At 38.1% G+C, this 72,089-nt stretch overlaps 1 long non-coding RNA gene across 1 annotated transcript; it reads left to right on the top strand.

The window, feature by feature from the left end:
* Positions 1-20,055: 20,055 nt before the first annotated feature.
* Positions 20,056-56,485, top strand: LOC306665453. Its single transcript, XR_013765026.1, has 4 exons — positions 20,056-20,280; positions 36,924-37,190; positions 48,456-48,637; positions 55,624-56,485. It is a non-coding gene; the product is annotated as an uncharacterized lncRNA (long non-coding RNA).
* The last annotated feature ends 15,604 nt before the right edge of the window (positions 56,486-72,089 follow it).

The following is a 72,089-nucleotide window of genomic DNA, read 5'->3' as shown; positions in this document are numbered from 1 at the left end:
AGAACTGAGAACTGATAAGTAGAAGGCTAACTTCAGATACTGCAAAATAAAATTTTAGTTTCTCACCCAGTCTAGATTTAGGTCCAGATTCATTTTTCTGAAGAGGAGGACAGATATTTTTGAGGCTTAATAATGTATCTCCATTGTATAGGTAAACATTTGCCCCCTCATTTTGAGGGACCTGGAGATATTCGTCAGGGTGACTAAAGGAAAAATGAAATACCCAGATTCAAAGGATTCAAAGATGTTTGGATATGGGATTCAGGTTGACAGTAATACCAGAAAGCCAAAAACTATCACGAACCTCCAGATAGAGTGGATGCTTTTGGAGGCCATGTGTTCAATGGAGTTCTGTCCTAAATCTCACAGTGGGTATGGTTGGTCTGTGAACCAATCTTCTTGCTATTTCCTAGTCTCTAAGGGTATTAGAGATATACCCAGTACTAGAAGAATCCTCACATTGGTTCCCTAACCAGTAGAATAAGGCTCATGAAGTAGCCAAGACCAAGTGGAAGCTCTTGAAATGACTCAACATACTGCTCTGCCTTCTCAGCTAAGATAATAACTCAGAGGCATACTGCATGCCAGGAGGAATTACAAAGATTGGCACTCATATGGAAGACTGTAAAGACACAGTTGTGGTTACTATCACTTTCCCTGTATAATTCCTGCAAAATCTGGATGGATCATGGCAGATTATAGAGTCCCAAAGGCTTAATTAGGTATTAATCCCAATTATTCCTGCTGTCCTGCTGTGGTATCTTCACTGACTCATATCAATGGAGGCTCTAGCTCTTGATAAGCAGTTACTGATCTGATAAATCTATTTTGCCCAATTCCCATTCAAAGGGAAGATGAAAAGTAGTTCATTCACCTTCACATGAGAAGGACAGTCAGTGCAAATTCATGCTCTTGCCCCAGGACTATGTTAATGCTCTTGTTTCTATCACAGGGTCTTCAATCAAGCCAAAAGTCAGTAGATCATTTCACAACATCTTGCTAAATGGACCTGGTAAACAGAAAGTGGTGCATACTGATATGTCTTAGTAAAAGTATGTGTGTCAAAGATAAATCCAATGTAGATTCAATGGCTTGCCACACTGGTGAATTTCTTAGGGATCCAATTCTGGTCCATGCTAAGACATCCCTTCTAAGATAAAAAAAAACAAAAAGTTACATCTCATACCTCTTACCACTGAGAATGAAACACAGTGCTTGTTTTTCTAGCAGTTCTACCCTTTGGTGACAAGAGATGAGAGTGTGTTTAAAAGTTATTTCAGTGGCCCTTAGTTTTCAAAGCAAGCTTTGAACTGGAAGTTGGTTGTCCTGAGTCTATATTTTCTTTTTTTAAGGCTTTCAGTTCTGTTAATAGCAGTAAGTCTGCTCCATGATTTTTAGTCATAATTGCTTCCATATTTTCCAAGCACCATAGACATTGCATATTCCATTGTCTCCCTCACCTTCTAGCCCCACCTAATGTCAATTAAATTCATGGGAAAGGCTTAGCACTTGTGATATAATTGCATGGAAGGAATTTCCACCCCATTTACCACCAATAATGAGAACTCTATTGCTTTCAGATCAGTGAGTAACCTAGCGTCAAAATCTCATCCTAAGGGTCTGCTGTCTAGGGCCACCCTTGGTACCAGCTGTCGGTGTAACAGGCAGAATTCTAAGATGATCACTAATGATGCTTGCCTTTGCATGGTCCACTTTTCTTTGAGCGTGTGTGGAACTTGTGAATATGTTATGTTATACTGGCAAAGGGATTTGAAAATGTGATTAAGATTCCACATTATTTGACCTTAAGATAAAGGGATTACCCAGGTAGGCCTATGCTCATCAAAGGCGTCACTTAAAGCTGGGTCTGGAGATCAGAAACAGAGGCCAGAGAGGTTGGAGGCACAAGAATGATTGACAGTGCTGTTGCTGCTATGAAGATGGAATGATCCATGCGGAAAAGAATGCAGGTAGCCTCTAGGAGATGGCAGCAGGCCCCAGCTGACAGCGAGAATATGGGAACCTTGGTCCTACAACTGCGAGGAACTGAGTTCTGACACAACCAAGTGAGCTTGTTAGGGGATTCTGTGCTCCTGATGAGACCACAATTTATCTTGTTCCTTGACTTTGGTCTTGTGCGAGACTGAGCTATAAATAAAACCACACTATGGTAGCCTCTCTCTTTCTCTCTCTCGCTCTCTCTCTTTTCAGTATTGGGGATTGAACCCAGGGTACTTCACCACTAACTATATCCCTAGCCATTTCTATTTTTAATTTTGAGACAGAGTCTCACTAAGTTGCTGAGACTGGCCTCAAACTTGTGATCGTCCTCCCTCAGCCTCCTGAGTTACTGGGATTACAGACATATGCCAACATACCCAGTTTTGGGTGGATTTCTGACCTATAATTGTGACCTGAGAAATAGGTATTGTTTTAAGTCACAGAAATTGTGGTAGTTTCTTGCACAGCGAAAGAAAGCGAATGCATTCTGAACCCATGTTGCTTAGAAAGCAGAACCCGAGGCCTTCTACTTTTTTAGGAGTGCAGTTTTCTAATAGGGAACAGAAATAAAGGAAAAGAGTAGAGGGAGAGATAAGGAGGGGAATGCAATATGAGGGCGTTTATTAAGGCCAACGATTTCTTGATCTTGGGGAACTCTTTATTGAGAAATACATAAATGATTGCTTCTCAGGATAGTCTTCCTAGGTGAGAAAGGGAGAATTATTTGTTGCTTCCTGTCTCTGGTGTTAATCCCCCTGTGCTTCCTGAATGTGCACTGATAGTGTCCTGGTGGGTCTTGCTCCTCAGCATCAACAGGAAAGTCACAGGACAGGAGGTGAGAGGGATTCATGAAGTGAGATGCTATTGGTAGGCCCAAGTGCAGTTGGTTCAAATGGACACAGAGTTGACTCCCACAGTGTTGGATGAACTGGTACACAAGGCCAAAGATCCCAGAGAAAGGGAAGAAAGAAAGGATCTGAAGTGGCACATAAGAGGTGACTGAGACCATTGGAATGGCCTCTCGGTGTTACTTTCTGTATGGAGAAAGCTGAAGAAGTGGTTAAAGTTTTATTATATTTTGTTTTGACCTACTGCTTTTTTATTTTTGATGGATATCACTAATTGCAGTTGCAAAACCCATCATAATATTTGCTGTAAACAGGATATTTAATCCTGCTGGAGCATCTCCATAAAGATTGTTCTGGTCCTCTCTGGGGAATTTCAATGTCCCAGAGCAGATTCTTCATTGTCAACTCTTTTCAGAGTGAACATGACAGTTTTTCCCTCAGAATTTTTATTTTTCTCAAACCTGGTTTCATGACTTCTTACTTCCTAACAGTGTTTGATTTGGAGAGTGTATGAAGAGTTAGAGACAACCCTTTGATCTATAAGGCATTCTCTAAGAGTAAACAGATTTGTAATACCAACCCTTCAGAAGTTCAAATGATGTTGACTTTTGCCTGTACTTGCTTTTAAAGAGTCTTTGCTTATCCCAGGAAATGGATAAGTTTTCTTCTTGTGGTTGTTATTATTATTATTACTACAGAGAAAAGTTTTTCCAGAAGTCTCTCAGCAGATTTTCTCTTGGAAACTTTATGTCCTCTTGACCAGCACTGTCACTGTTTCACCCCTAGCTGCAAGAGAGACTGGGAAAGCCAGTCTGGCACTTTCACAGGTAGGTCCTAACAAGAGCGAAGGAGGGGGAAAGCGTTGACAGGAAGCTCAGTAATTATACTTTCTGTTTTCTTCAGATGAATCAGTCCTGTCTCCTTGAGACTTTACCTTAAGTAACTTGATTAAAACACAGACAAATGAATCTTCTTAGTCATACATTTACAGACCAGTTACAGGATAGGTGATTTCTTTACATGGATGTCATCTGTGTATGTTGTTCTTACTAGGGTTACTCTCAGAGGGTGACCTTAATGTTAAGTTCAGGGGGGACTTTTCTTCCCCCTTGTGGTTTGGATCTGGAACTCTCCCCGCCCCGTCTCATGTGTTGAAGCATGGCTGCTAATGCAACAAAGTTCAAAGGTGGGGCTTCTAGGCATGATTGAACCATGAAGGTTTTGAACTCATCAGTGGATTAATCCCTTTGATGGATTAATCTATTGGTAGCTTAATGGACTCTCAACCCTAGTTGGGTGGACCTAGTTGGAGGAAGTATGTCACTGGGAGCGTGTGCTGGAGGGGTTGATCTTTCCCCCAACTGCTTTCTCTCTGTTCTCCTGCTGCTATGAGCTGAAGAGCTTTCCTCTGCCTGTCCTTCTGCCATGATGTTTCTACCTTGGAGTTAACTGACCATGGACTACATCCTCTGAAACCATGAGCCAAAATAAATCTTTCCTCCTCTAAATTGTTCTTGTCAGGTATTTTGATTACAATAAAGAAAAGCTGACTAACACATCCTTAATCATTGATTAAATTAGGGGGCACAACTTTTTAAAATTTATTCTAATTATATGACAACAGAATGCATTTTGACACATTGTACACAAATGGAGCACAACTTCTCATTCCTCTGGCTGTACATGGTGCAGAATCACACCAGTCGTGCAATCATACATGTACACAGGGTAAAGGTGTCCATCTCATTCCACTATGTTTCCCAACCCTTCCTTCCCTTCACTCCCCTCTACCCAATCCAAAGTTCCTCCATTCTTCCCTAGCCCCCCTGCCCCCATTATGAATCAGCATAATGTATGAGTGTACCTTTTCCCTCACATCCTTGTCAACACTTATTATTGCTTGTATTCTTCATAATTGCTATTCTGACTGGAGTGAGATGAAATCTTAGAGTGGTTTTTATTTGCATTTCTGTATTTGCTAGAGCTGATGAACATTTTTTCATATATTTGTTGATTGATTGTATTTCTTCTGTGAAGTGTCTGTTCAGTTCCTTAGTCAATTTATTTGGTGTTAAGTTTTTTGTGTTATTTTTATATCCTGGAGATTAGTGCTCCATCTGAGATACATGTGGTAAAGATTTTTTCCCATTCTGTAGGCTCTCTCTTCATGTTATTGATTGTTTCCTTTGCTGAGAAAAAGCTTTTTATTTTGAATCTATCCTGTTTATTGATTGTTGAATTCACTTTTTGCACTGTAGGAGTCTTGTTAAAGAAATTAGATCCTAAGCCGACATGATCACGATATGCCTACTTTTTCTTCTATTAGGTGCAGGGTCTCTGTTCTAGTACCTAAGTCTTTAATCCACTTTGAGTTGAGTTTTGTGCAGGGTGAGAGATAGGGGTTTAATTTCATTTTGCTACATATGGATTTCCAGTTTTCCCAGCACCATTTGTTGAATAGACCCTCTTTTCTCTAGTGAATGTTTTTGGCAACTTTGTCTAGAGTGAGATACCTGTATTCATGTGGGTTTGTCTCTGCATCTTCTATTCTGTACCATTGGTCTACATGTCTGTTTTGGTATCAATACCATGCTGTTTTTATTACTACAGCTCTGTAGTAACATTTGAGGTCTGGCATTATGATGCCTACTACTTCACTTTTCTTGCTAATAATTTCTTTGGCTATTCTGGTTCTCATATTTTTCCATGATTGCTTTTTCTACTTCTATAAAAAATGTTTTTGAAATTTTAATAGGAATTGCATTAAATTTGTATAAAACTTTTGGTAGTATGGCCATTTTGACAATATTAATTGTGCCTATCTAAGAGCATGGGAGATCTTTCCATCTTCTAAGGTCTTTCTCAATTTCTTTCTTTAGTGTTTTGTAGTTTTCATTGTAGAGGTCTTTCACCTCTTTTATTAGATTAAGTCCCAAATACTTTTTTTTTTTTTTGAGGCTATTGTGAATGGGGTAGTTTTCCTAATGTCTCTTTCAGTGGTCTTTTAACACTTCTATTCAACATAGCCCTTGAACAATTATATGAAAGAAATTAAAAGGATATGAATAGGAAAAGAAGAACTCAAACTACCACTAGTTGACAACAATATGATTCTATATTCAGAAGATCCAAAAAATTCCACCAGAAAATTAATAGAACTAATAAATGAATTCAGCAAAGTAGGAGGATCTAAAATCAACACTCATAAATCAAATGCATTTCTATACCTATACTATTTTATTTTATTTACATGTTTGTTTGTTTATTTACTTATTTTGGTACTCTAGATTGAACCCAGGGATACTTTACCACTGAGCTACATTCCCAGTTCTTTTTATTCTTTCTTTATTTAAAAAAATATATTTTTAGTTGTATATGGATGAAATACCTTTACTTTATTTTTATGTGGTCCTGAGGATCGAACCCAGTGCCCCCAATGGGCAAGACAAGCCCTCTACCACTGAGCTACAACCCCAGCCTCTTTATTCTTGCTAAGTTGCTGAAGATGGCCTTGACTTGCAATCCTTCTGCCTCACACATTTTTAAAACAGTTTTTAGCTTGGGTTTTTATTATGTTTTGAGTTTGAGTCCCTATAGCTATTTTACATATTTTTACTTATTTGACCCCTGAACCATTTGAGCTTGCAACTGTCAGGAAAGAAATTAATTGCAAATTCATGGGGTAAAATCATACAAGGGAATACAGATTAATTTTCCAGAACACAAAAATTTACTCTTTTTTTTTTTTTTTTAAAGTAAGCATAGTTCCTTTTATTTTTAAAAGTAACTTATTTGGTGCCACAGATTATATATTCATCTTATTTAGAAAGCAAGTCAAACATCACTCTGAGTTTTTTAAAAATTATTATAGCATCTTTTCTTTTTTTTAAATTAGAGCTTTATGGTTATACATAAAAATGGAGTTCATCCTGACACACTCATACATGCATGGAAATCAATTTCAGGGTATGATCCTCCCGGAGAAATTTACTCCTTGAAGCATCAAACGTTTCCAATTTTAATTCTTTGGATATAAGAAAAAATAACTTTAATTCTTTCTATTTAAGAAAGGTTTTCTTTCAAAAGAATTTATAATACATATATATGTAGGGTATGTGTAAATCACAGAACCTACTGAACATAATCTGAATGTGTCTCAGCAACTGCAACATGGCCATCAGCCTAACCTAAACACCTTTTGTTTCCCCTGTATATGAGATTTTCAGGAATATTGAAGTAAGAAAGGTCTACTAAAATTTCTCATTTCTTAGTGTTGTCCTGGCCTCTATGGTCTCATTTTTTCTTTATATCTGCTTTGGCTTTAGAAAATGATCACTGAGTTTGGAAGAATTTTGCCCATAATATAAGTAAGTGGTATCTGACTTGTAGATTCTTTTAAGTTTTCAATTAGTTTCCACCTAGAAAACTAAAAGAAGTTTAGCTCTTAGACTACATGTCAAAGGAGGAGAAGAGGAGATCGCTAGTGAGGAAGGGTATCTTGGAGGAGTAGGGTTGAAGGATTTTTGTACAGTAGTCCTAAGAAGAAAATACTGGCTTTTTGAAGTAGTGTGGGGTGAGACCATCCTTCCCCATTTTTTATGTGTCTGTGGGAGAACTTCTGCTATATTCTGCTATATTCTGTTATATTCTCAGCCTCTCCCCAAATCTCTGGAAGAAAAATGGAGCATGCCCTAGTTGATCTCCTTTTTTCTGTTTTAAACATCCTCTTAGTGATTCAGTACTTATTGTGAGGGCCATCCAGGTGGGCATTGGGTGTCCAGGGTTGAGGGCCTTGAGGCTGGGATTTGGACTCAGGAAGCTAGAGGGGACCCTCTTCTGCTCTTGCCTATTCTGGTCTCTGCTATGTTCTAAGAGGTCTGTCTTTGGAGGCGGATGCCTGTGGAAGGTCAGTTGTGCTTACCTAAGTTAGAGATAAAGTCACACAAACCTGCTGTGGTCATGCATTAAAGCCACATTTTCCTAGTAAGCAGTTGGATGTTCTGATCTTTATCAGTCTGACCTCTGTGTCTGTATCTGTTGTTTTGCAAGTTTGGAACCAATTTATAATCTTAAAAGCCTTTAAAATTTCTCAATAGTCTGTTCTGGCTGCCCTCATTGATTTTCTTTTCTTTCTTTCTTCCCCCCCTCCCCTGCCGCCCCCCAGAAGTGTGGCTTTACTGAGGACCTCATGGTGGATGGCATCACAATGTGGGAGTGTGGGCGGAAGGGAGTCAGGGGTCAGGCTCTGTGTGACAACCCACTCTCGAGGGAACTAACTGAAGTTCCAGGAAAACAACATTACTGTGTTCCAAGGGCATTTACACTGATACCTTGCACTAAGTCCCACCTCTCAAAGGTGCCACCACCTCTCAACATCACCACACTTACCACAGCACTATAATTTCTTGCTTTAACATAGAATTACAGTTATTATTACCTCTCATTGAGAATATTCATGTCAGGGACCATGGTAAAAACTTTGCATGTATTATGTTGTTTGCTCCTCTGCAGTCCTATGGAGGTACCACTACCATTCCATTTTATGGCAAAAAAACAATTTTAGAAGGGTTTTTTTTTTTTTTTTTTTTTTTTTTTTTTTTTTTTTTTTGGTGGTAGTACTGGGGATTGAATGGAGTTGCACTCAACTACCCTTTTTAATTTTATGACAGGGTTTTCCTAAGTTGCTCAGGCTGGACTTGAACTTGCCATCCTCCTACCTTAGCCTCTTAAGTAGCTGGGATTATAGGAGTACACCATCATGCCGGGCTTGAAACTAGGGAACTAGGTTTTTTCCTTTTTCTCTTTCCTTCCTTCCTTCCTTCCTTCCTTCCTTCCTTCCTTCCTTCCTTCCTTCCTTCCTTCCTTCCTTCCTTCCTTCCTTCCTTCTTTCTTTCTTTCTTTCTTTCTTTCTTTCTTTCTTTCTTTCTTTCTTTCTTTCTTTCTTTCTTTCTTTCTTTCTTTCTTTCTTTCTTTCTTCGGTACCAGGAATTGAACACAGGGGTGCTTAATTGCTGAGCCATATCTCTAGCCCTTTTTTATATTTTATTTACAGACAGAGTTCTACTGAGTTTCTTAGGGCTTCACTAAGTTGCTGAGGCTGGCTTTGAACTTGAGATCCTCCTGCCTCAGCCTCCCAAGCTGCTGGGATTACAGGCAGGCACCACTTCCTGGCTCCTGGAACTAGGTTTACAGCCCACTTTTTTACTGACTCTTAGTCCTGCTCTTAGAAGCCAGCTTCTCCCATAGCTGTTCATGTAAAGGTCTGTGAGAATAAGAAGGAGAAAAAGAACATGTTTTGGGAGAAGTAGTAAAGAAAGCCCTGAGAAAAGCAATATGAGTTAATATAGCGTATTCTCAGGCCAGACACTGACCCCATGTAGTGCATTTGTATGCATACCCTATCTCCAATTATTTTAAGGGTGAATATTTCATGAGAAAAACTTTGGGCTTATTTTCACTTAGACAGTGGTTTAGTTTTCAGAATGATTTCTTCTTTCTCTCTCCAAGTTAGTCAGTTTGTCATCACTGTAACCAAAATACCTGACAAGAACAACTTAGAGGAGAAAAAGTTTATTTTGGGCTCAGAGTTTCAGAGGTTCAGCTTGTGGTTGACTGACTGACTCCATTTTTCTGGGCCCAAGGTAAGGCAGAACATCATGGAAAAGTTCACAGCACACGAGTACTGCTCCACTCATGGTTACTAGGAAGCAGAAAGAGAGCGGGGCAGTGCCTGCAGAGGAGATGCATCCTTCCCAGGCATGCCCAGAGTGACCTACCTCCCTCTATTCATGCCCCACCTGCCTATAGTTACCACCCAGTTAGTTCATTCAAACTAGGATGGATGGATTAGATTACAACTCTCATAATCTAATCATCCCACCTTGACTATTCCTGGATCAACACAGAAGCTTTTGGGGGACACCACATATCCAAACCATAACAAACATGCCCCTCATATCTCTCCCGGCCTCCTTTTTTTGTTTTTGTTTTTGCTTTTTTCATTTCTTCACAATCCTTGGTCTGGTGTTGACACTCAATAAGCAACACTGGCTAATTCGTGCTGGTACTCTATGCTTTTGGACACTTAAAAACTTTACTGTGGCAAAGTTTCTTCATTTGAAAATGTAGGAGGATTGGTAATACTGAATTTCTTATCTAGGTGTGGGTTAAAATTAATTATATACATTTTGCAGCATACTTTGAAGATGTGTGATTAGGTGCTAAACTGTGTCTGTATAGATTTTGGCATTTTTGTATCCAATGGACAGTTCAACTGAAGATGTATTTTTATTTTTCTAGTAGCTTCTTCAAAATACCTTAGAACCAGTTGCATAATAATATTGAAAAGTAGAATCTTCAAACTAATCTCAACTCTAATTTCCCTTTCCCACGATTGTAAAATGTGGGGCATTTGTAACGATCTTTGCTGAGTCAGTCTCCTTGCGGGAGGGATCAGTTTCATCATTTCAAAACATCCTAGCAAAACTCCAGCTCATTCACATGTAGCAACTTGCAAAGTAGGGTCCTTCCCAGGCAGCACAGGCAGAGGCAGGAGAAGGGTTGTAGCATTGGGAAATGCCAACTGGTGGCTGCCAAAGACAAAGAGGGAAAATTGCATCGAAATTCACAGAACTTGACCAAACCCAGCAGGCAAGAGGGAAGAATAGAAAAGGAAGAATCACCTTTCAACAGAGGATAAAAGATGAGCAGAAACCAGGAGGGTAGAAGCAAGGCTGGGAGGACTTGTTTATAAAACTTTGCTTTCCTGCGTGGATTCTTGTTTTCCTACATACTGCTTTGTTCAATAAAGTATTTCAATAGTTGAGCCAAGCCCAGAGGATCACTCAGGGGAGTGCAAATCAATAGGGAGAGAGGTGGAGGCAGGAGAAGTCACACTTTGCTGCTGGTTTTGATGGGTTACCTGCAGGTCTCTGTACAACTTGTTTAACAAGCCTCTGATTAGTGTAGAGAGGTCCAAAGGAAAGCGATGAATCACTCCTGGGAGTTGTAGAGAAGGCTGTGTCTGTGACAATTGGAAAACTGGAAAATGCAATATCCTGATCTTGTAGAGAATTACAATTTGCCTTTCCCCACCCCTAAGCCTTTGTTTTTCTATTGTGTTGCTCTGTATTCCAGGTAAGGCCACCAAACTATTAGCTTGGTCCTTTGTTAAACTTTATCTTCATCTTCAAGTTTGCTTTGGATTCTGCTGAAGTACAGGTTTGTCTCAAGTCTAGAGGCAAAGACATAAATTAATTTAGACTTCCCAAATACCCTTTAGCTATTCTAAAACATTTGAATATGACTGTGTACTTGCCCTGTAGCTTTTTACTAAAAACTTCCTGCAGCTATTCCCATCTCCCCACTCTGCCACCCCTTCCCTACATGTCAGTTTAATTCTCTGGGTCAGAACTGATTTAGATTTATTTTCACAATAAAAGTAATAGCATTTAACTGGTAATTTGTTCTAGCTTTTAGAGCATCTGCTGATATGTGGTAGGAGACCACAAATTCAACACACTCATTTTTAGTTAATGTCAAATAAGAACTAATCTGTCATTATTACATTATTCTCTCTTCACTAGAAGGGACATCCATTTGTTATATAAGTACATTTCTCTCTATCAAGAAAAGGAAATAGAGCGTTTTTTTTTTTTTTTTTTTTTTTTTTTTAACATTCTCAAACTGGGAAATCTTGGACCTTGGGTCCTATGTTTCCCCTCAGAATTTTTTATCATCATGACTTGCCCATTAAGTTTGAATGAGCTGCCCTTAGAAATTATATTTTATCATTATAACATAAGGAGGAACCAAATAATTAAAAAATGAACAAACTGACAGTTCAGAATAAAAATGAAGAGAGCTGAAGGTGCTGTAGGGATTGATGCGATGGCAAGGGCTTCCAATAGGAATGCAATGTGGGCTACTTGAGGCCACATTGAAAATGTAAATAGAAAGAAATGAAGTTGATTTAAATAATACACTTTATTTAACTTAGTATATCTGTAATATTTATCATTTTTACATAGAATCCATATAAAAACTTTTGAGACATTTTCCATTGTTTTTGTGCTGTGTTTAAAATTTGATGAGTTTTTTCAACATTCAGCAATTCAGACTACCTACATCTTAAGTCTCAACAAGATGCCAGTGACCCCTACAGTAGACTACCGAACTTTGAACTATCAGCTCCCCTCGGTGGGGATCTCACTGGCTTGGCTTTGAAACGCAGAGGCTAGATCTTCCCATGGAGAGCCAGGCTCTGCTTTGTGTATTTTAGTAGTTGGTTTCCTTTTTAGCTTTAGACTTCATTTCCTCTTTGCCCAGCCTACTTGGAAAAATATCCTAAAAACTGATACTGGGTGAAAGGGGTTAGGGGAAGCTTGATTGTGCTGAGGGATCAAAGCCAGGTTTCCTAAATGGATGCCTCTTTATTTAGACCTGATGTTGCTTTCTCATGTGGGAGGTTCTCCAGCTGGTCTACTACCCAAAAAAAAAAAAAAAAAAAAGTTGATAATGAATTAAGTCTATACTTTAATTTTTAGTCTGAGAAGAATTCACTTTACTAATTAATAAATGATATACATTCACACTTCATTCTTAAAAGCCAGCATTCTTTTCCCACATAAAGTTGCACGTTACTGGCAGCAGACATGGTGTAGAAGGTAGGCTCATTCCTTTGAGAGCTGGTAGAGTAGCCAACTTCATGTAACAGGGAGTTAGACCACAGGATCTTTGCTGCACCCAGTTGTCCAGGGTTCAGGAAAGTTGGGAACCCCTAACTCCCTTGCTCCAATCCCTTTTCTTAACTTTAAAGTCTAGCCAGGAGCTTTAAGCCTTACTTCATTTACCCACTCTCCCACAAGGTGCAGGACATCCATCTCAAAGCCCTAGTTGCTTTTGGGCACTTCTTATTCTTTGCTTAAAGTATAATCACCATGAAAGGCAGCTGTGCTGCAGGTAAATGAGCCCTCTGCTTAAAACTGGAAGACCTAGGTATGTCATTTCTTTACTACATGACTCTGCACAAGTTACTTGAACTTTCTAAGCTTTTGTTTCTACATTTGTAGAATGGCAGCAATGAATCCTTCCGTTGGAAGGATTAAATGAGGTGATGTGTATGAAAGCACTTTGGAATCTGTAAAACTTTGTACATACTTCAGTTGTTAACAGTATTCTGGTGAGGTTCCAAGGTGTGTTCCTGCTGAATTCCCTGGCCATTTCAACTCTTCTTGAAATCTGTGGGGCTCTTAACTCCATCCTATCTTGATTCTCAGCTCTGCTGAACTTGTCCACTTCTTTTCTAGCTGGCTCCACAATTCTGACTAAGTGGACAGCGGGTCACATGATCATACAGCTAGTCACACTGAGGGCTAGGGGCAGACATCTAATCCAAGCTCGGTAACAGATTTTTTTTTTCCACCTGGAAATGGAAATTGTAATCAAGGGAATTAATTAATTATTTGAATTTGAATAGTTTAGAATACTAGCTCTCAAAATGTGGTCCATGGACTCCTCGGAATCTCTGAGACTGTTATGGGATCCTGAAAACCAAAACCATTTTCATAATAATTCTAAGAGATATTTGCTTTTTTAAAAAAACTGTGCTTTTACACTGATGGTATAGCAACAATGATGGGTAATATTGCTGTCATTTTAGGATGAATCAAGGCAGTTGCACTTATTATAGTTCTTATATTTTTCATTACTATACACTCAGTAAAAAAAAAAAAAAAAGCCAGTTTCACTTAAGAATGTCCACGATGAAGCAGCAAAAATTTTTAATTTTTATTAGATCTTGACCCTTGAGTACCTGTCTTCCTAATAATTTGTACGATGAAATGGGAAAATTCATGTAGCACATCTGCTAAATGCTGAAGACAGTTGTCTAAGTTAAAACACGTGATTCTTGGGAGTTGTAAATTCAACAAAAGGTGTACCATTATTACTTGAAAGAACAATTTAAAAGGTTTCTCAGATCTAGTTACTCGGCAGGTATTTTCTTGAAAATAAATAAGTTATTCTGTCACTTCAGGGAAAACAACCAAGTGCACTTTTGCCAATGAAAAAGTTTGCATTTCCACGTGAAAACTAAAAATTTTTTTTGACAGTGCTGGAAATCAAATGCAGGGTTGTTACACATGCCTGGCAAACACTCTTCAACTGAACCACACCCAGTACTTAAAACTAGAGTTTGAAAAGGTTGTATCTGCTACTGTGAATTTGATAGCGTTGCAACATTTAAAGACATTTCTAATAAAACCAGTGATGATATTAAAAAGTGTGATTTTAAAATATATTTATGTGAGATATGTCAACACTAGGAAGATATGATGCATAACTCACAAAACCAATATTTTCCAAATGACAAATGCATGGGTTAAAGATCCATTGGAAGTGTAAGATAGATTAATGGATTTTGATTTAATAGTAAGCAAAGTTCATTTATATGATTTCAGATACCATTTGCAATGAAGCTTTAAGAAACTACTTGTCATGTCATGAGTGGTAGTGCACGTCTGTAATCCCAGCGGCTCAGGAGGCTGAGGCAGGAGGATCTCGAGTTCAAAGCCAACCTCAGCAACTTAGCAAGGTCCTAAGCAACTCAGACCCTGTCTCTAAATAAAATATCAAAAAGGGCTGGAGATGAGGCTCAGTGGTTAAGTGTCCCTGCATTCAATCCCTGATACTAAAAATAATAATAATAATAATAAAATTTAAAAAAAAGAAACTACCCCTTGTTGAGTTTGGTATTGTATCAAAGATTATTCACAATTATCTGAAAAATCTATTAAAATAATGGGCTATTTTAAAGCATCATGTTTTTATGAGACTGAATTTTCTTCATATACTTGAACCAAAACAAAAAAATCACAACATATTGATTGCCGATGCAGATGTAGGAATTCAACTGTCTTTTATTAAGCAAACCATTAAAAGGATTTCCAAAAATACATTGTCGCTGCAATTTTTTTTTTGTTTTTGGAAAAACGAAAGAAATAAGATTTGGGCAGCTATGTTTGGTTCATGCATGTGCAAGTGAATAGAGAAAGAAAGATGAGACAGAAGGGCAGAGAGAAGCAGAGATGAAAGACTGTAGGGAAAGGAAGAAAGTGAAACGATCTCTTGATTCCTGATGACTTCTGTGTCTTTCTGTACCCCATTCTGGTCTCTCTGGAGGCCTAGTCATGCTGCCCAATTTAAAGTTCTAGGAAATTTCTATGTATTCTTCCAATCATCCCTGCCTTTTCTCTTTGGGCTTACTTAAAAGGGGCCAATTCCTTACTTGGTGATCCTAAATCTCAGTCCTTTGATTCAGGTGATCCAAAGAGAACTCCTTTTAACATTTTTAATAAATCAACACGTTTTGTCTTTGGGTCTACATTCTGCTGGGTTGATGAGTCAGTCTTTCTTGGGGGTTCCCTGATCATTTCCATGTTGGGGGCCTCAGTCTGAGGAAGCTGCTTCCAGGAAACCTCTGACAGGTCAGAGAGATACTTTGTCATGAGCAGCTTGGAGTGGCTTCTACAGAGACATCCCAAGGAAGGGCAGGCTAGTGGCTTCTTCTCAGTCTTTATGAAGCTCATTTTGATGGTGTAAAGAAAACCAAAGGCACATTCAGATCAAAAATTTCCCTTTGGGTTTTTTGAGATAATGATAGAGGGGCTGGAATTTTTTTGGATTCTGTTTCCCCAGTAGTCAGAATAGGGAGAAAGAGTGCAATTGCCCAGGGGCAAAGTGAGCCATTTGTACCCTATCTCCTTACTGCCCACCACATCTTGCATTTGCAAAAACTGATGTCTTTGTAGAGGCTTCTTTTTGCCCGAGAAAGTTTGTGCTACCCTTAGCCTTCCCTTCACTATGCCCCTGACAGTGGCAATGAAAGAGTACTCAAGAGTTTTGATGGCTCAGAGAAAGTGGGAAAACGATTGTTTGAGGACACCATTGTTAGGTCTATATACTTCCTTATACTTTCCTTCCACATCTGCCCCTTCTTTCTTTATATTTCTGCAGCTATCTTCTCTCCATGGCCCTCATCCTTGCAAGCCTGAATCCAACTGGCCTTATTCCCTCCTGAGTCAGTCTACATACAGATCCTCAGGTGAATCCTCCAGGGGCGCAATGTGCAGCATGGCATACTATTCCTTTAGCATTTAGCACATTTAGCTCCTTTTCAAAAGTCACCTTTTTAAGTGAATGGCTTCTCTTTCTTTGAAAGTACTGTTTTCTATTTCTGGGTATCCCCTGAGTCCAGCATGACACATAGTATTTGCTGTCAATGCTACTTTAATGGGAACATCAAAGGGATCTGGGGTGGTTATAGGTGATTCATTCAGTATCTTTCCCTTAGCACTGCTGTTTGCCATGGTCTGCCGGATGCTGGGGTCTCCATGAGGAATCAGCTGTATCCCCTGTGTGCTAATGGTAATAGCTCCACAGTTGAGGTCCTGTCTCTTCTGTTCAGCTGTCTCTGACACCTCAAGCTAGTTTAGGATCTTTTCTTCTCTTCCAGTTCTCTCAGTATTTATCCATTAGCACACTCAGCAGGCAAAGCGTAGTTTCTAATTCTAGTACTTTATTGTGGAAAAATCCAAACATACATAAAAATAGAGAGGACTGTCCTCTTCACTTTAATTATCAATATTGCCTTTCTGGCTTTGTCTAGCTTCCCAATTATCTTTCCTGATAAAGAAATTTAAGGTAACCAGATATTATATTATTTCATTCACTAATACTTCAGGTTATATCTCTGGTAAGGATTTTTTGAATAACTTAGCTGCAGAATTATTATCAAAGTTATAATAAATAATAAAATTAACATAATTCACTAATGTCATGTAATACCTGGTTTGGGTTCATTTTTATTCAATTGTCCCTAAAATGTCTATTTATAGCTTTTCCTCTAAATTAGGTCCATGTTGCATTTGGTTGATATGTTTCCAAGGTTTTTTTCTTTTTAATCAATTGATAGTTTCCCTTACCTATGTCTCCACTGCCATTTATTTATTGAAGAAGCCAGCTTTATTGTTCTGTTTCCACAGTCTGGTTTTGCCTGATTCTATCTCAGTGGCATTCTTGCCATGTTCCTCTGGCTCCTGTATCCTTGCAAGTTGACAGGTCTGGAGACTTGATTAGTTAGGTTTTATTTTTCTGTCAAGAACATGTTACCATTGCATAGCTTCATTGTTACCACACCAGGAGGCACCAAGTGTTCTGTTTTGCTATCCTCTTGTGGACTATTTTCTTGCCTTCCCTGTTTGACTTGCTCAAATTTCTTACCCTCGATGGTAGAAGTTCATTTCTGAGTCTGTTATCTATAAAACAATAAAATCAACACTTACCTCAGATTCTGTTTTGAGGATTGTATACATTAAGCATCTAATGTGAACTGGTACACCTTAGAGACTAATGCATGTTATTTCTCTGCCTTCTCTCTTACAAACATTTATGTATTTTATTTGTTTTTCTATTTTTATTATTCAGCATGGGAGATTGAACCCAGAATCTTGAGGCTTGAACCTTTTACCCTTGAGGGTGGAGTCTCTGGATTGTTCTAGACCCCAGTGTGCTCTTTCCCTACTTAGTAGATGAGTAGCTCTGCCTGAGGGGCTGGGGGCATCCTCCTGAAGGAGTTGAGTCCTGAGAGATGTGGAGGTAAATGATAGGAAGACATCCCGAGAAACTGGCATGGGTGAGTTCAAGAATCTGTTTAACTCTCATGGGTGTGGTCATGCTTAGGGATAGAAAAGGTACCAGTAATGGTGCATTCACTTCAGCCCTGGTGGTTATGTGAGTAGAAAGCATATCTCATAAATGAATGCCAAGGCCATGCCTCTATCTTTGGGTGATTTCCAGCCCCATTAGGGACTAGCCAATAAATTAGCCCCTGGAACAGCAGGCGAGGGTTGCAGAGAAGCAGGGTTAGTAGCATCCAGGAGGCTGGGGTGACTTGTCTTATAGGTATCACCCAACTTCATTCATTTTCTCATTAATGGAAAAAGAAGTGCAGAACTATGCAGAGGGATAATTCTAGACTTAAGTATGGCTGTGATTTTGACTGGCTCTGTCACCTTGGGCATGGCACCTAACATTTTTGAATGTTAGTTTTTGTTATCTGTAGAACAATGGTAGTAGCACCTCAGACACTGTGTTTGAGGTTTATATGCATTGAGTATCTAATGGTAACTGGTACAGCTTAGAGACTAATGCATGCTAATTCTCTGCCTTTTTCCCTACTTATTTATTTATTTATTTAATTTATTTATTTATTTATTTATATTTTTGGGTTGAACCCAGGACCTTGCCAATACTAAAGAAGTGCTCTGCCACTGAGCTTCACTCCCAGCCTTTTACAAACAAGTGGAGGATCTAGTGTCTACCAGGCATTGTGCCAGACAGAAGGGGAAAATGATGAATCCAACATACAGGGACTGTGTCCTCTGGGAGCCTACAGCCCAGTAATGGAGGTACTATGGTAAGTGCACATATGGTTACAATACCAAATAAAGAGTGCAAGATGCCACTGGAGAGAAGACCCAAAGGTGCGAAGGATAGCAAGGTCTGAGCCGTCTGTTACTGTGTGGAACTGACCTCGCCCATGGTTGGCGACACCCCTTCCCAGACTGAAGCAGGCTCTGCTCCTCCTGTGAAGGCATTTTGGGAATTTTTAATTTGAACGTTTAAAAAAAAAGAACTGAAGGACATTGTTGTTTCTATGAGGAAGGGGTTGTTCTATCAAAGTCACCCTACATCGCCGCTGTGGCGGGTGTGGACACTCCTTGCTCCCCCATCTTCGCTGGAAAGTCAAATCCTTTCAGGGGCCAGCTGGGTCCAGCCACGTTCAGTAGAACCTGGCTTTTTGGATCAGCGATGTTGATCTAACTTATTTCATCTGCGGTGCCACAGAGCTCAGCTGGAGCCTCGGAGAGAAAAGTATAAACCAAAGCTGGAAGCTGAGAATAATTGGGAAGAACCCCCCGCTGTCACTCATTGGCAATCAGAGTAGCACATGCCGCCCTTGCAGGGTCCCGAGGCGCCACAAGCAGAACGTTCCCTACAGGAGGACTGATCTCCAGGCGGCGTTACAGCCTCCTCTTCTGGCACCAGGGAGACTGTTACTTCCGTCAGGATTTCTGGCACCCTCAATGGTGCCGGAGGTGAGACCAACGGCACTTCCCTCCCTGCACAAGGTGGGCCTTCCCGGCAGCCCCTTGGAGAGAATACGCACAACGGAGCGCCCTGGAGGGTGCTGGAGAAGGGAAGGGCGGGCTGCCAGAAGGCCAGATTTCTTTTTTGTGAAACATAACTCGGTGCTTCATCTCTGCTGCCTACATTATGCTCACACTTTGTCAATCTGACAGTCTGTGGGCTTGGGCTGTATTTGCAGCTTTATTAGGCATTGCAGCAACTGAACTGACTTTTCTTTTCCTTTTCCTCTCCCCCGCCCAGGAAACCCCATTTTACCCTAGCTAGTATTAAAATTTTCAGGCTTTTCTTTAACACCCCCCCCCCCCCACCACTTTAAGTTATGGATTGTGGTAGTGACTGGAAAGATCAGAGAATAAATGGACAAGAAAATGAAGGGAACACCCAAGTAACCATCACCCAAATCAAGAATAGACCATTTCTAGCTCCCAGAACGTATTCGTCCCCCACACGCCTCTCCCATGCCACACCCCAACCTGCTCCCTGATGTTAATATGATTGCTCCCTTGCTTCTCTTTATGCTTTGGCTACCTATCTTTTCATCTAGAAACACTACCATTTTTGGAACTTTGCATGTTTTGGAATTTATATATAGCAAATGTTATTTCACTGCTGGTTTCTCTCGTTATTATGCATGTCAGATACACCATGTGATTAAATGGAACGATAGCTTGTGTTTTCAAGGATATATAGTATTCCATTGGTAGACCACTCAGTGATGTATTTATTCTGTTGTGGAATATTTGAACTCTTTCTTGTTTTTGGCTTCTACTAAGAATGCTGTAGAGAACTTTTAGTACACTAGCTTTTTTTTCAAAAGGAAAGCTGTGGTTCTACTTTATGTAGTGGGGACTTGAGCTCTTTGGTAATGCTGAGAGGCAGGGAGTTAACTGTTCAGAATGGTGCTCCAGCCCATTTTCTGCTTGCCACAGGGTGGGTGGATGCAGCTGGAGGTCACTTTGATTAGAATTCTCCCTAAAATCCAAGGCAGAAAGAAGCAAGAGCTTTCTGGGCAGGATAAAGGGAACAACTTGAAAGGGTGCTGAACTGGAGATCAAAGAGCCCTTCATGCTGCGGGCTTTTGATGTCAGTGTAACCGCACACCCTGCAGTAATTAATTAACTTATCTTCAGAACTTGCTGCATGACTCCACCTACCACCTCCTAATCAGCAGTGCTGCACTCAAGGTTGACACCACCATCATTAATAAGTTCTGGGACTTGCAGTGAGTGTCTTCTGCCTTTGCAGGCTCTCAGTGCTGCTGGAATAGCCCCGGGGAAGAGCTTTGAAGCCCACTTACGGAGGATGTAAAATCAGAGAAAGCTGGAACTGAAAGTCTTAAAGATCATAGTAGGCAGACTTAGGGAATTTATAGATTTGTTGGGGAAAGTTGGGTTTTAATGGAAAACAGTAAATAGTGTTCATTTTCATTCCATGTAGCTGGTAGCCAGGGAATGTTCAAGAAGGACCTTCATTCCTCTCCTATTTACACTTCCATTTGACTTCCTAAACCCCAAGCCTCTTGTTTCAGAAATTAGTCTATTCTTCTAGCTTTGAGGAATAGATATACAGATCCTTCTAATGAACCTTTAACAAAGTTGCCCATTCAGCCCTTGAGGTAGCAATAGGAGAACATAGGATGAGAAGTAGGGAAAAGGAAATGTGGAAAAATGGGTGTCAGGACAGGTAAAACTTGTCTGTAGTGACAGGACAAGAAGAGTGGCATCGGATGGGAAGGGGCATGAGGAAATGTTTTAGGGGAGCCGGAGTATTTTAAATCTTGATCTCAGTGGTGGTTACATGTGTAATTTTATCAGGCTGTGCACTTACATCGGTGCACTTTACTGAGTGTAAGTTATATATTAAAAAACAGAAGCCTGTCAGGGAGTTTTTGTTTATACTGGCCATCTGTGCTTTTACCCCTAACTTCCTTTTTTTTACTACAAATGTCATGCATTACATATCCATGTGAGATCAACCCCTCGATATGACACTATAATTTTTATTTCAAAGAAGATAAGAGAAAAAAAGATTGTTCCTTTTATTTACCCACATATTTACCAGTTGTGAAGATCCTTTGGGAGATCTGAGTTTCCATCTGCTATCATTTCCCTTTAGCCTAAAAAACTTTCTTAAACATTTCTTGTAGTGCTGACGACAAATGTTCTTAGTTTTCATTTATATGAAAGCGTCTTCATTCTGTCTTCAGTCTGGAAGGATATTTTCACTAGATACACAATCCTAGTCTTGGATTTAAAAATTTTTCTTTCAGCACTTTATAAATATTGTTCCATTCCCTTCTGACCTTAAATTTTTTTTTTTTTCTGATGAGAAGTCAGTTATTATCTGTAAATTTCTTTTCCTGTTTTCATGTGTGGCTTTACTCTAATGTTGTCAAGATTTTTTTTTTTTTTTTGCTTTAGAATTTTAGCATTTTGGTTAAAATGTTCATAGATATAATTTTCTTTTTATTTATTCCTTTTAGGCTTCATTAAGATTCCTGCATCTGTAAATATATATCCTTTGCCAAATATCTTGATTATTATTTCTTCAAAAGATTTTTTTTTTATGCCCCATTCTTTCTCTTTTCTCTCACTCCAGAACTATAATTGTGGGTTTTTTGTTTTTTTTTTTTTCATATTTTTTCTCAAGTTCCTGAGGCTGTCTTTATTTTCAAAAAAATTTTTCTCTTTGTCTTTGGATTGGATAATTCTCTTGACTTTTATTTATATTAATCAATTCTTTTGTCATTTCCAATTGTTTAAGCCCTTGAGAAAATTTTTATTTCAGATTTTTTTTACTTTTAGTATTTCTGCTTGTTTTAAATAATACTTTCTATTCTCTATTTTTTCTCTGTTAATTCATGACTTTCCTTTATATATTTAAGCATAATTGAAAGAGCTGCTTCAAAACATACTTATTAATTTCAACATATGAGTTCATCTTAGATTTGGTCTCCATTGATTGTAATTTCTTCTGTTTTCTCTTTATATTTGATATTTTGGATTGTGTGAGGTATAATGTGAATGATACATTATAGAGATACTGGATTCTGTTATGTTACTCTGAAGAGAATATTTTTTTTTTTTTAAGCAGGCTGAACTCAAATTCTGAACTCTTTCTCCTATGATGGGTAACAAATGAAATCTCAGTTAAGTTCTTGTAGTCTTAACTTTGCTTCTTGGTATTTGCCCAGCAAATGCTTAGTTTAGAGGTTAACCAGAGATTTGGGCAAAGTTAATACATAAAATCCAAAGGTCCCCTATGTTGCTTTTTCCTTTCTAGTATTTCTTCCTTCATTGCTGGTATTGCCCTGAATTTTGTCTTCTGATTCCTTAGCCAGTAATTCCTTTCTATTCAAGTCTTAGCCACTTCCTTATGGCATTGATTGTAATTGTTCTTAGGCAAAGGAGATTAAAAAAGTCAACCATTATACAGTGTTATATCCTTCCTCAAAATATTGACCAGTTCTATTTTATACCTACTTTTAATTACTTTCAAATGACTTCAGCTTTGTGTGTATTTTTCAGAGTTTATAGTTTTTACTTTGGAAGGATTGGTCTAATATGAGTTTCTCTGCCATTAGTAGAAGTAGAAACTTGTCATCTAATCTTGCCTAATGATCTTGTGTTTTGATCTCTTATTTGTTTTGCTAAAATAACATAGTAGAGTGATTGTTAAGCAATGTTTAATTCAACATCAGAATGCTTCCAGTGTTCAAAAATGTCAATAGTAATAATAAAAGCACAGTAATTTTAAAATCCTGATTTTAATAAATATGTTCTAGTTACAAAGATCTGAGGAATCTGTTTCTTTGAATATTGGACAGCTTCCATAGACATGCTTAGAATCACTGAAAAATTTCAAGAATCTTTTTCTAATTATTTTATTCTATTTCCACAGAAAAATGGAAAACTATTTTGCCTGCTTCTAAACTTCATCCTTCAGAATCTTCTTTATATTAATTTGTTCAAAGTGTAGTACTGAAATAGATTTTAAAGTTTGTAGAAAACTGTGGTAAAAGAGTAGAGTTGGGTGGAAAAAATAGAGAATTTTCATTACTTCATGACACGATCTTGGAAGGATTCTCCTTGTCTTTATTTTTGGTATGGACCAGAAATAAATGCTATGGATTTTTAAAAAAATTCATAGCCTTCTCCACATTATATAACATTGGCCTGAAAAAATTATAATGTTTACTTTGGTCAGTTTATCATTTCATTTGACTGATGAGCATTGGGTCCTCATGGGACTGTTATTGGGGTTCACAGAAAGAAGATGCTGAAATTCCTCAAAGCTCTGCTCAGCAATGAATCTTGAGGTATAAGTCTTTCTAACATTTTTGTTTTTTAAAAGATATAAAATGAGTAGGGCTGTGGTATTTTAACTGTGGTTAAACGTCTCTGGGTGATAAAGATTTGTGGGCAACATGAAACCCCTTTCTCTTGGGGATTGCACTTCCTGATTAACCTCACTCCTAGATATCCTCTTTTAATATGTCTTATTTAGTTATATTTTGTAAAAGCTTGACTACTAATTCCAAAACATTTTTTGGATGACTAACATTAAAAGTAACACAATAAATATTATAAAATATAAACATATAATAAGAAAAAAGTATAAAGTAATATTTTTAAGAAATCGGATACATGTTAGTCATATTTTCATCACTGTGATAAAATACTAAGATAGATAGTTTAAAAAGAGGAAAGATCCATTTTGGCTCAGTTTCAGAGGTTTCAGTCCATAGTTGCTTGCCCCAATTTCTTTGGACCTGTGGCAAGACAGAACATCATGGTGGAGCAAAGTTCCTCATCTCATGGTGGCCAGGAAACAAAGAGGAAAGAGGAGAGACTGGGATCCCAATAGTCTCTTCTAAGGCCTGCCCCTTGGCCTAATTTCCTTCTATAAGGCTCTCTACCTTCTAAAGCTTCCAGTACCTCTCAATACAGCCATTAGCTGGGGACCAAGTCTTCAGTACATGGGCCTTTGGGAGACGTTTAAGATCCAAACCTAACAACATGTTATTTAATTCTCTTTACCAAATGTCCATATATATGCATTCTTAAAAATTAAAATGCAACGGCAGCTGGGTGTAGTAGCATATGCCTATAATTCAAGCTACTTACGAAGCTGAGGCAGAAGGATCACAAGTTCAAGGCCAGCTTGGGCAACTTCCACCCTTTCTCAAAATTTTAAAAATTTAGAAAAGGAGTAGGGATGTAACTCAGTGGTAGAGCACCATTGGGTTCAATCCCTTATAGTATAAAAGAAAAAAAGAAAAGAAAGGAAGAAAAGAAACATCAATGTATTTCTTTGAAATACATGCTGGCTGGCCACAGAAAACAAATGTCTTTTATAAGAGGTGATACATTTGCATAAAAAGGACACTACCTTATGCTGTCACTACTAAGCTTTATCCTGCTCTTAATCTCACCATACCCTGCCAAACCACTGACCCAGGAATAGCTGGAAGAAGTTATGTATTCTAAATTATGAGAAGCATCTAACAAAAAATGTCAATCTTTTGGCTTTGTAAAAGATATAAAAAATTATAAATAAACATTTTATTATTTGAGCTAAACATGACAATTTTAATTGGTTTATCAAGTGCACCCTTTGTTAGGCTACCAATTAATTTTTTTTAAATGCTGTTCTGGTTTATGTGATTCTGGATTGATGTTTTGTTACATTCCCTCAAAAAGTTAAGCCAACGGTACTGAATTTTAGTTGTTTTGGAGGAGGTAGAGTGAAGAAGAATCTAAATGTTTCCTGATGATGCTTATGGGAAAGAGTTTTAGACTACACATAACTAAAGAAAAGGGTATTCTTCAAATTAATTGATTATAACTTGCCAAATTACCAAATTATTTCCAGGCTCTTTATCCTAGCGTGTTAGGTACCAGACTCAGGTCAAGGTTTGGCGGGATATAGTAAGGATAGGAACTAGATAAAACTTCTTAGTGACCACCCAAGGTAATGTCTTATCCATCTTCCTTTCTTCCTTGTGCAAATGTATTGCCTCTGATAAAAGACATTTGTTTGTGGCCACCCAGCCTGTGCTTCAAGGAAATACGTTTCTTTCATTGTATAAGAAAATACTGGCATTGGGGGGTGGGGTTGTGGCTCAGTGATAGAGTGCTTGCCTAGCACATGTGAGGCACTGGGTTTGATTCTCAGCACCACATAAAAAATAAATAAACAAAAAAAAGGCATTGTGTCCATCTACAACTAAAAATATTAAAAAAAAAAAGAAAGAAAAGAAAATACTGGCATTGGATAGAGAAAATTAAATATTTTGAGTCCTCAACCAAAGATAAAGGTCAAGAAAGTGAGTAGGTAAACCAGAGAGCAGGGGTCGTTTTCTTAATTTCTTATTTTACATGGGATTTGATGGGTTTGCAAGGGACACACAAGAAATTTTAACTTCCCTCTTGCTATTTTTCTATTGATTTGAACATAATGAAAGAATGAAGAAGGACATTTAGATAGAACAGAACTGGATTTGCCAGTAACCGGTCAGAAAATTGTTGTTTGCTTGCTTGTTTTGAAACCAGAAGAGAAACTTCACTTAAGTTTGTCCAAGGAACAAATCTTTTGATAGAAGTACTGAGCAATGAAAAATAGTAAAGACAGAGAACATACTGAACAACCACTGTATGTCAGGGGTTATGGTAAGCACTTGACTATACTCTTATTCAATCCTCGCCCCAAGGAAGTTTCCTTATTATGCCTATTTAAAAATGGAAACGCTGAGGCTTAAAGGACTTGCCTAAAAGTCACATGGCTAATTTGTAGATGAGCCAAGTTTTAATTCCAGTTCTGCTCTTCTGTAAAACTCTTTTTAGTAACTGCCACATCCTATTTATTACTCAAATTTCTCAAATTCAATTGATTCATAGATTAACCAAATTAATCAAAATAGTTAGATGAATGTAGTGAGCCAAATGGTAGAGTCAGTTTCTATGGAGATTGAAAGAAGTTACTTCTATAAAATCAAGTTACTTCATTTAATTTACAGATCTGCTTACATACAGGTGGTAGTCCCCAGTGCAGCAGTTCTCAAGGTGTGCTCTGGAGACTTCCTCCTGGAGGGAGAGTTTTTCAGGGGCCATGTGGTCATAATAAGGCTGAGGCAAAAAGAATGCTTTTTTCTTCATTTCTTGAGAGTATACAATGGAGTTTGGTCATTTCAGCACCAAAGTTTGAAAGCAGAAGAAGATGTAATAGTATACCTGCAGTCTATAAAGCTAGACATTTTAAAAGAGATTTATAAAAATAAGAAACAATGTTGTTCTTCTCATTAAATAATATTTTATTTGTTTTGGAAAATGTAAAGGAAAATTATTTTCATTTAAAATGAATTCATAAATTAATATTTTAAACATTTCTCCTTTTTTATTATTTATTTTTTAAAATTAAAAATCATAAATTTACATAGGGTAATATTGTTTGATTCATTCTGTTATTTTTTTCCCTTCCCCCCCACCCCTCCGACCCCTTTTTTCCCTCTATACAGTCCTCCCTTCCTCCATTCTTACTACCCTCCTTATCCCTAACCCTAAACTTAACCCTAACCCTAACGCTAACCCCTCCAACCCCCCATTATATGTCATCATCCACTTATCAGCGAGATCATTCGTCCTTTACTTTTTGAGATTGGCTTATCTCACTTAGCATGATATTCTCCAATTTCATCCATTTGCCTGCAAATGCCATAATTTTATCATTCTTCATGGCGGGTTAATATTCCATTGTATATATATGCCACAGTTACTCTATCCATTCATCAACTGAAGGACATCTAGGTTGGTTCCACAATCTGGCTATAGTGAATTGAGCAGCTCTGAACATTGATGTGGCTGTATCTCTGTAGTGTGCTGATTTTAAGTCCTTTGGGTATAGGCCAAGGAGTGGGATAGCTGGGTCAAATGGTGGTTTCATTCCAAGCTTCCTGAGGAATCTCCAGAGTGGCTGCACTAGTTTGCAACCCCACCAGCAATGTATGAGTGTACCTTTTTCCCCACATCCTCACCAACACCTATTGTTGCTTGTGTTCTTAATAATCGCCGTTCTAATTGGGGTGAGATGAAATCTTAGGGTAGTTTTGATTTGCATTTCTCTTATTACTAGAGATGTTGAACATTTTTTCATATATCTGTTGATTGCTTGTACATCTTCTTCTGTGAAGTGTCTGTTCATTTCCTTAGCCCATTTGTTGATTGGGTTATTTGTATTCTTGGTGTAGAGTTTTTTGAGTTCTTTATAGTTTCTGGAAATTAGCGCTCTATCTGTAGTATGAGTGTCAAAGATATTCTCCCACTCTGTAGGCTCTCTCTTCACATTACTGATAGTTTTCTTTGCTGAGAGAAAGCTTTTCAGTTTGAATCTATCCCAGTGGTTGATTCTAGCTTTTATTTCTTGTGCTATGGGAGTCCTGTTAAGGAAGTCTGATCCTAAGCCAACAAGTTGAAGATTTGGACCTACTTTTCCTTCTATAAGATGCAGGGTCTCTGGTCTGATTCCGAGGTCCTTGATCCATTTTGAGTTGAGTTTTGTGCAGGGTGAGAGATAGGGATTTAGTTTCATTCTGTTGCATATGGATTTCCAGTTTTCCCAGCACCATTTGTTGAAGAGTCTATCTTTTCTCCATTGCATATTTTTGGCACCTTTGTCTAGTATGAGAAAATTGTATTTATTTGGGTTTGTGTCCATGTCCACTATTCTGTACCATTGATCTACCTGTCTATTTTGGTACCAATACCATGCCATTTTTTTACTATTGCTTTGTAATAGAGTTGAAGATCTGGTATTATGATACCCCCTGCTTCGCTCTTTCTACTGAGGATTGCTTTAGCTATTCTGGGTTTCTTATTCTTCCAGATGAATTTCATAATTGCTTGCTCTATTTCTGAAAGGTACATCATTGGGATTTTAATTGGAATTGATTTGAATCTGTATAGCACTTTTGGTAGTATGGCCATTTTGACAATATTAATTCTGCCTATGCAAGAACATGGGAGATCTTTCCATCTTCTAAGGTTTTCTTTAATTTCTTTGTTTAGTGTTCTGTAGTTCTCATTGTAGAGGTCTTTCACCTCTTTTGTGAGATTGATTCCCAAGTATTTTATTTTTTTCGATGCTATTGTGAATGGGGTAGTTTTCCTAATTTCTCTTTCTGAAGATTCATCACTTATGTATAAAAATGCATTGGATTTATGAGCATTGATCTTGTAACCTGCTAATTTATTGAATTCACTTATGAGTTCTAAGAGTTTTCTGGTGGAATTTTCAGGTTCCTCTAAATATATAATCATGTTATCAGCGAACAGGGATAGTTTGAGTTTCTCTTTTCCAATTCGTATCCCTTTAATTTCTTTGGTTTGTCTAATTGCTCTGGCTAGAGTCTCAAGAACGATGTTGAATAGAAGTGGTGAAAGAGGGCATCCCTGCCTTGTTCCAGTTTTTAGGGGGAATGCTTTCAGTTTTTCACCATTTAGAATGATATTGGCCATGGGCTTAGCGTAGATGGCCTTTACAATGTTAAGGAATGTTCCTACTACCCCAATTTTTTCTAGTGTTTTGAGCATGAAGGGATGCTGTATTTTATCGAATGCTTTTTCTGCATATATTGAAATAATCATGTGATTCTTAACTTTTAGTCTGTTGATATGGTGAATGACATTTATTGATTTCCAGATGTTGAACCAACCTTGCATCCCTGGGATAAAACCCACTTGATCGTGGTGCACTATCTTTTCAATATATTTTTGTATGCGATTTGCTAAAATTTTGTTGAGAATTTTTGCATCGATGTTCATTAAGGATATTGGTCTGAAATTTTCTTTCCTTGATGTGTCTCTGTCTAGTTTAGGTATCAGGGTGATATTGGCTTCATAGAATGAGTTTGGGAGGGTTCCCTCCTCTTCTATTTTATGGAATACTTTGAGAAGTATTGGAATGAGCTCTTCTTTAAAGGTTTTGTAGAACTCGGCTGAGAACCCATCTGGTCCCAGACTTTTCTTTGTTGGTAGGCTTTTGATGACCTCTTCTATTTCATTGCTTGAAATTGATTTATTTAAGTTGTGTATGTCCTCCTCATTCAGTTTAGGTAATTCACATGTCTCTAGAAACTTGTTGATGTCTTCGAGGTTTTCTGTTTTGTTGGAGTATAGATTTTCAAAATAGCTTCTAATTATGTTTTGTATTTCACTCGTGTCTGTTGTGATATTTCCTTGTTCATTCTGAATTTTAGTAATTTGAGTTTTCTCCCTCTTTCTCTTTGTTAGTGTGGCTCAGGGTTTATCAATTTTGTTTATTTTTTCAAAGAACCAACTATTTATTTTGTTAATTTTTCCAATTGTTTCTTTTGTTTCAATTTCGTTGATTTTGGCTCTGATTTTAACTATTTCCTGTCTTCTACTACTTTTGGTGTTGGTCTACTCTTCTTTTTCTAGGGCTTTGAGCTGTAGTGTTAAGTCGTTTATTTGTTGATTTCTACTTCTTTTGTTGAATGTGCCCCATGAAATAAATCTTCCTCTAAGTATTGCTTTCATAGTGTCCCAGAGGGTTTGATATGATGTGTCTTTGTTCTCGTTTACTTCTAAGAATTTTTTAATTTCCCTCCTGATGTCTTCTGTTATCCATTCATCATATAATAGTGTATTATTTAATCTCCAGGTATTGGAGAAGTTTCTGTTTTTTATTCTGTCATTTATTTCTAATTTCAATCCATTATGATCTGATAGAGTACAAGGTAGTATCTCTATCTTCTTGTATTTGCTAACTAGCTTTGTGGCATAAGACATGGTCTATTTTAGAGAAGGATCCATGTGCTGCTGAGAAGAAAGTGTATTCGTTCTTTGTTAGATGGTATATTCTATATAAGTCTGTTAAGTCTAAATTGTTGATTGTGTTATTAAGATCTATGGTTTTTATTCAATTTTTGTTTGGACGATCTATCCAGCAGTGAGAGAGGTGTGTTAAAGTCACCTAGTATTATTGTGTTGTGGTCTATTTGATTTCTGGAATAACATTTCTCTTTTTAATGTTTACTAATAGCTCATATCATAACCCACATAAATAAAATCTCACTTGGGTCATTAATAATTTTTAAGAATTGAAGGGGCCTTGAGACCAAAATGGTTGAAAACCACTGCTCTACCGTTACTTAGAATTGGTTTTTTTTTTTTTTTTTTAAATATATTTTTAGATGTTGATAGACCTTTATTTTATTCATTTATTTTTATGTGGTGCTGAGAATCGAACCCAGTGCCTCATAAACATGAGGTAAGATCTTTACCACTGAGCCACAACCCCAGCCCTAGAATTGGGGTTTAACTGTTAAATAATGCCTCTCAGAGGGGCAGGGCCCTGGCTGCCATGTTTGTGTTATAGATACAACTCCCTGTGGCTGTTGGTTGGAGAAGGGTAAACCCAAGGTGAGCTGGTTTGATTCTTACTCTCAGGGATTTGGTGCTGGGGTTCAGTGATAGCCTGTAACTCTTTCTTTATGACTGGAATTGAGGAGGTGGAAAGCACTCAGCAGCTGGAAAGCACTCAGAGAAAGATACCTGCACAGAATATAGAAAAGCATGTGTGTTCAGAGAACCAAGGTTTGCAGGTCTTGTTTTATATCCATCTGAAGCTTGGTTGCCTTCTTGCCCCTGGGTTTTGTGAATTATCCCTGTAACCTTAGAATCATTTTCTTCTTTCAATTCAACTAGCTTTAGTTGATTTCTGTTATTGTCAACCAAACACTTGGTTAAAGTTAAAATTCTTGTGGAAGCCAGATATGTTACCCTTATTTAAAGGTGCAATTGAAAGTATTTCAGGAAAAAAAAAAATGAAAATAATGTGTTAGAAGAACTAGGAAGCTCAGTAAGTGCACAGATCGGTTCATCCCTCTGAAATTTTGGCAATGTTTATGGACATTGCTGTCTTCAGAAGAACAAGTGAAACCAAGAAGATGGGCAATCTACCATGGAAATCTAGGAGACTGTCTTTATTGCCTTACCTAGACACCTAGAGTCTACTCTTGAATTGGAGTGTCAGGGTGTGAGTGTAAAACACAGACAAGCTCTTCTGGCCTACCCACCTGATTTTAGTATCACTATTTCAGTTTTTGCAAAATTCTTTAAGGCCACATCTGTCATGTTTATCACTGTATCCCCAAGGACTTAGAACTGCTTCTGAAACAGTGTGGATATTCAGTACATATTTTTTGAGCCCCCCCAACAAAAAAAAAAATAGTGACTATTTTAGATAGTCATGGAGGACTATCATTAGATCAAATGCTGAGAGTTAAAATCTTATTAGAATTTTATTTCAGGCAAGAGATCTAGCTCAGTTGGTAGAGTGCTTGCCTCACATGCACAAGGCCCTGGGTTCAATCCCCAGTACCACATACACACAAAAATTATTTTGATTTTTAAAGTTCAAATTCAAAATAAAATGTTCACTGAGACTAAACAAAATTATTTCCTCTCATCAGAAGCTCTTTTCTAGAAACCTTTCCTCTCTCTCATTCTTTCTAATCATTCAGAGTCTTGTTGCTAGAAGCAGCATCATCCCTTCCTTGTCTCTGATTGATCCTTATAGAGATTTCCTCCTTTTTAAGCCCCGGGTTCTACGTAGCAGTCTCCTAGTGATAAAATGCCATCATTGTTTGCATGCACAGTAGCAGAATATTAAGACTGAAATTGAGAAAATAAAATTAAGACTCAAATTAAGCAATTGAGACCAGAGTGTGATGCGGTTTGAGGTCCTGGTTGAAGAGAATAGGCTTTATCTCATGGACATTAGGAAGTCCTAGAAGAGTATTAAAAGTTCTTCCACTCCATGAGTTCTTACCAGAAGAAATGAAGCTTTCAGGGAAATTAATAAGGTCTCACTGTACAGAACAGATTAGAAACCAAGAGCCAAAGTCCTGGAGGCCAGTTAGAATCTGCAACTAAGGTCTGGATATGGAGTGATAAAAACACCAAATAGTTTCTTCTGACAATGACTTAAAGGTGGTTAGGGATTCTTCACCTATCTTTAGAGCACAGAAGTAGTATTATGCTTCTGTCTTCTCAAGACTTCTGTGCTCTGAGCATTGCATAGACAGGAAATATAAGTGGGACTTGGAAGTTGACATGATTATATAGTTTCTGGGTTTGTATGGGTTTCACGTCTCCCTCTCATTTTTGCTATTATTTCATCTAACTGGAAGGCCATCATCTTCATTCTCCCCCAAGTGAAATCCTTCTCATCCCCAGGTCCACTTCTTCTTTGTCACCTTCTCTAATTTGCTTGTCAGACTGAAGATCTTCTGGCTTTCTGTAGAAATAATTGGTTTCTCTACTAGGCATTTATTCTATTATGCCCTGTATAATGTCCAGTTCCCTACTAGAATGTGGGCTTTTAGAGGAAAGGACCAAGGGGACTCAATTTTGTATGCCCCACAGCGACTAATTCATGACTTTGCACTTGAATGAAGAAGAATTTCGTATAGCACGTGCTTAGGGGTATGTTTTTGAAAGGAAAGCAGAGTTTTTTATATACTCTTGGTAAGTGAGAAGCCATTAAATGAGGTACTTTATTTATGCACAGTGGTCACAACATTGCAAAAAATTGTAATTTATTTCAGTTAAAGGTGTGAAAATCATATATTCTATGTTCACACCTACCAGTTTCCAACCTGCTAGGCAGCCTCGAATGACTTTCATGGTTATTCACTCTTTCCTGAATGTTAACTAAACATCAAGATTACAGGGTAAACTTTTAAGTGACTGCTTCAGAGCTGAATCCCACCTATACAAGCTTCCTGCTCCTTTGGGAGATTAAATGACATGTAATTTAACTGTGTGGGACTAACATGGCTCACAGTAAATGGTGTGTATGATTTCGAAAGGTTCATTAGTCAGATCTAACCCTTGACTACACCCTTCAAAACATGACTGATTAGGACTCATTCAGTGAAATGAATTGGTACACAGGAGTGGGTTCATGACTCAGATGGTGTAAATGCCTTTTACAAGTTTCTAGCAGAGGAACAGGAGCTGACAGAGGTAATGACTCTGGGCTTGGGTTTACATAGTCTTTCATCCAAGTATTGTGCCTTAAAGCACTTGGCTCCCCCAACACAATCACCTGCAATTTAAATACAGCTCCTGCCCCTTCTGGGTGGAGTGGAAATGAATACAGACTCTCATGGAGGTTGGGTACACATTGGAGGCCCACTGCTAGACTCATTTGCCTCTTGGGTTCAGAGATTCCAACTCTTCTATATAAGACTGAGGAAAATGACAGTGTATAACATTATTCAATTGTGTCCAAACCTATTTCTCAGAGCCTGTTAATCATGAAACAGAAAAGATTCTTAAATTACAAGGCCAACACTATGGAACACCCTGGTGATTTAAGGCAAAGATCACCTCCTTGGAGTTAAAAATTTCCTCCCACACCAAAGAAGGGAGGAACAGGAAAGTTTTACTTTTTTGTCTCCTGCTTTCTGTGGGAGGCTTGAGCTTTACCCTTTGTTCACAAGTCTGGGAAGCAGTTACATATGAGCACAGAAAAGCCCATTGTGGATTGTGATTTTGGGAGCAGTTAATGTCTGGTGCTCTCAACTATCTCTTTGTCATAAGTGCTCAGTTGGATCTTATGTGGAAACAGCAGAGGAGGTCGAAGGAACAGGTGGCCACTTTATCTCTGCAATTTGGCAAAGGCAGTGGATTCCACTAGTGAAGAGACCCTTATTATTCATTTAGGTTTTTTAGCCTAACCACCATTTTGTCCTCAGCTTAATGGAACAAATGAATCAACTGCTGCTTCTTTTGAACTATTACTGGGAAGATCCTTACTGAAAATATACTGGGTGTGTGGTTGTAGCTCAGTGGTAAGAGCTATTGCCTAGTATGTGTGAGGGACTGGGTTCATTCCTCAGCACCACATAAAAATAAATAAATAAAATAAAGTAATTGTGTCCATGTACAACTAAAAAAATTTTAAAAACTGCTCAAATTACTTTTCCAGCTTCACTGAGGTATAATTTACAAATAAAAATTTTATATGTTTGAGATATGCAATGTGATAGTTTGATATGCATCTATATTGTGAAATGACTATCACCGTCAGTCAAGCTAATGTATTTATCACCTCACATAGTTAACATTTATTTATTTATTTTGTGTGTGTGGTGGGAATATTTAAGGTCTGTTCTCTCAGAAAATTTCAAGTATATAATACAGTACTATTAGGTATAGTCACCCTGCTGTATATTAAACCTACAAAACTTATTCAACTTATAACTGAAAGTTTATACCTTTTGACATATTTAAATTATTTATTCCAGGATGTAATATTAATTTATGGATATATTAAAAATAGTCTTTATCTTACTCTATGCATCGTCAATCCGTTCATTCATAAATGTGTTCACTCAAGAACTATTTATTGAGAGCTTACGTTACGTATGTGTCCTATTAGGTGTTCTATGCTATGAGATTACAGCAGAGAACACGTGAAGATTTAACCCACAGGAACCTTGAAATGCACAGATCATAAACAAAAGTCATTGAGTGATAGTCTTGTCTAACTCCTTATTTTACAAATAGGGATCTGAGACTGCTTGTCCTTGGGGAATAAATTGTAGTTATGTCCACATTTAGGTGGGCAGTAAGTGGGATGGGATGTGGAACCCAGCCGGTAACAAAGGACAGGAGTAAAATAGTGTTTGAAGAACCATCCCCTTTAGACAGAGTCAAGTTTAGAACAAGGAGGCAGCAAATCCTCTTACCTGAGATGCAATGACATCTCTTTTCAAAACAGAAAGAGTGAACTGTATATTGATGCTAATATTCATGTTTAAATGACACTTCAATACATCTCTTAAATGGTTACTAGAAATCTAGCTAAGTGCTTTGACCTATATTATCTTATTTAATCCATCAACCATCCTATGGAATTATGATTATTTTACAGATGGTGCAACTGAGTCTAAGAAACTCTAAGTCATCTGTAGATGAGTCATAGAGCAGTGCCTCAGAGACAGTTCACTTTGTGCCATTTGCACTTCATCAAATGGCACAGTACTCCTATCATTGAGGCGTGGATTAATTCGTTTACTTGAAAATTTTTGATGGTCTTATGGGCTTGGCACTGTGCTAAGCACTATGACAACATAGATTTAAAAAACAACAGAACTTGGCCTTTCAATAAACTGATAATTATAATGTGACAACTGTGTGGCATAGGTATGCCTGGTGTATTCAAAGGAAGCAGTCAGAGAAAATATCCAGGAGGAAGTGGAGCCTAAAGTGGGATTATTGCTGAGAAGAAAGTAGCCAGATAAAGAGTGAGTGAGTGCAGGGTGTCCTGGGCAGTGTGGCAGAGGCACAGGGTATTGAGTGAACACAGTGCAGTTGGGAAGCTGAGTCAGGCAGTGGTGGGGAGCCCAGGTCACAAAGCAGATCCATGCAGATTCTATTGCCAGTGAATGAACTGCTGGAGACCAGTGCTTTCAAATTAGTTTAATGTCCTGAAAGGCTTTATTTTTCTCAAAGATTTAGTTTCATGGCAACATAGTAGTCTTCAACTCAGAGTTTGAGATGAGCCATTTTCTGGTTCCTCTATTATCTCTCAGATTGTCTGATTGATAAGATTCCCCAGGAAGATCAGACAACTTCATGCTAAAATCATCACCAATCGTTTCCAGAGCCTTGGATCCCATCCTGGAGCTTCTCTGATCTTGTGGAAGGTTTTGTTTTAGAGATGCAGGAAAGAAGACCAAACTCTCTATGAAGTGGCAGCAAGCTGATTTCTAAGGAGATGATGATCAAATGACTTGTTGAAACATGTTCTGAAAGCAACATTTGTTTGTTTGATGTTTTCTATTATTTACCAAGGCCAATTCCTTCAGGACTCACAGTATCCAAATGTACTCTGAAATATGCACAATTGCACATGTCAAAACTTCCAGAGCTGCAGGGATGCTGAATCCTTATATCCACCCAGGTGGAGAAGCCAGTCTGAAAGCTGACTTTGCCTGCATCCAAAAATACCTTCAGACTTAGTCAATCTCTTTTTTTATTCCCACCAAATATTGGCATTATACTTCTAATGCAGTGTGAATATTCCTTCTCCAAAATATTTGGGATGAGAAGTACATGAGATTTTGTTTTTTTTTTTTTTCTTATTTTGGAATATTTGCATATATATAATGAGATTCCTTGGGGGATGAGACCCAAGTCTAAGCATTAAATTAATTTGTGTTTCTTTGGAAGAAACTAGGAAATATAATACATAGAAGGGGAAGAAGTGTAGATAGGTGACCAATAAGGACAGCAGATAGATTGAAAGTTTATTTGGAGAATATGAGCTTTTGACCATGTCTGTGGGCTGAGGGTGTGGGTCCAGGGGAGAAGAGATTGAAATGCCAAGAGGAGAGCAGGGTGTAATGTTTGCAGGGTGGAAAGGGCAATATGTGGATGTAGTAGGATGGGCCATGGATAGGAATAGGGCTGCCTCTTCCTCTATAACAAGAAAGATGAGAATAGTTGGTAAAGGAGATGAAGTTACATCAAGAACTTGCAGAGAATTTTGACAAATATTTTCAAGTAATGATTTCTACCAGTATTTAAATGTAGAGTTTAGTGCTTTGAATTTTCAGCACTTATCACCGAGATATAAATGCAGACCCAAGTTTAAGCAGCTCAATTTCTCAGCACAAGCTCCAGTCTTGAAATGAGAATGAACTCCTTTTATGAAGCTCTGCAAACAGGAGATTTGTAAAAGAAGAAGCAGAGGACATTGCAGAATAAATTCCAGGGTGTAAGAAGGGGCAGAATCACAGTAAGAGTTGGTTTTTTTTTTTCTTCCTTTCAGGAGGCATCTTGGTTTATCAGACTGTAGCAGCTGGCCCCTAGAGGGCTTTGAATGCCAGGGACTCACTGACCTTGAGTCTTCTCAAGGAGACACGGCAAGGAAAAAATTGGTGCCTTCCCAAGAAGTAATCTCAGCAATGGACTGAAGTTGTTAAATGGAACTTTTAAAAATTTCTGGTGTGGATGGTAAAATCATTATTGGAGGCCATCAGAGAGCTTCATGACTCACTGTTTAATGATTTCCAGCAGGATTACAAAGGATTTAAAAGTAAGCTTGAAGCTATTGAGAACAAATAGTGTGCCAAGAATATCAGAGTGGTTTGGGTTTTGGACTCTATGAAAACTGCATTGTTAATTTAGGGAAAAAAAACCCCTACGAACTAGATTTCTGAGGCTCTATAAGTTTGTTGTTTTCCTGATGATATTTGTCTTGCCTCAGCAAGATATTTGACATTCAAAAGAATGCTAAGCAGAGAGAGGTAGCTCTCTAAAATCTTGTTGAGCAGATCATCTAAGGAGAGTTTGGCAGAATAAAGCAAATGCTTGTAGTTTAGGATGAGTTGTCCACTAGATGGTGGGGTGCGGGTGGGAAGAAACAGGAATGGTGGCTGGTCCCCTCAAACCCTAGAAGTATTAGTTTTTTTTTTTTTTTTTTTAAAGACATAATTATTTCCCTCACTTTGCAGATTCTCCCATGAAGAAATAATGTTTGTTTTTGTCCTATCCCTTAAATTTGGTGGAAATTGTGATTTATGTTGGTCAATAGAATGCAAGGGAAGAGAATTAGGCTAGATTTGAGTTTCAGCTTCCTTGCTCACTTTGGCTCTTCCTCTTGGAACCCTGTTGAGCCACCTAAGTACACATCTAGGCTAACCCCCTTGGTGGTCCAGATAACCCTATGGCTTCGGCTGACAGAAACAGAGCTGCCTAGCTAAGAAGCAGCATGAGAACACTCAAACAGAACAGAAGAATAACCTGAGCCTGGCCAGATTGCTGACCAGAGTCCACAGGACTAAGAACTAAATAAATGGCTATTGTTTTAGGTCACTACAATTTGGAACGGTTGTTATACCATGAAAGCTAATGGATATAAACCTTTGAGCTCAGGAAGGAGTCGGGAAGGAGTACAGAGATGGAGATCGGGAAAACAAGCCATAATTAATTATGCCCTGATATAAACACAGGAGCAAGATTAAAACAAAAAAAAAAAAAAAAAAAAAAAGAATTGAATAGCAAGTCCCATAGCTGCCAGCCTCCACCTTCTAGTATTAGTACCCTGCTTTTCTCCAACACAAACCAGCTGTATACTGTTTGATCGATCTGACTCTTCAGTTGGGCTTGGGGTTGGCTTTGTCTTAGAATTACCTAGGACAAAAGAGAAAAAGCTGCTGTCTTAAGCAATCTTTTCTCTGAATGGTTTTCTGAAATTTACAGTCAAATTATAACTCCGTAAGAGGAAGGTGGCTCAGTGGCCTAGGTCGTGCTGTTGTTCAATTATTCATCAATATTTATTTGGGAAATTTCAGTTTTTCTTAGTCTCCTATCAGAGACTCAATTTCCGTCGCTGAAATCCTTCGGAAGCAATTCATGCTTCTTCCAAAAAAACAGACTTTCTCATTCACGCCCCCCCCCCCTTTTTTTTTTTCCTGCTCAGCATGTCTTATAAAAAGTCATTAAGACTTCTGGAAGTTTAACTTCCATTTTTCATTGGTAACCAGGAACTTTTATAAAAGACTACCCTGTTGTGAAGTGTTTTCCTACTACTCTATCAGTCAAGGGTTCTGAAGGCTCCACCCAAGAACAGGGCTCCCTGCTCTTTTGAAATCCTGATTAGTGGCTATTGTGGGAGATGGAAGCTCTGGGGAGCCTTTCATTCCAGGGCCTCAAAGCCCCAAGAAAGTCCCTGGCATTCTAGAGCTGCACTGGTATTTTGAAAGCACTCTGCCACCATTAATTGGTTAAGCTATAACAAGCCTCTGGGAGTTAGAAAAGTTTTTGCTCCACTTTTTTTTTTTTTTTTTTTTTATTTAAAGATGTTTGTTAAGAAAGGTAAAGGGGAACATCTGCTTCTCAGAAAGAGCTAATGTGGCCAGAGACAGCCAGGGTGGAAAGAGTGTGAGCTGTAGAGTCAGGCAGCCTGGGTTGAGTCCTGACCACTCCTCACCAGCTATATAACTTACCCTCTCCAGCATTCGGATTCTTGATGTGTAAGTGGGGACAATAATTAAACTTCAGAGAGTTGTGTGAGATTCAAAAAATGAGATTATGCACATGTGTAAAAATTAATGGTATCTAATGAATGCATAATAATGGCACTGTCTGTCATTATGAGGAATGATAGAAGGCTCTTGGGTCATCTGTTAAGGCACAATGCTGTTTTCTGTTGTTCTTAGGAGAGTTTTCTTGTTCTAGGGGAGTTCACATTGTGCCCCCTTCAATTTCCTCAATCCCATCCAAAACTGATTAATCATCCTCCTTCTCTGCTTTTGGTATGGAGGTTCTTCTTTCTCTTTCTGGTCAAGGAAGCCTCCCTTCATCACTGATTCAGGCAATCCATTATCATGGTGCCCATTGGTTCTCTTTGTTTCTACTTCAACTGTGACCAGGCCTGACTTTCCAAACTCAAATAGTGAAGAAATTCTTTTTCCCATTTTGGAGGTCACTCTTACCACTATCAGCATCCAGTTTGTCCTCCCCCATGTTGACAAGTTGTGCAATGTTGGCCTAACTTTCCTATAGCACAGAAAAATGATGATGTTTGTAGTCAAACTGTACAGATGAGGCTACTTATGGCTGGAGCTTGTCCAGCTTCCCTGAATACTGAGTACTGTCCAGGCATGTGTATAATACGGGCTGGGAAGCTGTGTATTGGTAATGTGAGTTGCTTCCTATAATAGATTTTTATTCATCACTGTGCAAGAATTAGTGATATAATGATGGACAAAACTCATTCCCTGCCTTCAAAGAGCTGTATTCCCTTGGTGCATGAGTTAACACGGCAATGCCTAGGGGGCAAAATAGAGTAGAAAGAAATTTGTCTCCCTGGAATGGGTTAAATCTGGCTAACCCATTTGCTAACTGATGTGAACTTGAGCAAGTTATGGAACTTCTCTTTTAGTTTCTTATTTTGTAAAATGGAGGTCATAAATCTCCCTGAAGGCTTGCAGGTAGGGGAGGGGAGTAGATTAATGAGAAAATGTTAGCTTTTTTTCCCTATTTATGAATAGGGACATTTATCTGCAAGTGACCAGTTGGGTTCTTTCCAACATACCTGAACACATTCTGAAGGCCTATTACAATTTTCATACTGACTGTATTAGAATATAATACAGAGAAATTTTGTAGTTACCAACCAATATTATAGATTGTTCTCCTTGATCACTTATTAAATAATTACTATATCATCACTACGTGTCTAAATAAAAGTCCTCAGCTTTGAGGATGTCTTGGTTTCAGAGACTCCATTAGGCTCAGAGTAGAGGCTGTAGTGACCAGGTGGCCAGCTGGATGACCAAGATCTATGACTCAGGAATTTTACTTTCTAGTGGAAAATTCCCTTTTCTTCATGTGTTCACAAATCTTGACGTGATTCTGTATTTTACAGGAGATGCAAGAATAAATTAGATAAAACTCTATATTTCTGTGACTTGAGAACCTGAATAAAGCTAGGTAGTTAACCAATTTTACTTTGATGAATTAAGTCAACAGTATCACGTTCTCTAGTAGTATGGAGGGTGTACTTTTGGGGTACAGCGCAGGTTAAAAACAGATAATATTATACATTTAGAATTATCTTAAATATTTCCCTGAATTTTTAAATAAAAGATCTGACTTCCAATTTCAATGAACAGATATCTCTCCAAGGGCTTGGTATTCTTACTGTTCATCTGTTTCTCTATCTCTCTGCACACACAGACATAAACACAGATGCACTTGAGCCACTGGTAAAGGTCATGTAAAAAAGTTTGCAATGAGAAGAAAAATACATGTGTTTTGTTTTTTAGTCTACTATTTTGAAGGCCAGTTATTTAAAAGAAGGCCACTGCTTTGTTTAAAGAGTCCAAAAAGTTTTGTATTTTACTCAAGATCTGTGTTGAACAAATCCTCTTTCTATTTTGTTCAAGGTAGAGATTTTATTTATAATAATGATTTGCCTGAACTCAGATAGGACTAGTACAAATGTAAGTATTTAACTTATGTGTTGTTCTTACCTTAGTACAAGTATTAATTGGCATTTGCTCTTTATATATAACAATTTGAGATTTTCTGTAATTTTCACATTCCAATAAGATGACTATATAACTTATCTGAGAGAAATAAAGTGATCTTTGGCTTCTTATTCTCCCAGATGAAGTATAATATCAAGAGACCAGGAACTATAGATCTAATCTTTTCTTATGAAGTAAAGATTCAAATGAGACAATTTCTAGTTTATAACAAGGGAACTAAAACTTACCTAGGGAATAATATGCTCTTTTTCTCTTCTTAAAATGTGGACAAAATTGGGGCTGAGGTTATGACTCAGCGGTAGAGTGCTTGCCTTGCATGTGTGAGGCATTGGGTTTGATTCTCAGCACCACATATAAATAAATGAATAAAATAAAAGTCCATCAACAACTAAGAAAATGTGGACAAAATAATTAAATGAGTTAATACTTAAAACACTTTAAACAATATCTGACGAGTAACAAATATTCAATAAATATTAGCTATTTATTATTATTATTATGAGAAAGTATTTTCAAAGTAGAAATCTTTTTATTTCTTGATCTACTTTATGCTACTACAACAGAAATCCTTGGACTGGGCAGTTTATGAAAAGTGCCAGAGATTTATTTCTCTTAGTTCTGGAGGTTAAAAAGCCCAACATGGAGGGGTAGCATCTGGTGAAGGCCTTCTTGCTATGTTATAACATGAGAGAAGGCAGAAGGACAGACAAGAGTGTGTGCATGCAAGCAAGAGATCAAATCATAGCCTCGAGTCCTTTAATAATTAGCATTAATCTGCCCCCATGACCCAAACACTCCCCATCAGGTCCCACCTCCCAATACTATTGCATTGGGGATTAAGCTTGCTGCACAAGAACTTTGGGGGATACATTCAACTTATGCATTATATAAATAAAAGATACTATTCTACAGAAAACTGCTATTGAAGAAAGGTCTTAAACATTTCATAATTTATAAATTATACATTTTTCTAATATTTTATAATGTGAAACTACAGTCATTTTGATCACATTTGAAAAGGAGGTATTTAATTCCTTGATTGGTTTCTAAGGATCAGTATCAAATTTTTGAACAAATGACTAGAAATACTATAAGAAATATGTTTGAAACATTTGATAATATTATAGATGATGCTTCATATCAAAGCACATCAAAAAATTAAGTCTTTTTGTCCTGCTGAGACATCTCTTGTTTTGGTATATCCTTCTACATTAGCCAGAGGTCAAGTGTGCTAAGAGAAGCCATTTCTTTGACCCATACTAAGGTTTGGAACCACAAAGGAAAAAAAAAAATAAACACCCAATATCAAAAAATTTCAATTATATTTAAGTGTGTAAGATTTTCCCCTATATGTCATAAAGCACAATTCTTGGATTTAGAAAAAAAAAAAATTCCGGAAAATTGAGGCAGTTTGGTATTTTATGTGGGTTGTATGTGTGTGTTCAATGTGTGGCAGATGGGTGAACTAAGGCTATGTAGAGGGATGGCACTCATGAATTTCATACTACAACACATAACATTTGACAGACTAGAAAGTATTATTGTGCATAAATTAAGGCATTTGTGAAAAGGAAAATGCCACAATTCCAGCAAACACAAGTACAACATTAATACTGAGAACTTCTAATTAACTTCAGGGAATCAAGAATTTCTTGTTGGGGGATAAAAGTTGTTTAAAATAACTTTGATTTTCAGCAATGGAAACACAAATTGTACAAAATTCTTCTTTGCCATATTGTGTCAATCATGTTATCACATCAAAGGCCAGGTTCTTCTTTGGGCCATCTCTTGGTTGCTCTCAGTTCCTTCCCTTATTTTTTCTTTCCTTTAGAGGACATATCTTTGGATGTTAATGTAGCCAACAAAAGCACAAGGAAAGGGCACCAGAAAGGGAAGAGAAGAGAAGAAAGTGAGCTAAATAATTTCTTTAACCTTAGGCTTTGGGGACATGGTTCTGCCAGCTCCCCAAAAGGAGAAAGTTCAGCTTAGAGAAAGGTGAAAGTTCAACAGGTATTGTGATTACATCTGTTCTATTGAGATCTGAACCACCCTGAGACCCCATCGTCTCCTCAGTGAACTTTGCATAGATATTTTTAGTGGATTAAGCAAGGAGTTGTGATTGCTCAAACCCTGGTGTGAATAAAAGTGAAACTTCCTGGGGATTTCTGTAGTACAAGCAAGTGGAACTTAAAGGACCCCAAGGAGTTGCTTCACTTTAAGGTTCTATGAGTCTTGGGGTTTCAAGTCTGAGGCAGCACTTCCTGAATTCTGTATCCCACATTGGGCATCTGCAAGTGACTTCTAGTCCCATGGGCCATGAAGTAGTCAAGCTACCTTGGTGAGTCTCCCTGCTTTCTAACTGTAAAATGAAGATCTTAGATTGGGGTAGTACTTTACCAGCTCCCACATTCTTGTGATTCCATGAAGTATGAGTTCTACCATCTTATCGGATGAAGGGAGCCACACATAAACAGAAGACTCTTTTCTGATATTCAAGGGAATTCTTGAAAGATAATCCCTCCTTAGCTCAGATTGGACAGTAAATACTAAAAATAGAGAGTAGGTTTTTTCTCTGCTAAGTGCACTTTGGTCCCTGGTTCTTAAGACAATCTCATCAATCTCTTCCTTATAATTTTAGAACTTTGAGTGTCCTTCAACGCATGTTACCAGCTCTCATTCTCATCTTTTAATTGTGGTATTGTGTACTTTTTGAGAACAAAAAATAGGGGAAAATTGTACAGTGTATGGATAGGAAATGGTTTCCTTAGCAACGGTTCCAGTAAGAAAAATACATCAAAGGACGTGGGTTTTCCCCTTCTTTCATTACCCCCAAATCTAATCTCTGGCCTATACTGAATCTTCCCTTTTGTATTGTAGGACGAAATATACAATCCATGCACTCTCTTGGGAATCTGATGTAATTTGGAGGGTGGATCAGGATTCTATACATGCACGGAATTCAAGGAGACTTCACTGCTTTTTATGTGCTACATAAAAGCACAGGCATTTACCTGGCCTGTTTCTTCTTTGGAACTGTTCAGAAATCTGAACAACCTGTAAAAGCTGTTTTCCTTTGCTTTTCCTGGATTTCCATACCTTCATGCCTATTTCTTTTTAATGTTGTTTCAAAATGCAAACACCCCAAACCACAGAAATCACAATGTGTAAATGTGGAGGGAAATCAGATGTTTACTAGAAGTCATAGGACTAGGAGAGGAAATGAATCTTATTGTTATTCTGTAAAGTAGAAGCTAACCCCTGAGCTGCCCCCTTTCATCTCTTTTTCAGGCAAATCATTTGCACTATTAGATAGCCATGGGAAGCCTCTTCTTTTTTAACTTTTTATTTTCCAGGGCTGGAGAGAAGACTTACATCGACTTGCCAGAGTTATCTGGTAAGTCTTAATAAAGATCCAATAACATAATGTTCTGCTATGACTTGGCATTGCCTGTGTTTTCAATCTTCTTAAAATTAATTTAGTAAGAAACCAGGAGAGTTCTCAAGAACTTTGATTCTGCTGGTGAAGATTCCTATCTAATTGCTTCAGGAATGGGAGCAATGTAGACTGAGAAAAGCATATTTCTGGTCTTTTCTAGCCAGTTGTCTACCAAATAATATTGATGTTTCTCTTCATTTTAACCATATGAACTGCATTAGAGATAAGTCATGAAATAACTTTAATGGCATTTCCTCAGTCATTATTTTCTTTCCAGATGTCATTGCTAATGAACTGCACATGACCTCCTTCCTTCAGGAGGAGGGTGCTTCCTGCCACCATCCCCCTGCTTCTGGGCAGAAGGAAGGTACCCTTGGTCTTCACCGATCATGTTTGTTTCTTCAGTCCAGGGAGCTAGGTGTTTGATCCCTTCCCCACTCCTACTTAGAGTGCTCTGTATTTTTAACAATAGTGAAACCACAGTGGCCTCAAAGCAGCAAGAGAAACAAGTTGGAACCTGAATGATATGACTGAGTTTATGATGTGGAGGAGAAATGGATCAGGTGATCCAGAAGTTCAATGTCAAACACAAACCATGTAAAGACAATTTCCCACCTTGGGTCCCAGGCACACCTAGAGCTTGGGGCCTGGTGAGAGGAGGCCAGGGTGGTGGAAGATGGTGCCCCATGATGGAGGCTGTGAGTAGAAATGAGAAGTGTGATCTCAAGACTGTTCTGGCTAGTCTTTTCACCAAAAATCACTGCCACTTGACCATGATTTACTGGTATCTGACAGACTATAAGTTCCATGGAATTTGCACAAACAAGTATTTACAATGAAGCCCGGTCTTCAACATCAATACCGAGGAATTAAATTTCATATATTGCAATGGGAGTTGAACAAAGGCCCATCACAGGAGTGCAGAAGAGAAGAATCAACTGGCCTTTGTTTCTTCAGTATAACTCCAGATTCCATATTTTCAAAATGTGCTTATTCAAGCTTTTATAAATATCATCACATCAAGTAAAAGAAAAAAAAATGGTGGGGTGGGGGTACCCAATTGGATTTTTCTTTGGTTCTGAGTTGAATTTTCCCACAGCCTAACGAGATCTAGTTGTGCAGAAATGAATCAGTAAGGGAAATTGGAGCGTGTGTTTAAATAGCTGTATGATGTTTTTTGGGCTCTCAGAAAATAAGCAGCTTCTCCAGTCCACCTGTTCACGTTCTTATTCCTTTTTTCTGTTTGATGTGTTACTCCCCCTGTTCCTCAATCCTTGGCATATAGTCTAAAGAAGAAATGCTTTTTTCATAGTTATTCTGTTGGCTGCTATTTCTCTGAGATTGGCAGGTAGTTTGAATTTTATTTTGGGCTATGCCTTAATGAAAAATATGTCTACTCCTGTTTCTTTCCCAAGATACTTTTTTCCCTATTTCTCTTTCCCTCTTCCTTGCTTCATCTTATGTTCTCCAGATCAAATTTTCTCTTCCCCCTCAGTTTCCCTTTACTTAATCATCTAATCTGTGGTGAAGATGATTTGCTTTGTAAAATAGTATATAAGTTGGTTTCTAACATCCAAGATCCCTTTCCCTGTCCATTTTGACCTTAAAAGGATTCAAATAAGATGATTACAGATCAAAAGTTGAGTCTAATTTAACTATCTATCAACATAGACAACAGAGAACTTTCTCAGACTGCACCAATTGCTTGTTCTTTTCTGTCTTCAATATTTGTACTGAGAAGGAATTCTTTAGACCTCTGTTTTGAATTAGTTCAAGAACAAGAAGAGTTTCTGTCCCCATCCCTCCACTGAAAGGGTCTTGTTTAGGTTGGCCGATGACTCCTATTTTGCCAGACTCTATGGTCACTTTTGTGTCCTCCTCTTTGTTGACTTCTCTCCAGTGTTGCCTCAACTGTCTTCTTTTTGTCTATCTTTCTTTTCTTTTGGCAACTGTCTTCTTCTCCTGACTGACTGTGCTCCCTTCTTTATTTCCAATGCTGGTGCCCCAGAGTGAGGCCTCTACACTTCTCCATCCAAGTTCTCTCTTTGGAGAGCTCATCCTTAAATATCATTTGTATTCTAAAGACGTCTAAGTATAAATGACAAGTCTTGATCTGTTGCCTAAGATCCAGATTTTTAACAGGAAGAGGTCAGTTGTTCAGACATCTCCACTTGACACAGATTACCCGAATTCAACCACGACCAACCAAAATTGAGCTCCAGTCCCACTGCCACTCACCTCCCCAATAGGCTTCTCTCTTAGCCTCTCTAGTTTCAGGAAGTGACATCACCTTCCATCCACTGAATTGCTCATTCCAAGCCCACCTTCACCTCTATCCCATTACCACTCAGCTCGATCCCTAAAACAAGCTGGAAATCCATTTGTTTTTTTTCTTTGGCATCCTCACTGCTGTCACCCTTGTCCAGGCAACTAACTTTTATTGTCTGCATGCTTGTAATCATTTCCAAAGAAATCGCCCTGTTTCTACTCTTGTCCTCCTTGTGGTACTCTCCTTACCCACAGTACCCAGAATAATTTCCAAAAATGTAAATCAGATTACATCATTCTTTTTCTTAACAACCTTCATGTTGTCCCCTATGCCTGCACCCCCACCCTCAGAAAACCCTCTTTGCGTTCTCTAGTACTTTATTTCCACTGTGATCTTGGCCTCCCCAAAAGCTTAAGCCTCTTTATATTGTCTGGTTATTTCCTCTGGCAAATTAAGAACAACAACAAAAATTATCTGCAAAGCCTTTAAAGTATTTATTATATGTGGTTAGAAAGCTTCCTAGGAAATTCCCCCTCCCTCCTTTTTTAAGCATCAAAGACTGAAACTTCAGGGGCCAGTGGTGTTGTTAAGTTTCCTATGATCTGATAAAGCTTCTGAAGGGGGCTGGGAAAAATAGTATAGACTTGGGCAGAAAGAGATAGGCCAGTGGAAAAGCAAAACACAGTGGGAGGTAGATGATTAAAAGAAGCACACAGAATAAATTTTCCCTTGCTTTCTAATTCATATTATAGTAAAATATTATAAATTGAGTTGCTAGAGAAAAAGGAGTAATAAAATGATATTAATTAGCATCATATTAATAATTATACCATTTCTCCCTGAATTTATATAATCTTTCTGCAAAGAGCTAAAAATGGTTTAAAAAGCTCTAATGGTATTATATTATTGGGCAATGTGTCTCTAATAGACATTAATTATATGGTATTAAACCAATCCATAGAGCTCTCTGAAGGTACAATAGGCTAATAAAACACCAGAAACCTAATTGCTACTCTAAGAATTTAGAAATGAAATAGTTTAGTGTTGAGAAATTTTTTTAATAGAAAGAAATATGTACAAAACATTTGCTGTAATGTAGTTTTTCAGAGTAAGGAAAATTAAAAAAATCAATAAAAACAAAAGAATTACTCAGACCTTGTTACACAGATATCGCTGGTAATTCTTATTTCCCAGCACCTTTTATTGTGTGGTTTTCAGAGCCGTTTATAAGTCAGCCACTAGAGAGCAAACTTCTTCTTTTTATCAGGCTGTAGTTTTATTTTATTTTATTTTTTAAATACACATCACGTATATATCTGCACTCTCACAATACCACATTATCTCAGACTGTAAAATTTGATAATATAGCTTCTAGGTGCCTGGGGCAGTGGGTGTGGGGGATGGAAGTGGGGGCATTTTAAGGCCCTTTATATTAAAATCGTAAGAAAGAACAAGATAAGATGTTGTAATGTCGAACCACCTTCCTGGAGTGAAAATGAAACCTTCTGTTAATGGAGCATAAAGTCTTATGTTTCATCCCATGTAATAAAATATGATAGGCATTGTTTGATCTGACAGGCATCTTGGGCCTTTTTCCAGGCTAGAGTCTCCAGAGGGCTCAAAGAATTGATACTGTTTCCAGGTGAAACGTGGATAAATTACATTGTCAGCTACCTCTGCTGCTTTCAGAACCAGGGGCTCCAGCCAGGCAAAAGAAACCTGCCAGTTCAAGAACATTCTCATCTATTGGACTAACCCCCACTCTAACATCCCTTCAGAAGGTCCATATGACACCCAAGACATCAATATGCAGGCAGATCAATCTGCTAATTGAAGCCAGGGAACAGAAGAGAGGATGCAAGGAAGAGCAGGGTTTTACTGAGCGTAGAAATCCCAATTTACCAGGCCCCAGAGTGTATTTCCTAGCCTGCTTTTTTGCCAAGATTGAGAGATATTCAACAGAGTCAAATCACTTTCTCTTCTGGTGGTCTCTTAGTAATTGACCCCACACACACAACCCTAGGGACTCATGGCTGAACAAAGTTATTGAAATCAAATTTTATTTCTCTTGTCTGGGCTTTGGAATATTTGAAGCCTTATAGTATAGAATTTGGACTTTTTGAGTATTTTAAAAAATAATACTTACCAGCTGTAGGTAGATAATAAAAGATATCCAAGAAGGAACCTTTAAAATCTTCCAAGGGAATACTCCCCAAGGTTTAATGATTATTCTAGTAAAGTTATTTTTCTTATGTTGAATTGATTCATGTGAAACTGTCAATAATCGAACAATTCAGCTTATAAAAAATGGCCATTTCATGGTTTTAACCTAATATTTTATGCTACAAGGTCTTCTGTAGGGTGGTTTCATATGGACATTGTTCAGCATTTCCTAATCATTCAGCAATCATTGTGTGTCTGCTAAGTGTTCATCACAATGCCAATGCACTTGACAAAGATATGTACTGAATGTTTACTCCCTGCACAGTGCTTCAGTGAGCACTGTAGCAAACATTAAGATCAGCCAGATGAGGTCTTCTCTTTACGGAGCTTATGTTCTAGTGAGACAAGCTAAAATTAATTACTTGCTGTAAGAAGCAGACCATGTTACTCTCTTGAGTAAAAATGCTTTGGGAATATGAAAGAGGATGAGACTCCATCCTGACTGGGAGACCCCTGGAAGATTTATTACCAGGGTGGCACTTGCATGGAGGGACTGATACTTCCATGGAAGAACTGGTAATGTAACTTAAGTAGGAACACTTATCCTGGAGCCAGACTGTCACTCAACTGGGCCACATATTCAACTTTTCTGCATAGTAGTGTCCTCATCTGTAAAATGTAGGTAAATAGCATCTTTCAATGTTCTACTATGGACTTTGGATGTGACTGTTCCCACAGGTCCTTTGGCAAGTCCAACCAAATTCTTTACTGACACATTAAGGAAACTTCAAGGAAAATATTTGAGTTAAATTTGCGGGGGCAAGGCTAGCAAACCTGGCTCAACCCTGAAGCTCCAGGGAGTAACAGGAGTTAAGGCAAACATCTGTTACATAGGATGCTTTTCCTATGCCCTGATTCCTGCAATGTGTGTGGGTGTTATAAGCAAGTGGAGGAAACCTTGAAAGAGCTATTTTTACCTCAATATCTCTAAGACCCTAGGACCCTGGCAGAATTGCTTTCATAGTCCTTAAAAAAACATAACCCAGGACAAGGATCAGCAGTACTCTCACCTGCATGTCCCTAGGGCTTCTGCTGCAGCATAGCAGAGTTATCTGGAGGAGACTCACCCATGGAAAACAGCAACCTCGTTCACATCGGATAGGATTATTCCTGGGGCACATGGAGACAGCTCCTGTGAATGTACAGAAATTCTGTGTGGGTGGGAGGTCTCTACAGAAGGAGCCTACAACAGCAGGCAGGGTGAAAGCCAGCAGAAGAAATGCTGTATGATCCAAGATAACCCAATTTGGATCTTTCAGACTTCTGTAACCTGGGACACATAAGTTACATGTGAATTCTGATTGCAATTCCCCCATTTTCATTGTAATTGAAATTCAGAAAAGTTCTTAAAAATTCTCTCTGTGCCTAGGAATATAATGTATCTTATACTGAATGGTTAAAAAGAATCAATCCAAGTAATATACCATGATTACATTTTTTTCTTGAGCTAATAATTGTTATTTTCTTTTGTTTAAATTGTTTTGACATGTAAGTCTTTCTACCTTCTAACAATGCTATAAAATGACTATACAATTTTCCACTTGGTCAAATACAATTTAGATTAAAATTGCCATTGGCTTGTCATCCAGTGATAACTATTTTTGATGTATTTTATTATTTCCATCCAACTTTTAAACTAACAAAAGACAGAAATCATTTGCATTTGCTAACTTTGGTAAATTTGTTTAAATATGCATTTTTTTACACTGTGTGTGTGTGTGTATGTGCTCCTGGGAATTGAATCCAAGGCCTGTGTACCCTGACAAGTGCTGTACCACTGAGGTATATTCTCAGCCTTAAATAGCAATATTTGTTATAAAGATTTTATCAACTTTTGTCCTCCATTTTTCTTTTAACTTTAAATTTTGAATGTTTTCTGATATCATTATTCTTGAAAATATTATTTATTTATCAATTTATTTATTTCTAGTACTAGGTATTGAACCCAGGAGTGCTTAATCACTGAGTCATGTCTCTAACCCTATATATTTTTTTTAAATTTTGAGATAGGGCCTCCCTAAGTGACTGAGGCTGGGTTTGAAAAAAATATTATTTAATGTGCATATTTCCTTATAGGTTGCTATAATTTTAAAATCATTTTTGTTTTAATTAAGGTGTGGTGTGCATACATGTAGGTATTTTATAATGTGAAATAGTACTAAATGGCATAAAATAGAATAATCCTTTCTCCACTTGCTCTCACCTGCTTTGCCCTTACACAAGAGGAACAACTTGCAATTCTTATGTAGCAGCATCTTTGGATGCTTTATATTTTTTGATATTTAAAAATAATTTTAATATCCTATCATTTCCTCCTTTACCAAGTTTAGTACGTATAGTCAGGACTTTGTTTACTTTTATTCTCTTATCTTTTTTGAATCTTACTGATGTAATTATATTTTAATTTTTAGCTAAATACCTATTTAGCATTTTCATGATCACTACTATGTGACTATTGTTCACTGTTGACCTAGGTAATATACTAGGATTGTGTTTTCTTTTTTGTGTATTTTTTTCTTGGAGTTAATAATTGCCATTTTCATTTGCTTAAATTTCTTTGACACATAAATGATCGTTCTACCCTCTAATAACTCTGTAGAATGGCTCTCTATATCATTCTCCACACGGTCAAATCTGTCATATAATTTATCATTTCTATTTTATTCTGTAAAATTTATTTTGAAGGCCTCTGATCTCCAGCTCCATTCTGGATTGTTCTCCCTAGGTCAGGTGTCTCTAGGTTTGTTTTGTTGTTAGTGATGACCTGCTGTCTTTGAAACACACACACACACACACACACACACACACACACACACACAGCCATCTCTCTACATATGCAGGTTCTGCATCTAACATGCAACCAACTATGGGTCAAAAATATTTGAAAACAATTGTGTCTATACTGGTCATATGTAGTATTCCCCCCATCATTATTCCCTAAACAATACAGTATAACAGCTACTTACATAGTATTTACATTTTGTTAGGTATTACGAGTAATGTAGAGATGACTTAAAGTACATGGGAGGCTGTACATAGGTCACATGGAAATTCTATGCCATTTTATATGAGGCACTTGAGCATCTATGGATTTTGGTATCTGTGGGGGGTGTTGAAACCAATCCCTTGCAGATATTGAAGGATGATTGTACTTCTAATATTTGTGTAATTTGGGTTTGTAAAACATCTTTTTCTATAATAAACTAGAATTACATTATGAGAAATGAGGAAAAATAAAAAATTTAAAAAGTTAATATAAAATAAATAAAAAGAAGGTATCATTTCCTTCTTACACCTCTGGCAGTTATTGTTCACTCAGGCAGGAGACCCTCATTCTAGGTATATCCATAATGATCTCTTTGAGACTTTTGCTGCAAATCTAGGAGTTCCTTTTGTCACTCTCTTGCATTGAGCCTTGTTTTTTAGATTCCATGGTTTCTCCTTAGTTCTTTCCCTCATTTGGATGAGGAAAAGTAGTTTCCTAAGAAAAGGTGCAAGGCAGGCAAATTCCTGATATTACCTTTCTATAGTCTTTTTAATTTCAAAGGACTAAAAATACAAGTCACATTCTGGGAAGAAATATCTACAAAACACATATCCGATAAAAGACTTCATCCAAGATACACAAAGAACACTTAACACTCAGCATTTAGAAAGCAAACAACCCAATAAAAAATAGGCAAAATGTCTGATCAGCCACCCCATGAATGAAAGAAGATATACAGATGTCAAGTAAGCATAAAAGCTCAACATGATATGTCATTAAGCAATTGAAAATTTAACAACAACAAATACCACTACATATAGATTAGAACCTCTAAAATTCCAAACACTGACAACACCAAATGCTGTCAAGGAAGAGAAGCACCAGGACCTCTTATTCATTGCTGGGGGGAATGCAAAGTAGCACAGCCACATTGAAAGACAGTACAGCAGATTTTTATAAAACTAAACATAGTCTGACCATATAATCCAGCACTTGTGCTCCATGATATTTATCAAAACGAAATGAAGATTTATGTTCACATAAAAATGTGCATATGAATATTTCCAGAGACTTTATTCATAATTGCTGAAACGTGGAAGCAATCAAGATGTTTTTCAATAGGTGAATGAATAAATATACTGTGGAACATCCACAAAATGGAATTTGGTAGTAATAAAAAAAAGTGAACTTTCTTTTGAAAAGACATGGAGAAACATAAATGCATATTGCTAGTTTTAAAAAAAGATAGTTTGAAAATTCTATGTATTGTATGATTCCAACTATATGATATTCTGGAAAATGTGGAACTATTTTTCAGAGACTAGAGATCAGTGGTTGTAAAGGGTTCCAGCACAGGGGCAGGGAAAGAGTGGTAAATAAGCAGACAACAGGGGATTTTTAGGCAGAAAACTGTTCTATATAATACATGATGGCACAAACGTACATTTGCCGAAGTTCATAGAATAGTACAACAAAAGAGTGAAGCCTGATGTAAACAACGGACTTTAGTTAACACTAATGTACCAGGCTTCATTCATCAATTGAAATGAACATATCAAACTACCATAAGATATTAATAATTGTGTGTAGGGAGGTGAGAAAATCTGAAGGAAAGGGTTACATGGGAGGTCTATGCAATTTCTGCTTAATGTTTCTGAAAATCTAACTGCTTTAAAAAATCACTCCATTAATTTTTAAAAAGTATTTTATCTTCACATTGTATGAAAATTTGGGAAGACAATTCCAGACTAAAAGCAATTTTTACTCAGAATTTTAAATTTTGCTCCATTGCCTTCTAAATTTCAGTGTTGCTAATAGAGAGCTCGTGCCATCAGTAGAATCTGTTCTTTCTCCAGTCATTGATTAGAAATTTTCAAAATCTATGTCCTTCCTTCCTTCCTTCCTTCCTTCCTTCCTTCCTTCCTTCCTTCCTTCCTTCCTTCCTTCCTTCCTTCCTTCCTTCCTTCCTTCCTTCCTCCCTCCCTCCCTCCCTCCCTCCTTTCCTTCTCTCTCTCTCTCTCTCTCTCTCTCTCTCTCTCTCTCTCTCTCTCTCTCTCCCCCCCTCCCTCCCTCCCTCCCTCCCTCCCTTTTTTCTTTCTTTTTGGCAGTACTTGGACCTAGGACCTCACACATGCTGGGCAAGTGCTCTATCACTGAGATACATCCCAGTCCTTTACAAAACTTTATTTTGAGACAGGGTTTTGCTAAGTTACCCATGGCATTACCCATGGCCTCATATTTGCTATTCTTCTGCCTCAGCCTCCCAAGTAGATGGAACTATAGGTGTGTGTCACTATACTGGGCCAAAATCTCTCTTTTCAATGTTTTGAACATGCATAATGATGGATGTTTTTCTTTCATTAATTTCATTTGCTTTTAACTCTGGAGACTCATGTTCCAATAGTCAGAGGAAACTTTAATTTTTCTTTGATAACTTCTATTGTTTTCTATCTTCTCTCATATTAATCTAGACCTCTGATTGACTGTCTTTTTTAATGTCAATCCCTCTCTCTCTCTCTCTCTCTCTCTCTTTCGTTGTTAAATTCCTTGTTCTTCCCCAGAACTTATTTTTCTGTCTTCTTACTGTATTTTCATTTTTGCTATCTGTAGCTATTAATTGTAGTATCTTTGAAATTATCTTCTATGTTCATTGTCTCAGGTTCCTATAATGCCCCATCCCCAACACGCATACAATGCCCAGTTTTTATTTTGGTCTTTCATGTTGAAAGTTTTCCTCAAATTTTTGATAATTCTTGTCTGTCCATTTATAGTTAAGAATTGAGTGCTATAAAGCCCCTTGGAAGCTTTCTGTGCATATGCAAGGCTGGTTGATTTAGAATAACTGGTTAGCACAGAGCTTTTTAATTGATACATTGGTCTCACCTGGTTCATGGCTTCTGCCTGGGATTTAAGACTGGCTAAATGTGCTGTGGAGTTGGCATGGAAAAGGCTGGAATTGCAACATCCAGGATGCAGATTTTCCCTTGGTCTCTCTGTTCTCAGTACTGCATATCTAGCCTCCTCTCTGCCTGAATCCTTATATTTGTAGACTTTCTGGTTCAATTTCTCCAGATACTCTAGGCTAAAGGATGGATAGTTTTCTCACCACACAGAGTAGGAATGAAAGCTGCTGTTTGTACATATTTACTCATGAATCTTCATCTTCAGCTAATTGAAGCTTCCGTGACACACTTGTCCTTCAAGGTGACTTTTTTAATGCATTTTCTGAGTTCCTTCAAGATTCTGTAGACCAAATCAGCATTTTATTAATGTCAGTTATTTCAGTGCTGTTATTACTGATTGCCATATGTGCCACAGGTTTTTTGATTTGATCTTTTCTCTCTGTGTCAATTACTATGATCCTATTTTCAATTTTTCATCTAACAGGCGAAGACAGAGTTATTGTGGTAGGTAGAAAAATGCCCCCAAATATTCATGTCCAATCCCTGGAATCTGTGAATTGTTATCTTATTTGAAAAAAGGGTCTTTGTAAATGTGATTAAATAAAGGATTTTGAGATTAGGAGATTAACCTGGATTATCTGGGCGGTTGTACCAGGTATCCTTGTATGAGAGATACAAAGAAGACAGACGAGAAGAGGAGGAGCATTGTGATCACGGAGACAGAGACGGAATGGTGCAAATGAGCTAAGAAATCCCTGAAGCCACAGGAAGTGGGAGGAGCAGTGCCTGGTCTGGCTTCTCCCCTACCCTCCTAAGAGGGAGGATGGCCCCACCAACCTTGATCATGCGCTTCTGGATTTCAGAATTGGGAGAGAATATTGTTTTAAGTCACCCTGTGTGTTGTAATTTGTTCCAGGGCATTAGGACATGAATACAAATTATCTTCTGACTTTAGTAAAGATGGGATGTGTGTTTCAGTTTTTTGTTCTCTTGGTTTTTATGAAAAGAGAGCATTTAATGTCTGTTTTGAAACTGGAAGTAATATGTCATATTTTAATTATTCAAACATTTTGTTGCTCCTAGTCTTTACTGTGATGAGTCACAGTGAACATTCCAGTGACACAGGACTTAAAAAAATGTACCTGTTATTTGTATTTATTATTCAGTGGTCTCCTGTTTATATCCATTGAGTTTCTGATTATTTATTTAACAGAAGGTAAACCATAAATTAACAAATTAAAGGGTACTAATTTTGGATTTTGATGTCTATTGATAAAATGCTTGTGTGAAAGTGTTCTGAAAAGCCTATTTATTTTTCGACAAGAGGTATGAGAGAATGCCAGTTTCAACCCAGCCTCACCAGTGAGTATCATTAAAATAATCACTAATATAATATATAAGGGCATTTAATTTTAATTCAAATTTCCTTAAGCGATACTAAGCATTTGCATATGTGTTTATCATTTGTATTTCTTTATCTATGTATAAATTGCTTACATCCTTTGCCCATTATTTGATCAAGATTTTAATATATCCTCTTATTGATTTGTAAATAAGGGACATAAATGGTTTTGTCTATTAATCTCAAGACTTTTCTTTATTTTTTGCCTTTGAAACTCTTTATGCTATATCAGCTTTCTGTTTCTGTGACAAAATTCCTAAGAAAACCAGCTTAAAGGAGGAAAGATTTATTGTGGCTCACAGATCCAGAGGTTTCAGTCCGTAGTTGCTTGGCTCTGCTGTACGAAGCTGTGGTAAGGCAGAAAATCGGCAGCATTGGGGGAGAAGGCTGGTGGAGCAAAACAGCTCACCTCATGGCAGCCAGAAAGCAGAGAGAGGAGGAAGGGGCCAGGGATAAGATACATACTTCCAGAGCAAGCCCTCGGTGACTGACTTCCTCCAACTTAGTCCCACTGCCTGCAATTTCCACCACCTCCCAATAGTTCATTCAATTATGAACCAATCAATGAACTAATGCACTGAAGAGATCAGAACCTTTATACAATCACTTCCCTGATGCCCCACCTCTGATCATTGATGCAATGGGGACCAAGTCTTCAATACATCAGTCTTTGGGGGACATTCCAGATCCAAACTACAACAACACTTTAGGGTATTACAGAAGTTTAATATTTTTATCTCACCAAATCTATTGATATTTCTCTTTGTGACTTTCTTCCCTCATTTTATCCTTAGAAAGTCTTTCCCTAAATAAGGATAGAATTTTTTAAAATGATGTGAATGTTTACTTCTGGAGTTTATTTTAGTGTGAGATCTGGTGTGGCATTCTAATTTCACTTTATAATCACCAATTGTCCTAAACTACTTATGAAGTCTTCTTTTCTCCACAAATTTATGTCACTGTTCCTACCTTTAGTCCATTCTACATTTCACAACCAGATAGACACTCTTAAAGTACTTGACAATTATTTTCCCATTAATCATTGGTATTTAAAATTTTTTACTTGTTCTTTTTTAGATATACATGACAGTAGAATATATTCTGACATATTATACATATATGGAGTATAACTTACTGTAATTAAGATCCCATTCTTGTATTTGTACATGATGTGGAGTTTCACTGGTCATGTACTCATATATGAACATAGGAAAGTTATGTCTGAATCATTCTACTGTCTTTCCTATTCCTATGCCCCCTCCCTTCCCTTCATTCCCCTTTGTCTAATCCAATGAACTTCTTTTCTTTCCTTCCCATTTATTGTGTGTTAGCATCTGCATATCAGAGAGAACATTTGGACTTTGTTTTTTTGGGATTGACTTATTTCACTTAGTATGATAGTCTCCAGATCCATCCATTTACTGTAAAAAGTCATAAAGTCATTCTTTTCTATGACTGAGTAATATTCCCTGTGTATACATACCACATTCTATTTATCCATTTGTCTGTTGAAGGGCACCTAGGTTGGTTCCATAGCTTGACTATTGTGAATTGAGCTGCTATAAACATTGATGTGACTTCAACACTGTAGTACGCTGATTTTAAGTCTTTTGGGTATATACAGAAGAATGGGATATCTGGGGCAAATGGTGGTTTCATTTTAGATTTTCTGAGCAATCTCCTTACTGCTTTCCTGAGTGGTTGAACCAATTTGCAGTCCTACCAATAATGTGTGAGTGTACCTTTTCTCCCATATCCTTTCTATCATTTATCATTACTTGTATTCTTGATAACTGATAAGTGAGATAGAATCTCAGGGTAGTTTTAGTTTGCATTTTTCTAATTGCTAGAGACGTTGACATTTCTTAATGTGTAAAAGATCCATATTTCTTTTCTGTTCAATGACCCCTACCTACTCTTCAGCCTTATGACCACTCCTCTGACTAATTTATATAAATGTGTAGCTTTGATTACACGTCCTACAAACACAGTTTTCATATTTCCACCTCAATTCCTTTTTAAGCAATTTCACTCCCCAGAGTGTCATTCTTTTCTTCTTTCTGCATGAAAAAAAAAAAAAAAAAATCATCAGTTTTTAAGATGATTGCAAAACAAAATTGGGTGGACCTACCACTCCATATTTTCTGTCTACCTGGAGTTTGGTTTGGCTGTTGAAACTGATGCTGCTCCACACTCACCAAAAGGATATGAGAAGGTTTATTACTTGCATAACAAGGTTTTGTGTGGAGAGCAAGCCAGGCTCCCAAGCAGGTCCAAAAATATCCTGAGAGAGCAGGGGCAGGGGACCGGTCAGTTTATACTATGATTAGGGAGTGTGGTTTGGTTTAGGATTACCAAAGGGGCTGGGGTTTGTGGAGCTTGAATTTACTGCCAGCACCAAAGGAGAGGGCACCCACGTTTCTTATTAGCTTGCCTAGATGTGGGGCAGGAAGGGTTCGGGAGAGAGGAAGCTGAGAGCAACCAGCGATCCATCATAAAAAATAGAGTTGGTCTGTTTATTATAGACAATCCATCCAAATCCCCCTGACCTCCCTAATCCTCAGTTATGGTTCTTTCTTCTGAATTCCCAGCTTTTAGCATTGACTCTTTCATACTGCTATTTAACTTTTCCTACATTTGACTTATCAAAAGAAATTTAATTACTTTAGAGTCATGCCTCTGAGGGAAGAGCCAAGTTTTATAGGTTCCAAAGCTTATGAAGTTGGGAGTATGGATCTCTATGAAAAAACGAAAAGACCTGCAAAGGGCTGTACTCATGAGGGACTCTAAAGATTTAGCTTCATTAGCTTTATGGTAAATTTTTTGCATTTCTCTTCTGCACTTAACATTTTTTAAGAAAACTTACATGCTGTAAAGTTTACTTTTATTGATTGCAATTCAATGAGTTTTTACACAAGCACACATAGATTCTTATAGCCCTTGTGATGAACAAGGTCTAGAGCAAGTACACACAGTAAAGAAGCACTTGTGTTGGCCCTGCTTGTCCAGACGTCTGTATTTTCTTATATCCTTTGACCTCCACTAGATTCAAACACCTTGAAAACAGCGCTTTGCCCAGTGTGCTGGGGCACGCCTGAGCTGAGTCAGGATCACAAGTTTGAGGACGCTCTGGGTAACTTAGTGAGAACCTCTTTCAAAATAAAAAATAAAAAAGGGCTGAGGGCTCAATGGAAGAGTGCCCCAGCACTACAAAAAATCAAAAAACAAAACAAGACAAAGGACAGCAAAACCCTAGCAGCTTTCTTTTACTCTATTTCTTAGGCACAGAGCATTCTATAGGCAATGGCCATCTGGTAAGAGTTTGTTGTTGATACCAATAATGAGAAAGATGACACTTTGCTTTATGGTAAGAATGGGATTCCTAGTGATGAACAAAGATGTTAGTATATTCTCTGATACAGATTAGATAGGAAGCCTTCCATTAAAATAAGTCAGATGTCACAAAATTTAAAAAATAACCATGTTTTTGTTTAAGACCCTCAGTGATGAAGTTTGTAGAATTCAACTAGTTTTCCATCCCTCACTTTGTTTGACATTTGGCTTAATTGGCATGGCATAATGCCTTGACCATGTCAAGACTTAATAAATTCTTGGTCACTTAAATTAATGGACTCACTGCCTGAATCACAAGTCACCATGGATAAACTCCAAGCTACATTCTTCAGAAAATAAACCATTTCAAGTCGAGAAAAGAAAATGTCTTTTGCTGAGAAATCAGTTGAGGTACTAAAGAACTCCTTTGTAATCTCAATGCCCCAGGATCCAAAATAATTCTGTATAGTACAGATGAGATCCGTTTTGACTAAGCTCATCAGCAACAGATGTACATCTGAGTTACTGTTTTGACAGAATCACCACTACCAGACCTTAAATTTTCACTTAATCTGAAACTGAAAATGGTTTTCCAAATAGGGAAAGGAGGAAGCAGAATGCTCTTCTCACTTCCATAAAGCCTGATGATGAATTGTTTTCAAATAGCACTGTGTACCTGACCTTCAGCAGGAAATAATTGTGCCTACGCTTGTTCATTGCAGAGCAAGAGAAGGGTCACACGACTGGGTGTTCCAGATAAAAGTCCAATTAATCTCAAAATACTTCACAGAGTAAAGGGAAGAAGCTAAGAAGGCATAAACTTTAGTTCCCAAGTGCATCTTCCTTTCCGGTGATTAATTGTATTCACTGAACAGTGTTAATTCAGCCTGAGAGGAAGTGGGGAGTTTGGTTCCTCTGTCTTCCTGCCACTTACCTGAATGTCTGACCATCAGAGTCTCACCAACAACCAGGTGGTTTGTTTGTTTAGCAGGATGACAAACAGAAGTGCTGGTGAGATGTTTAAGAAAAAGCAGTCTTAGCAGCAGCTGGCAGCCAGCCAGTGTGGAGTTCTCTGGAGAATCAAAGACATTTTTATCCCCCACTACAGGCCAAGGGATTTGAAACAGTGCGATCACTCCCGGAAGAGCAGCACAGGTTTACAAAATGCGGTCGGTCGTAATAGCGCCGTGTAATGTCTTTTAAAGCTGGCTAACAGTTGCTGTATTCACCTTTATGTGACAGATTTATCTGCATAGACCAGATTTTCAGCTGTGGATTATTTCCCATTGTGTCTAAAATGATAAGACTGGTTATTTCTTGTGTTCAACCCTTGTGGGAATTTAGGTGGCTGCTCTTTTGCCTCTTTGGTTTCATTCCCTTTAATTCCCAGGCATTTACAATCATCCAAATTGGGTTTGATTAACATAAGCTAGATTTCCCACAAGACTCTCCTAATACATTTCTTCTGCAATCAAGTCCCACTTGGACCCAATAAGCCCCTGGTGTTCATCCAGTATGTCATTCAAATGGATGCCAAAAAGAGATGCAGAGATCGTTGGCATCAGTGGTGACAAAGGAGTGAGGCTGAGCAGAAGTTCAGAAACCAGGGCAGCGACAGTGAAGACCATGCTAAGGGGAGGCAAAGTGTCTCCTGGTACTGCTGTCCTTGTGATCCATCCCGGCAGCTCCAAAAACTGATAACAAAGGAGTCGTGCTTATTCTTTTTAAAAGAACAAAATCTCCAAACTTTATCGAATAAAGACCTTATTGTAGCATGAAAATGAATCTTACGTTTTGCAAGGATAGGAACTGCAGAGTGAAGGAGGTGCTCTTTCAAGAACTGCATGGCTTTTTCCCCTCTTACGGTGTCTCTTTGTGTGTTTTGTGATTTTTGCCTGAGAGTTACTTTTTTTTTTCTCTTTTTTTTGAAGTTTTTCTGTGAGACTCCCTTGAGATCTAGTTTGAAGTCAGAACTACCAACCTGGCACTCTAGGAACCACACTGTATGTGTGAAGGTTTTCAGACTACACACACAGAGTGTTTGAACTGCCAACAGAGGACTAGCCTGTGGTTATTAAGTCCTCCTGGGAGAGTGCTCAATCTCTACTCAGTGTCAAGATCAAGAGAGAAACGACTCCTTGCTGTGCCACCTTCTGTAGAACAGGGTCCATTTCTCTACCACTTATACACCGGGATGTAGCCCTCTAGGGTTCTAACATTCTGCGGGTGGGTCCCCATAGACAGCAGCCCTCACAGTGGGAGCTCGGCTCCTACGGATTTGGCAGAAACGTAGGATGAAAGTCAGCTTTGGTGTTCACTTCCCCACCAGGATCCTACTCTGATTATATTTTTGGGAACTACAGAAAACTTTATTTTATGCCTGCTTATTGATGCATTTAAAGAATTTTTAAAAATGTTAACCAACATTTTGTTTGTCTCAATCAGGTGTTTAGAAGACCAGGAATGTCCCTACATTTTTATGAACGACTCTCTGTGTTCCTTTCTCTACTAGGTCTGCTTATTCTGTTTAGCCAAAGTGTTGAGCCTTCTGGAATTCCAGCTTACTTTGGTTTTTCCATAACTCCTCAGCCTCTTTGATTCTACCTGTTTTCCCCCTCAGTGCTATTTTCCCCTGTCTCTTCAATTACCAATGAAAAATATTAAAAGAGGAATCAAATCAAGTCAAGCCATTCGGGTTCATAGGTCTTTTGGCCCTGCTTTTGTGAGGGTGTCTGCCCTGGGTCAGGTGCGGGTCAGTGGGTATGTGTGTTGGACAAGGGAGTATAGGGCAAATGACACAATATATGGACCCCAGTCCTTAGCAGGGCTGTGGGCAGGCTGTTTCCCATAGAAGAGGGTGTGGGAAGGAGTCATAAAACATTTCTAATACAAAACTTTAAGCCCAATACTCTCTCCTCCTTTAAAAACAAATGCACCAAAAAATGGTTGAATGAGATGCAAGGCAGAGATGGTTTGTATCACTTCCCTAAAGTGAGATGGGTGGTTATTGGCAGGTGATAACATGATATACAAAGGAGAATCCTGAATGAATTTAGTACCCATGACCATGTTTCTTAAATTCAACTCCTGTATATATCTTTTTAAAGACCATGAACTTACTGTTGCTACTACTTGAAAATTCAAATAGACTCACCAAAACCAATTTAGGAACTGCATCAGCAACTTTTATTAAAAAGCCATTTTAAGAATTATCAAATATTCAGGAACTTATTTAAAATACACCTTTGCATTGCCATATTAGTACAATAAAAGTAAAATAAAGTTCAGTGTTACTCCTCCTCTTCTCTAGCTACTGCTGGCGCATTACAGCTAACTTGTTGGAGAGTTGTCTATAGGCACTGCCCCCACTTTTCTACTTTCTGTTTTCTCCTCTATCCACTCTAATTTGCAGTCCTTAGCACTACCCAGAAACTCACAGGAACAAAGACCTTGTCTCTTATTCACTAGGGTGGCTCCATCAATAAGGACAGAGCTTAAATTGTAATAGGTTCTCAATAAATATTTGTTAAAGAAATGAACAAACGCAATGGAGTATTAGATACCCATAAATGATGATACTTATGAAGAGTTTTTAATAATATAGGAAAATGCTTATGATGAAATGCTATAAAGGAAAAGGATAGAAAATTACATATTTCACGTGACCTCAACCTCAAAAATTCATGGAAAAAAAGACTGGAGGAAAATATACTAAGTTAGCAGTGGTTTCTTGAGTGGGATTAGAAATGATGATGCTTTTCTTTTTGTGTATTTTTTACTATTCTGCCAAACCTTAATATGGGTAAGTTTTATAATTAATCAAAAATTATATCCAAGCAAACAAAATGGACATGTCACAATGTTTTAATATAGTTTACTTCTGTGCTCAAATAGCAAACATTATTGTAGTACTCATTGAAGATACTCTAGTGGGTGAGATAAGTGTGGATTGGTGTTCGGATAATAGATTTTCTGTTACCTGTTCTCGCAATGACAGTCTCTTCTCTCCAACCAGATAATAACCACCTTGCAGTAAGACAATAGCCACAAGAAGTACTTAATAGGTGGTGACTGTGTGGCACATACATTATCTCACTGAGCCATCACACTAACCCTCCGAAGGAAGTACTAACTATTGTTACCTAATTTCCCTTTAGAAAACTAAGACACAGAGTGTTTGGGACCTTCTCAGGGTCATGTTGGGATCACAACCAGTGGTCCAGATCAAGTGCAGTTCTTAGGGCCCCTGGAACCATGACGTTCATTGATTATCACCCTCCAGAGTAGTTATCCCATGCGCAGATGCTAGAAACCAAGTTTACACAACTACCTGGGAACTGGTCACTGCAGGAATGATCAGGGACTGCTGCACACTTTGTTGTAGGTGTGCTGTTCTTCCACTGTTGTTGGCAGAACTGAAAAAGAGTTCCTGATTGGTTTGGATCAGGGTGAATATTAGGCTAAGCTGAGAAGAACTTAAAATAATTTGGAGATTTGTTGTCATTGATAAGAAATGTAGAAAACCAAAATAGGTTCTAGTCCAAAAATATGCTTAAAAATCTGTGCTTCACACAGAAAACTGCTTCCACATGGGCAGAAGTGGGCCCTGATACTGTGGCTGCTGCTAGGAGGTGCAGGTGAGTAGGGGAGGATAGGTAGCATGGCAGCAGTAGCCAAGGCCCCTTGTCTCAAGAACTTCTGGGTGTACTGTTAGAAAAGAAAAGAAAATTACATGCACATTATAACAAAAATGTACAAAAGAGAATACAGTGAGCAGTCAACCTCCACCCTCAACCTTCATTTCCTGTCCCTAATGGCAACCATTGTTACCAATTTCTGGAGTGTTCTTCCAGAAACATTATATGCATAAAGTATATATTCAGTATTTGTGTATAATCTTTGAAACACACACAGCGTGGTATTCAATTACACCGCCTCCTTTTTCTCCCTTAATGTCTTGGCAGAGTTACCATAGATGGTTATGCACAAGACCCTTGGCTGAGAGTGATACCGCCTTTTACCGGTGACGAGTTCTGCTCCTTCTAATGTTGAAGATTGAACACTAGAGAAGCACGCCAAGGCAAGCATATTAAGCAGGTTTTATTTAAAGGTAATAATACAAACTTCTCCCGGCAGGGAGAAGGGGGCCATGGCTGATGTTCTAAAATCCCAAGAAGTGAGTGCACCCTACATCTTTTATAGGTTAAATTCTCTTTTGTTCTCCAGTTCTCTCCCCCTTATCTCTCCTTCCTGCCTACTGACTAGGCCTGGTTTTGCATTAAGTGAGAAACCATGGGCAGGGGGAGGGCCAGGGTGATTCAGGCAGATAAGGGCCCAGGGGGCATTAATTAGCAGCTCCATGCTTGCAGTCCTTGATAAAGGCAGGTAAATTTGGTAATCAATGGCCTCCGGAGATCCTTGACATTCCATCCTTCCAGGGGCAGTCTCCAACTTCCAGAGGCAGATGACTTTATGGCCTCCATTTCCTCGATTTGACCCGATCCCCTATTTCTACACTAACTACCTGTTCCCAATTCTGGCTTCAAGAGGAGTGGAAGCAGAAAATCAGTCAACCAATCTCTATTAATTCTGGGTCTGCCTGGAAGGGGGCTCATTTTCCTCATTTGCACAAAGATACCATCTTGGGCTCTGAAGTTTGTCTACATCAGCACAAAGGGATCCCTTCACTCTTTCTCCTGTTGTGGAGTATTCTGTGTTAGTGGAAAACAACACTTTAGTTTCCTATTGGTGGACATTCAGGTTCTTTCTAATCTTTTACTCTTAGAAGAAATGCTATAACAAATTTCCTTGTCTAAACATTTTTGTGCACCTGTGTGAGCACATCTGAGGAATAAGTTTGGGGATGCCATTTTTGAGGTTCTGAAACATTTGGTTTTAAACAGGAAACAAAACATGTTGATTTAAAAAGACCTGAACTCCAGAGGTATTTCTTCTTTAATTTTTGTAAACAATATTCCAAAATCTTATCCGTTTTCAGTCTTGATAATTGACTTCCAGCTGCTTCAGGAAGTGTTTGCTTTCTTTCCTTGGGCCCTAATCATCCATGCCAGGTGCCTCTCTTCTCCAAGTGTTCCTTGCCACTCTGTCAGCAGGACCCTGGACTCAAGCAGTGCTCTTGCTTGTTTAGGGGGAGATCATTACTCACTGATGTTCAGAAGATGCAAAATTCCCCAACTGATTTCCATGGAAGGGTGTTGTTCATTCTCACATCTCTCAAGGCCTTTTTGCTATTAAATGTCAATAAATTTTCTGACTCACCGAAGCATGGAGACAATATGCGCCCAAAGTGAAGGGATTTCCATGGAAGAAATTTTATTCTTAAAGGCAATGTGGTGTAACAAAGGGGCCAAGGCCTTGAGAATCAACAGATTAGGGACCAATGATACTGCTATTTACCGGTGACGAGTTTTGCTTCCTCAGGTGTTGAAGTATAACATCAGAGAAGCACGGCAAGGCAAGCATATTAAGCAGGTTTTATTTAAAGGTAATAATACAGACTTCTCCTGGGAGGGAGAAGGGGGCCATGACTGATGTTCTAGAGTCCCAAGAAGTGAGCAGCCCTACATCTTTTATAGGTTAAGGTCTCTTTAGTTCTCCAGTTCTCTCCCTCCTTATCTCTCCTTCCTGCCTACAATGACTACAGTGACCTGGTTTTGCAGGTGAGATGCAAAAAGTGAGAAGCAGATGGGCAGGGGGAGGGCCAAAGTGATACAGGCAGGTAAGGACCCAGGGGGCATTAATTAGCAGCTCCTTGCCTGTAGTCTCTGACAAGTGCAGGTAAATTTGGTAATCAATGGGCTCAGGAGATCCTTGACATTCTATTCTCCCAGGGGCAGTTTCCAACTTCCAGAGGCAGATGGCTTTCATGGCCTTCATTTCCTAGATTTGACCCGATCCCCTATTTGTACACTAACTGCCTGTCCCCAATTCTGGCTTCACCATAATGCTCCGTTTGCTATACTCCATAATCGAGGTGTGAGGAGCAATTGCATACAGCAGGTGATGATTATGACGTTGGTGATGGTGGTGGTGGTGGTGGTGGTGACGACAGTGAAGAACTGCATACAAAGGAATAAGGAAACAGAAAGCAGATATGACCTGGGAACAATGCTAGGTGTTCTACAGATGTTAACTGATATTCACCCCGTAGTTAGCAGTATACCTGCATTTTAAAACAAGGCAGAGAAATGAAATAATTTGTTCCAGAATTTGCCGCTACTGAAGGTCAGGGCTAGCATATAAACCATGTTCCTTCACATGTGATTCAATATTCCTTTCCTAGATAAGTATAAATATGATAAAACTTTCTTTTTTTGTTTTTCTTTCCTTTTTTCTTCTTTCTTTTTTTGTAGTGTTGGGGATTGAACTCCAGGACCTCAGTCATGCTAGGTAAGTGCACTACCACTAAACTATATCTCTAGCTCCAGAAAGCTAATTGTTTGAGGGGGGAAGTAAGCAATGATTTTTTATGGTGTTTTGAGCATTGAGTTGTATAGGCTCATTCTTTCTGCTTTCTGCAGTTCATTTCCTTTCAACCAATTTGCATATAGCATTTGAATTTAAGAATAACTATGCTCAATAACAATATAAAAGATGTTTTGTTAAGATGACAGATAGAGTACCGAGAAGATTTGAGTATCTGAAGAATTAATAAAGAATTCTTCGTGAAGAAACTTTGATCTGTGATTCTGTAAAAATGCATTGTCACAAAGAAGAAGTACTTTGCTGATCTTCTCTGTAGCCTTGAATATTTTGCTGTGTTTCATGTTTTTCTCAGTGTGCACTTCAGCCCTAAAGAAACTTTTCTATATTCTTTATCCTCTGTATTCATCTTTCCACCTATGAAACATATCGGGTTCTTAATTCCTTTCTCCATTGCTAAGCCAGAATCTCGACAGCTTATTTCCCTTATCTCATTCCAACTCCATGGTGGTAGATTTTCCCATTTCTTATCTCCTTTTTTGAGAAATATGACTTGAAGAATATATTTTGGGATAGGAGGAAGGAATATAAGGAAGCCTTGGGGAAATAAGGCTATGAAGTATTGCCTGATTAGAAAGCTACATGTGTAGGCAGTGGCATGTGACTGTGGCCTGCCCTCTGAACTGGATCATTGCTCATCTATGTCTCTATAATGTTGTTTAAAGGAATCACTTAAAAATTCTGGTAGTCTAAAAGGGCAAACGTTATCATTTACTCTTTCTGAACAGCATCTTCCTTCTTTTAAGATGGATATACTCATGCTGATCAAGCTAATGGATAAATATTTTTGTGCTTTCTACTGTTTAATTTTCAGTGCAACTTGATGCCATTTAAACACTGCATAGAAGCTATTGGTGTACATCCAACATGCACATTTATGGGGTGCCCTCTGTGTACAAATAAAGGCATAAGATTGTTGTGGATAAAGTAATGGCCCTGGTTTATGTGTGGATAGGGTTGTCAGATAACATACAGGACAAACTCTGAATTTCAGAGAAACAATGAACGGTCTTTAAAAATAAAGATATGTCATATGTACTCTTCAGAACTTATATTGATTATTCAGAACCTATTAAATTTACTCATTTATCTGAAATTTAAATTTAATTGGCATCTCTATTTCAATTTGTTAATTCTGGCAATTTTAATTTTGGGAGGCTGTTATATCAATAAATAATCACCAGACAGTGTGATAAATGCCATGACAGGGGTGCTACAAAGCATTCCAGCAGTTCTTTCTATGTTTTTATAGAGAAGTAACTGGTAGAAATGAAGGAGCAGCCTAACACTGATGGGCCAGAAAGCTAGGCTAGTCACAGGGCCCTGCTCCTTGATCCACAGAGACAATTGAGCAGAGGTTTTGTGAAAATCCTGTGTAACCTTACATGTAGAGTCACTAAAATACTTCCTGCTGTAGCTCCCACTCCCACCTCCAAGAAAGTCACTGGTATTGACAGTCTAGGTGTCTACTGGACCAGGTGGTTAGGCAGTTTAACTGCTATGACCCTTTGTCTTTAGCTATCAAAGAAAAGGCAAACAAATATTTGTTTGTTCAATTACTATGGTGCTAAAAATACAGTATTTTTGGTTACCTAGGAAAGATGGGAGAAAAGTCCCTGGATAAGTGGTACAAACTACTCAGCTTCCTGCTCTTGATCAGTCTGGGGTGTGTGTGTGTGGTGTGTGTGTGTGTGTGTGTGTGTGTGTGTGTGTGTGTGATGTGTGGGGAGGTAGGGGCATAAATATGGGTTGGGGCTGGAAGAAACAAGAACCAGATACTCACACAGATTATATTATTTCAGGTCATGTTCAAAAGAATCAATGTTCATTACCTCCATTGATGGTGGAATTTGTTTTCTCCAGATTTGACCTTGGGGCTTGAATGTTAAGGAAATGGACTGGGTTTCATCCAGCAGTCACCTGGAGAGGCTGAATTTGAGTTCAGTCTTAAAGGTCTGGAATTTGAGTGGGCGCAGAGGAGGGAAAAAGGGTGCTACTCACAGGGAGAATAACCTAGTTAAGGGATATTTTAGGGACTGTGAGTGTGTGTGTTTAAGGATCCATCGGGCAGGCTGGCAGGAAGGTGACAGGGTGAGGACATCTGAGAAGATTTAGACTTGGCAGTGGAAAGGTTATTCGTTTACTGATTAGATTTTAGATCCGAAGAGAAAGCTAAAGTAATTCTTCTCACCAAACAGGAAAACCAGTACAGGGAAATTTTTGGGGCATGTCTGTAAAAATAGGGCAAAGCAATGGTTTGAGATAACATCTTGGATAACTCAAGGGCTGTCCCACTTTTGATGGAACTTCTCAGGAACACAGAAAATTGCTTCACAGAAGTTACATTCTTATAATCATATTCTGCCAGAGGCTTCCAGCAGGTGGTATATTAGGGAAAATATTTACATAAAAGAAGATAAAAGAGTCATTTTATTTTCCTCCTAATCCCTGTTATACCTTAATTACCTTATGGAAAAATCGTTTTTGGTTGGTCCTCTTTCTTGCACAGAAATACAGATCATGACCACTGAAAAATGTAACTTCAATCTCTTACTGCAGCAGGAAAATGCATTTTTGTTGGGTTAGGTGTTTCATTAAAGTTTTCTGCAGAGGCTGAATATATTTATCTAAGATTCACAGAAATGCCTCAGGCCAAGACCCTAAAAAAAAAAAAAAGGAGAATCATTTACCTGGAATCTCCTTGGCTCACTTTTAGTTGCTTCTTTTCTTTCTCTTTTTATCTTGCTGATTATTTTATGCCTCTGTATTGCCATAATATTTTCTACTGAACTTTCATTTTAACGGCTCTTAATTCAATACCAGAAGGAGAAATTGTTTGATTTTATTTTTTCTTTGTGGAGTCAGGGTAGGAGATTTATACCAGCATATTAATTTTCCCTGAATTTAAAGCAAGCAGTGGTCCTGAACTCTCAAGACAGGATGACATGGAGAATCTGGATCAGATAGTTATCCAGTGGAGGGAGTTTATACTCATGTTGATTTCCCTTCTTGTAAGTTATCTCCTTATTGCCGAACCAAAGACCTTGAAAGGGTGTTCAGAGGTGTGGAGGTATGGCTTACTGCCTCAGGCAGACACAGACCAGAGTTAGATTCTAGGACCAAACAACCATTTGGGGAAGGGCTCCATAATCCTTTGTAGATGATAAATAAAATTCCCAAAGATGTTCCACCAAGTTTTATGGTCATTGTTTACATAGTCAAGTTAATTAAATCACCAATAATAGCTAGCTCTAGATCTGTTCCTATAGGTATGTGTTAGCCAAAAAGTAGTTGTTTTAAATCATGTTCCTTTTGCACACTTAACATATGTAAAAACAAATATCTGTGCTTCCAAGGGTATTCATCTCTTTTAGAGTTAAAATTGCTTATTTATCTCCCTCTTTCTTTGTTGGTCTTAGTGTTGAATAGTAAACTCGAATTTACACAGGCACAGCACAGGTGGAGTTGCAACCACTGCCTAGTAATTGAAGACTAAAACATTTCACTTGGCATAAATAATTGAGGAGAAGTGATTTTGGGGAAACTTGTATTATCCAAGTAATTTCTTTAAATTTTCTTTTGCACAAGGAAATAGTTCCCTTTGTTTTTGGTCTTATTATAGAAAAAAAAAATGATGACATTAGTCTCTTGAGACCATCTTTTCTACTTTTAGCCAGTGCCTCAGAAACCTCTGTATTCCAGTTTTCAAATTAGGGCTCTTGGCAGCAGTCATTTATATAATAGTGTGAATAAAGTGAAATTCAAAGAGCTGTTTTAAAAGACTGTTGCCACCTCAAACTTTCCTGGTTATGAAAGGTGTCCAGACATTTCTGGTGTGACTGAGCAAGTGAGAGAAGTACTTTGGGTGCTTCGGACTCTCATAATCCCATCCCACAGCTGGCTTTGCTTCCCCTGTCTTTATTTCTGCTCTAAGCATGGAAGGGGAAACTGCTGAGTCCCATTTACTAGCTCTAGGAGTTTTAAAACTATTTCTTGTTCTATCATAATAGTCTCTCTGTGTGTATTGCTTACATACATAAAGGCACACTTCAGTGTTAATTCAGTTGACTCAAAAGAATCTCATGGGGTATAGATAATTACTATCACCCAGTATACTGATGAGGAAACCAGGTCATGCAAATATTAAGTAACTTGCCCAAGGACAAGTGGGTGGAGCTATGAGGTAGTAAAGCCAGATTCACCCTGGCAGTCTGCACTGCTCCTAAGCACTTGGCATAGCTGCCCCTCTGGTAACTAACCACTTGGATACCTATAGATTTTGATCACAAGTGTTATTTTTGTAAGATTTCATGGTTTCCATAATTTGCTAAAATATCTTTCCTCCAGGCTAAATCCTTTAGTGAGTGTCTGGTCTGGGATGACCAAAGCATTAGTTCTCATTCTTGTACTACAAGACTTTGCTAGAGCCCAAGGTCACTGACATTTTTTCTCATACAAAACTCCAAGTCCTATTAACCAGGAATATATGAGATATTTAATCTCAATTTTTTGAAAAAGATATTTCAGGTCCATTAATATTCAGTTTGTGACCCTTTGACTTTTTCTGCCCGTTTTGCTTTTTATTGCTAAATCTCAACTTGGCATTAGGACATTGCTTTAATGAAACTTTGTGTGTGTGTGTGTGTGTGTGTGTGTCCTCAAATAGGTTTTTTTTTTTTTTTAAATTTTATTTTACTGAAGCACAGATTTGAGTTTTGACAACTGCAAGGCTGGTGTGGAGAACTAGGCATGTAGCAAGTCCCTATCTTATACTTGCACTGCATCCCTATGGAACTCTACTATGGTATTTGAAATTTTGGAGACTCCAGGAAGTCTTAGCACCTATACCTTGATAATATTACAAGATGCTATACTGAAAACAC

The sequence above is a fragment of the Sciurus vulgaris genome (genome assembly GCF_902686455.1).
Source record: "Sciurus vulgaris genome assembly, chromosome: 7".
NCBI lineage: Eukaryota > Metazoa > Chordata > Mammalia > Rodentia > Sciuridae > Sciurus > Sciurus vulgaris.
The sequence above is the reverse complement of the archived record's forward strand: the minus strand, read 5'-3'. Positions and strand labels throughout refer to the sequence as shown.